We start from the raw sequence: 72,089 nt of genomic DNA on the forward strand, positions 1-72,089 counted from the left end.
TATTACAGCTGATGTCTCTTTTCAATGGCATTTAGATACATATTGTTTTGTGACTGTCAACCAACCCACCATGAATAGGCACACCTTTATTCGACAGAAAACATCTTTGAAATTGGGAGAAACAAATTGTCGGCAAACACTGTAGTCCAATTCAATTGTGGATATCCATCGTACTGTAAATCTATGCACTGGAGAGGGTATAGTTACTTGCACCATTAACTGTTTTCGGTGTTTGTGATAATGTTAAGTAGTTTTAGAGCCCGTCGTTTTCATTTAATGGCATGATATTAAGTCAAATATTATTGACTTAGATTATTGATTTATATAAACATAATTTAGAGCAGTATGGCTTAAAATAGCTGTTGTCATTGTACAACTTGCAGCACACGCCATGGTAAAAGACATGTTTTGAATGTAACCTTCTAGAGAAACATGTCTCAGAGAAAACTGATGGAATATGCACAGACAGTTTAGCTCAGAATAGAATAAACTCCGATATGTTATGTATACTTGATGCATTTCATTAGAATATCGCTGTCATCCGGAGTGCCTGTTTTGCAGTGTTCAGTCGTCACCGACAGTTCAATAATTCCATTCAATCATCATTACATTATTAATTTTTGTTTACTAATTAATTTAAACGATAATGAGCCAATAATACCTACCGATAATGGGTAACAACAATCTAAAATCATTAACCAAGGCGACTTACAATCTATATGTTATTTTTATTAAATGTAATCAATGTCATCTTGATTGCTTTAATGCAATTAAATAAAAATAAATACAAGTCCTGATATTGACAGATATTGAATTGTTTTTAAACACATTTGGCCAGCAAATAGATAACTACACCCCCAACACACTATTGGTTAAGCCAGTAATGCTCTGCTAGGCTTGGGTGCATTTCCCAAAAGCATCGTTAGCCAACTAGGGTCGAAAATTCAGTTGAACTCTGTTGGTAATGACAGGACTTGACAGAAATGCACCTGTGGACAGGATGCTCAAGCAAATAGTGCTGTGTTTCCTGTACAATGATGCAACTCGCTGCTTAACCACCATAATATGATGCATCATTGTATTTACTAACTACTGTAGGTAGTCACGACTGTTTCCCAAACATAGTCACATCTCCATCGTTTGAACCATGTTGGTTTAACAATATAGGGCCGTTGTTAAAGGAACATTTCAATTTTTGTTGAAAATGGGCTCATTTTCCAACTGCACTAGAGTTTTAAAACAGTTGAGTTTTACCGTTTTCTAATCCATTCAGCTGATCTCCGGGTCTGGCGGTAGCACTTTTAGCTTACATGATGTAACTACAGAAGAGTCAAGTTTTAAATAGGAAAACTATGGAAACTCTTTGGTCATTTTTGAATGAGATGCTAATGGTTTAATCAGATTCAATTTTCTATGCTAAGCTAAAAGTGCTACCGACAGACCCGGAGATCGGCTGAATGGATTCAAAAACGGTAAAACTCAGTTTTAAAACTGAGTTGGAAAATGAGCCTATTTTATTTTTATTTTTTTTAAATTGGAGTGTTCCTTTAATGCAATCACATACATGTGGTGAAGTAATAGGTTCTGTTAATTCATCGATTTGAGATCTCTGAGATGCTGCTGTATTGAGAAATGGCATCGAATGACTACTTCACTATTTTTTGTTTCTTGCCATTTTGCTTTATTTGATGTTCGATTCATTGCCGGTTCCCTCTTATGTCATACTCCAGGGTTCAAACCACAGGTAGAGAGCTGTAGTTCACACCACATAAATTTGCGATGCTGTTTGTGAATGCATGTTTGAACTATGGTTTCAGAAAACACTGAATTGTTGAACTATGTTGGTAATGACAGAACATGCAACCATAGTGGCCTAACATTGCTGTTGGAAATGCACGACTGATCATTTAACAGTATTTATGCTTTTTAGGGGAATCAAACAACTAACTAAACAACGGTTAACAAAAAGTTATTTTCTAGTCAACATCAAAAAACAGGGAAAACATAAAGAATTTGAATATCAATAAAATTACACACTTCCTTCATAGGCTAAACTGTGAATTATATGGATTAGAGCCAAGGAAATGTATCACCAGAACGCTATCTCTACTAAAATGAAATATTAGTATGGCTGAAGATGATGACTTAATTCTTAAGAGGTTCAATGCTAGCTCAGTGAGAGTTCAAATAGAGCTGTGAAAACGCAAATGAAAGTAGAAAGAAGAAAATGGGCTTGATCAAATGGCCAACATTCTTCTAGAGATCTTGAGAGCTTTGGGCCATGAAAGGGCTGCCCTTGTGTTGCCATGACAATCTTGCAAGATCATTCACAAGTAAAGGTGTGTCTATTCTAATTATGCTTTTATTAAAGCAAAACCCACATTCTTTTCCTGTTTTTTATTTTATACCAGTATTTTATGTTATTTCTACCATTGAAATGGAGACCTAGTTTGTTGCTAATTTGCCGAGACAGAAATGAGAAGAATATTAGTTTGAAAATGTGTGGGGAGTTACAATGTTTCCAAACAAGAGTCCTTCCTTCTGCCATTTGTTCTTGTACTATGCTGGAATTGCATGGTATTTCATGCCTGAATCTGCTCTTGACCATTAACTTCATCCATGACTGTTTCAACCCTGCAGTCCATTGAGTTCTGTGGGATTAGGATTATTAGTTTTGCTACCTCAACTTTCAGATGGTTTTGACATAGGAGCCCTTTGGTAGTAAAGCAAAAATGACTTGTATCTTGAGGGACTGACTGTCCCTACAGGTTTTGTCGATCAGGTTGTGGAAACATATTGGTGGTTTGATCGGCTTACGTGCTGTACTGTATGTAGCATTTCAGATGCACGGATAACACTGGCTTGTCATTCCCAAAGTCGCGGTCCCGTTCTGTCAGAAAGCAGTTATACATACTGCATGCACATGTGTGTATCTAATAAGTCACATTTTTGATAGAGGTAATGACATTTTGGGACCAGAAGTTCCCAAGTTATGCATTCCATCTGCTTTTAAGACCAGTGTTTGGGAAGAATCCGGTTGACCGATCACCTCTTAAGGTTTGAAACGCGTTATGTGTATTTTCTCAAGAATCTAGTATAGTCATGCCACACCATATTAGTTTGTGCCCTTAAAATTCAAGCCAAATGCAGTCTGTGGGCAGTATCTTTGTTTGCGAGAAATGCATTAATTTGCATACGTTAAAGGTGCGCATCTTATCTCTGGACGGGGTGCTGTGCTTACACTTTTTGTGGGTTTTTCCATGTATGGAGTCATAAGTTTTATGGAGCAAAAATGCCTTTGGCTATCTGTTCAGCTTGTTTTCATATTTTCAAAATACTTTTTTAAAGTTTCGTAAGAATTCTCAGAGTAGAGTCTTAACGTTGTATAGGTTTGGCGTTCAGTGTAGTATGATGACCGGATCCCTTCTCCCGTACCCCCTCAGGTTAATGCATGAGAGTGGAATGATTAGGCTCGGCTAAAGATTGATACCTTTTCTATATTTCTTAATACTATTGATATTGTGAATACTTTAAAAAAATGCTTGCCTTTTAGGTTCCATTTTATTATCGCCCATAATTCAAAATCCCACCAGTAAAGTGGTCCAAAAAAATAAATAAAAATAAAAACATTTTTGGTGATTTTATTTTGCAATATTAAACTATGAGTGTGAAAACGACTCCAGCAAGGCAATACTTGTGATTTAAAGGGATACTCCACCCCAAAATGAACATTTTGTTATTAATCATTTACCCCCATGTCGTTCCAAACCCGTAAAAGCTTTGTTTCGTCTTCAGAACACAATTTAAGATATTTTGGATGAAAACCGTGAGGCTTGTGGCTGTCCCATAGACTAACGACAAGTAAGTTACAGTGTCAAGGTCCAGTAAAGTATAAAAGACATTGTCAGAAAAGTCCATCTGCCATCAGTGGTTAAACCGTAACATTATGAAGCAATACTTTTGAAGAAAGTATCGAGAATACTTTTTGTAAGCGAAGAAAACAAAAATAACGACACGTTTCTACGTGTATTTAGCTTTTATTTGAAAGAAAACAGGGCATCCTTGTGGCGCAGCTGATGCAGAAGAGCATACGCAGCATACGGTGATATGGAGAGACACAGGAAAGACTTGACAAAGTAGTTATTTTTGTTTTCTTCACTTACAAAAATTATTCTCGTCGCTTCATAGCTATGGGACAATCACAGGCTTCCCAGCTTTCATCCAGAATATCTTAAATTGTGTTCCGAAAACAAACAAAGATTTTACGGGTTTAGAACAACATGGGGGTAAGTGATTAATGAGGGGTGGACTATTCTTTTAAGTCCCCTTCACTTGAGAAAAGTAAGTTTTTTGTCACCGGCCCAAGAAAGCAGGGTTCCCAACAGCCGGACAACTCAACTGCATGTCCTTATCAGACTTCTTTGCATTTAAAAAGATTCAGCCAAATATCCTTAGTTCAGTGCTTTATAAACGGCGAGGATTGTAAAGTACGAATTTCCAGAAAAAATATGAACGCACTAAGTTGAGACCCACAAGGCCACAAAGACTATTTATTTTGTTTCTGTTGTCTGTACACTATGTGATGTTACAACCTAAAGAAAAAAACCTTACAACACAGAATACCTCAGATAATAAATCCATGTAAATCTTGACAGCCTCCACGTGTAGATAGAAACCTGTTCACTGCCTCACCACCTCTCATGTCTGTCGGACGCCTCTTCTTTCATTTCACTGCCCGTTATATGTTGTGGAGGTATCATTCATTTCTTTTTCATGTTTGTTTTGTAGTCCCAGGAACAAATTAACCATTACTTCATTCGTCGTTCCTCTGTGCTTGACGTTTAGCGGCGTTCACTCTGAATTCCAATGAGAGTTGAAGATTTGAGGTGACTTGAGCGTCAGACTGTTGTTGATGAAATAAAATTGAGCTAACTTTATGCAAATGCATAGTGATGCGGTGACAACCAATGGGAGTCTAGAATGTGATTTGTCACCTGATTCATTTGGATATTGTGGTTGAGTAGAAACGTCTTCTAGCAACCAACAGTAGAGCAACTTTGTGACCTCCAGTTTTTATCGAAGACTGTGTAAATGGCGTTTTAGGAAGGGAAGACATTGCCTCAGTAGTAGATGCTTATTTTTACAGTCCATTTCAAAGTAACACCGTAATTACCAAATCAAGTACCATGTTTCTAATTCCATATTTTGGTCTATTACCATAAATTAAGTTGCAGCTCCAAGTTTGGCCATTCAAAATTAGATTTTTAAATGAAAAGGTGGGCTTTGTCTTTCTTAGAGGTAGTTTGTTGAGCATAAGCCACTCATTTGTCCAACGTAATTTCATCATTCATTGTCATTATCAGCTAAACTGAATGTAGGTGGAAAAAGAATTAAAAAAAAATGAAACCCTTAACACAGAAACTAACTTTTTATGTAACTATACATACTTTAGGACAAGCTATAGATTATTATATTAATGTGTTCTTATATATATACACTCAAAAGTCACAGTGCATTGTATATAATGTTCTGTATAGTTATATACTTATCTTCTGGAAAGAGATGTTTATCTCTTCCTCCTTTGATTCAGGGAACAAACATTTCAGTGCAGTATATTTAGACTCCTGTATACGGCATTTGTATAGTTCGTTTTCATTTGCTCACACATTTTATTGTCCACATATTGGAAGTTAGTCTTGAAGTAGGCTAAACAAAGAATAAATTAAGTTATTGTAATGCATCTACCGCTGCAGTGGTGCAGACAGTTATGTTTTTCCACAATACTGTACAAACAAAAATATATATTAAGAAGAAGTACAAACTTTTTAAGGTGGATGTGTTTATAGTATCGTACCCATTCCGCAATTGTATTTTATTTTACCCTTTTAGTTGAACACCATTTTAAGTGATTTGAAAGTATTTATTGCGACATCAGTCGGTGATGTATATTAATTTTCCCCTTGGAAAAAAAAAAGAGTTAACAACCAGGTTTTGCGGTATTGCTTGTTATTTTTGCTTGCTAATTGTACATGAAATTTAAGTACAGAAGAAGGATGGTTAAAATCGTTTGTGAACACTGGATCTCTATCGGACGATGTTCTAAAATCATCCTTATTCATTACGATGAGGAAACGCGCCCTCGGTGTGCTTTGCTGCAACTGCTTTTTCTTAAAAATGATGATGTTTATCACTATTATAATTTCTCGTGTGAGCTGAAACGTCTCTGTAGCTGTGAGCTGGTTGTGTATGAGTGTGTTGAATTTCTCTAGGTTTAAATTTTTCGCTTTTTGCTCATGCATTTTGTGGATAAACCATTTATTTCACACTAAATCGTATGATTTCTGATAAGACGAGCCTCTGAGTAGTGGTTTTCACGATCTTCTGTGAAAAGAAAGATGAAAAATGTTCCTTAAACCATTTATCTTAAATCCGATTATTAAGCCACAACTACGAATCCCTCAGGGACAAACGACACTGATTCAATCTATTCAGGTACTTTCTCTAGATTCTGCGGCCTAGCTGTTAAAATATGACAAAAAATAGTACATATTTTTTGAGAAATTGAGCAAAAGAAAATGGTCGCTCGTGACGAGAGTCATTTTTAACCTGTTGTCGCTTAATTTCTTTTCCTCTGTCCTTTTTAGTTTTTGTATTCTTCGTATCCAGACTTAAGTACAATATACGAAATGAATGTCAAGCTGGAACTTCAGGTGAAGAGCAACCCTCAGCCAGACAGTGCTTTTCATTACAATTTCCTCTGCACACACTGTGCCTCAAATGCCTGAAGACAATAGAACAACACTAAAGCGACAAACAACACATCAGAGCCCTCAATGATAGTGGTCGACCGGTCTCAGCAATCCTATACAGACGTACCTCTACAGCGCAAGGCCTGATCTTTCACATTTGCTGTCAGTAATTGGTAGTTTCGATCTCTGCTTTTAGCATGTAAGTATTTCAGCGAAAAAACTGCCTGAAGAAAATACCTCTCAATATGTGAATGGCTTTACGTGGAGGTCTGTTTGTCTTTTCTCGAGCTTTTAGGTGCCTACTCTTATTGTCAAAAAAGCTCAGATACTTAACGAAGGATTTATGAACTGGTTGTGTTTTGCTGATTATCATCTATAATTACTATCAGAAAGACAGGAATCGTTTATAATAAAGCGGTCGAGGGAAACAAGGGTGGCATTTACCCCTCATGCAGTGTTGGTTTTGAGTGTTTGTTGTTATTTTCCCTAAGATTTGCAGTTCTTGAAACATTCCTGCTGTTCTCGTCCTCGTGGGTTTTAGTTTGCGATGCCTGATAACAAGCAGTGAGTTTGTTGTTTTCCACACAGGCTTGGATTCAAGAGTTCAGGCTTGATTTAAGGCAAAAAAAAAAAAATGAAATACTTACATGTTAACTATTTTAATACGAGACGGAACAGGTTTTTAAAACGCAGAGGTTTGCCAGTGTGGGATAAGGTGCTGCTTTTTCCGAATCTTATCTGTTTTCGATATACCTCAGACCATCTAGATCGAAACGAGTGCTTTTTTAAGAAAATGGCATCTTGACACTGGTTCCTTAGAGTCAGTCCAATTGGTGGAAGACAGGCGATCCAAAACTGGAATAGACCTCATTTCAATATATACTGTTTACTCTTTGACAAAAACATTGTATAGTTTAATATTTTATTGTACTGTAGGTTTATTTATATTAATTTGTTTTTTTTTTGTACTGTGTGTTTGACTTTTATTCTAGACTATAATCGATGTCCGTATTCGAGCACTTATAAGGATCACAATTATTTTTGTTTGATTGCACTATTTGTTTAGAGTTTGTTTTCTGTTTTAATGCAAAATCTTTGTTTTTGTTTTTTTGAGCTGGGCTAATGAATAATAAGCTGTCTCCTAATGTATGTGATTTTTAATTAAAAAAAAATTTAAAAGGAAAAAACTGATTAGATTTTCTGTGGTCTAATTTAAAAACAAACTAAAAAAAAAGTTTTCTCTCTCTTTTTATTTGCATTGACCATTAAGCAAAATGCTGTTTAGATCCGTCTTTGTGCATGTGTGGAGTTTAACTGGTTATATTTTACCCATTAAGAAAAAAAATCAATTTTTCAACGCATTTTAATTGTAACATTGTGCAAGTTAGTATTCACTGGATGCTAGAACCTTCTTATGAAAACCACTATTCTTCTAATAAATTTTTGTTGTGAAAAAGTGTTGAGACTGATTTATTGTGCTGTTGCATGTTTCCACTGTTATTTCTGATGAATTATATATATTTTTATTCATGTCGCTTAAAGTAAACTTAATTTTCAAGGTATCGCTGTCTTAAAGTCTAAAACATTTTCTCGTGAATTATATATGAATACTACATTATTTCAACCATGTCACAGTAAGTCACTAGTTTAATCATAATTTGAATAGATAATGTGCCTTGTAATCGATCACAAATTATAATCAAAATATAAGCGATTACATTTCTCTTTAAACATGTTTTGCCCTAAACCCATAGCATTCAACATTTTAAAGGGTTTAAGTTTAAAGTGTTGAAGATCAGTACAACGTTGTACATTTTTAACTACCAAATATAACACCACAGCACATTTTGTTTAGATAATGATCACTGCGATTTTCCCCATAGCAGAGTTATATAAATTTAATATAAATGTATCACTAAACTGTCAATGTTATCAATATTTCATTTTGCCCATACTGGCCATTTCGAGCTTTATAGTTCAACTCTGTTATAGAAACTGATCATAGTTATTTTTAATGCATAACAGAGTTGAGCTACAGTAGCTAGTTTAACAAGGCCACTTCAAGTTCAACTCTGTTATAGAAACAAGTAAGCACTGCTATTTTTTTCCTGCATGAGAGTTGAACTAAAGAAAATTTTTTGCACCTCACCACATTTATTGTTGTACTTTGTTGCCCCCCAAAAAATCATGATCACTTTTTTTTTATCTTGTTTATTTCCTCAGTTAAAGAGCGAACAAATTGACGAGAGATTGACAAGGCCACTTTAAGTTCAACAGTTAACTCTGTTATGGAAACAATTGATTATTTTCTTCCGACATAACATAATTGAAGTACTCAAACATCGTTGCACTTCACCATGTTTATTGCTGTACTTTGTGCCCCCCAAAAAATCCTGATCACTGTATTTTCTCCCTCATAACAGAGGTGAACTTCTGTAGAGATATTGACAGGAATACATCAACCTCAATAGTTCAACTCTGTTATGGAATCAATGGATCACTGTAAGTGACATTACACACTGTTACGTTCTGGGTTTGTAACATAACAAACCCAGATAAACCCCGCCCTCAGGAAAAGGCAGCAAAGGGGGGCGAGGCTATGATGTGCTGCTTTAGAGAAGAGGAAGAGAAAACTAGAGGTGCATGTAAAAATCTATTCATATATGAATCACGATTCTGTCTTCTAACGATTCCAATGGATTCACAAGTTTCAAAATCAATGTTCTAGGCATCGCTTCTTAATACTGTTCCTCACGTCGCCCTGCTCTGAATCTCTCTCTCTCTCTCTCTCTCTCTCTCTCTCTCTCATTCCACTCAGCTCCAACAATGAACTGTTTAATTATACACTTATTTTCACATAGCTATGAGAAGTTATGAGGGGCTTCGTAAAAGCAGGAAATGATCAGTGCTTTTATCAGAGAAGGGACAGAGCGGTGTGGAATAAAGGTAAATTATGTGAACTATATATATATATATATATATATGTATATATATATATATAAAAATTTTTTTTTTTTTTCCTTTTTTTTTTTACACACAGCATTTACACATGTTAGACTTAGGGATGTCCAGATCCGATCACGTGATCGGAAATCGGGCCCGATCGCGATCGCGTGGTTTCAAACTCGATCGGAATCGGACGTTACCTCCCGATCAGGACTCGGATATATATATATATATATATATATATATATATATATATATATATATATATATATATATATATTCTCATTAATTTTTAACACATCTTTTGTTACGCGGTGGCACAGAGTTAGACCCTTTTGACTCCACACAGAAACAGCGACGCGTGCGGCATGACATCACTTTGTTTTCAAGAGCTGGTGTGAATAAATATAGATTCAAACTCAAAGAGACATGATAGTTTGCGCATGACCTGATATTTCATTCGGACTCAGGATACAGCGAGATGAACATCACAGAGCGCTAAACTCTCATGCAGTGTGTGTTTCATTCATACTCGAAGCCGGAGCACGCTCTCGCGCTGATATCAGGATATTCCTAATATGGACAAAAGCGTCCAGCTCTGCTGTGGTGCGCACAGGAAAACAGAAACTTATGCAAACACGAAGACGTTAATATACGATCACGACAATAAATTGTTTTTCAAGTCATCTCCTGCAGGTGATAAATAAAGTATGAACAATGCAGTGCTGATTGACATAGTATTTATTACAGTATAGAAACTATTCTGCATTATTATGTGATAAACAGTGTTTGTAGTATATAAACAAATCATTATTATTTGTTATTGTCCAGCATTTATAGATTTCTAAGCCAATTAAAAGCTAGAAATTAGAGAAAAATTTAAGTTGCCTATACTACCAGTCAGAAGTTTTTGAACAGTAAGCTTGTTAAGGTTTTTTTTTTTTTTTTTTTAAGAAGTCCCTTCTATTCACCGGCAGATACTCAAAATCAAATGACTCGGACTCGAGGACAAAAAATCCTGATCGGGACATCCCTAGTTATACTGCACCCCATAAACACAATCAGGCCTAGAAAAAAAAAAAAAGTCAACCACCCCTTTAAACACATTACATCAGCAAAATCATTTGACATCAACCATTATTGATTGCTCCATATTTTAACAATACCAACAACGCTACACTTACCTGCTAAGGGTCTTCATTGTTTTAAACTCACATATGTCAGTGAGAGGAAAGGTCAGGTCCATAATCACAGAGTCTTTCCTACTGTGCACAGTTGCAAGCACTCAGCAAGTGTCCCCATTACTCAATAACAACTGCAGAAAATGGATTCAATAAAAAAAAAACGACAGTTCACAAAGAATTAATGTATTTGGTCATAAAGAACATTACACTGTCACAGGCATGTTCTTAATCTATTTCTTATTTAGTTGACAGTTTACATCTACAATGACATCAAGACAGATGAAACGTTAAGCGACTGGATCTTGACAAGCAATTATACAGTATATATATATATATATATATATATATATATATATATATATATATATATATATATATACACGGTATAAACAAATACATCTATAAATACACGTATATGCACTGACAGCTGCTGTCATCTTGATGTTTTTGTTAAAGCATGTACATACATTATTTAAAAAAAAAAGTGTCTATCACTTTTCAAGATGAATGAACTAAGTTTTGATACCTTTCAGACTCGCTTACATATAAAATACGTTTTCATGAGTTTAAAAACTGATTAACATTTGCGCCGTTAGGGTTGGGAAGTGATTCCAGCATACAACACTTAAATAATCCATGCTTAACTTCTGCAGAACACAAAAGATGACAATTTGGAGACAACATTGGAGCCATTTGACTGTAAAACTAAGAGACCATTTTCAAAATACCTTCTTTTATGTTGCACAGAATAAAGAAGTTCCTTTGAATATCAAATATGCACGGATGTTTGCTGCTTCCAGTAGTATATCAAGTTAAGGTTATTAAACTATGCTTCAGTGTCTTCATAACAGAAATTAGAACAACAGGTCTGTAATCATTAGACCGCTTGGATTAGACGAATTTGGTGCAGAGGTTAGCACGGCTAATTTGAAGCATTGTGAGTTGCTAAGGTTAAAAATAGCTGTGTATTCTTGAGCAGCAGAGGTGTGGGGTTTAAATGGTGCACGGACATGGATTTGAGCTTGTTGTGGCTGAGGAGGGTGTTTCAATTAATTTATTGCAGAAAGAATAAATGCTTTTATACTGTGTGAATATTGAAGGTTTTTGTTGTTTATACTGTTCTAAAGGTTTGTATATAATACACTGGTTTTATTAATGGTGGTTGCTTAGGCAAACATCACTAATATTATTATTATTAAATTATAAAAATGATACCTAAGATCAAGCAGTTGGTTCAGTGTGTTCAAAGAGATAATTATCTTAAGGTGTGATCACATTAGCGAAATTTTGTGCCAAACAAATTGCCTACTGTCAAGTGATATATGAAGCAGCTCAAACATGAGGACATCATTTGCCTTGATGCCGAATTTCCAATCGCATGGATTAACTTCATTTCACAAATCAAAATCATTTTATATATGAAACTGTAAATTTGTACCTTCATCTTCAGGTGCTGCATCCATTTGTTTCTCATTATTACGACATTGTGGTGAAGTTCATGTGCATTCATTTTCATAAATACAATCTTCCCAACACGACTTGAACGCAACATACCACAAGACTAATACTCACCTTCCAACATCTACCTTTTAAGCAGATCTGTTTTTTTACGAACCTCACATAATGTTAATTAATATTTATGACCCAATCCATGCCAGCTACAGTTTGGCTGCATACGCAATCACATACAATTTCACACATATAGGTGAACAAAGCAGTGTGTCTGAATAAAAAAAAGTAAGTAAGTAAAAAAGTATTCTGAAAAGAGAGATTCTGAAGAGGTAGATAAAACCACTAAAAGCATTGTTGTGGAAATAGTTTTCTATGATATTTATACCACGCTCACCATTGTAAAGACCTGTAAACCTGCAGATTGAAATCCTTATTAAGTATATTAATAGTATTTGAAAAACAGTAGGTGAAAAGTACCCAGATGACCTACTACCCATTCAACATTTTACTATCCCATGAGGCCACAGGAGAGGAATAATGAATGGCAGTGAAGTGACACAACGGACACAGGTAGGTCGTGTGACAGTTACAACATGATAGATGTAGTATGTCCCATAGATATGTATAGGTAGATGCCAAAACAAAACCCATTTGACTGTACCAAGCATGTAGAAGCATCCGCCATTTTTAGCGGTCAACCTGACGTCATTCACCATAATAATCCATGAATATTTGAAGATGCCACAATCCTGCACAGCCGATGGTTGTAAAAACCACAGAGATTTAAAACTCCAAAGAAACGGGATAACCTTTCACAGGTGAGAATGTGTTACTTTGTGTTTTTAAATGCATTAACTCAATATTACAAGTTTTTAAACATTGGTAACTTATGTTACTGTTATGGTGAAAGACGTCAAGACTCTTCAGATATGGTGGACAGCTTACAAATAGTGGCCCATAGTAACAGTCTTTACTGAAGGAAAACCAAGCTTTCAATTTTTAAGAAAAGGAGGAGTCAAAAGTATCAATAATTATATTAATTTAAACAATTAATGTCAGTCAATACTTATATTAAAATAGATATATCTTAGTGTCTTAATTGTTTAGATTTTTATAGTGCATTCGCTTCCTGTCGATCCTGGTTCACATTTAAAAATATGTAACAAAAATAGCAGAAGGGCTTATTGAAAACGCAAATTCGTTCTCTAGCAGCCCTTTCAGAGCAGTAGAAATATAGCAGTTTTCATGAACTGCAGATTAGACAGGAACCCCTTATGAACCCACAGTTCAGTGCAAACATTTCTGTCATGCTTTTGGCAAAAAAGCTTTTGTTTACAAACTTGGTAGCACTTTATTTTACAGTCCTGTTCCCCGTGTACATACAATGTACGTATTATAGTAATTACAATAACTAGGTACTAACCCTGAACTTACCCCTAAACCTAACCCTACCCCATGTAGCTACCTTGTATTACCAGAACTTTCTTAGATAAATACACTGTAAGTACACTATAAGTACATGTAAGTACACGTACTGTAAAATAAGGTGCAACCACAAACTTTATATATTTTACCTTTGAAATTTGAGGCAAGTCAACTCTGGCTTACCCGTTGTTTGTGAGCAGATGGGGATTTAGTTATAAATACAGATTTCCAAACAATCCAAACCCCTTGAACTTAATAAAAAGTTAATTGAGGTAAAAAGTTCTGACTGGAACTTGACTGGAAAATACTGCTTTCATGGTCAGCTTCTTATTAATTATTGACTAATGTTAGTGAATGTTTACAACGAGTGCACGTCCTACTGCGCTGTAATTAATATGGTGAGCGGCTGGAAACTATAGCGAGCTCTCCTGTTTGGAGACAGTATTAATATTAATTAGTATTAACATAAACTAAAAGCAATCTTTACGTGAGCTACTTTTCAAATGTTTTAACATTGATCATCCAAGTCTAATATAATCCAGCGGGCCGCCAGTTGCCCATCCCTGATATAGAACATACTTTTTTAACGGTCACAAAGTAAATTCAAATGTAGTGCCTACCACATTACACGATTTCGGGAGCACTGTACAGTAAGTCTATCACTCACAGATTCGTTTTCCTCTGTAAAATTCAATTTGCTGTCTAACCTGCCTAAGGTCAATGAAACTTATTTCATAGTTTCAGATCTAGGTGACATATTGTGAAAGCTTGCTGCTCACCATTTCCCTGACGGCTTGTTCGCGTTTAATGTTTCCTGACAAATTTCCTGTGGTTTAGTTAGGAGCCCCTGCTAAGCGTTCTGTCGTCTTTTCACTTTTATTTTTAAATCGTCTTATTTCTGTTTTGCTCCAGTTAACAAACGGTTTCACGAGACTCACCGGCGATTGCGCAAAGCTGACCTCATACGTCATCCGCCCGGAACTGATTCGTTTACAATTATGAGTCCAAGCTAAATTAAAGTGATTGTTACATTTTGAATGTGGATATTTTTCTTACAAATACGCATCAATTCGCTACAGGAGGCCTTTCTTCCATTTAATAATAATACATCCATTTAATAATATTTTGAATTAAAATTGAAACTTACACTCAGTAAATTATTATTGCATATTGTTTTATAATGTACTACAACACTGAGGTGCATATATTGCCACTATTTGCAATAAGTAGTATAAATAGCAGAAAATCCTGTTATTTTAGCATAGTGTAAATAGAATATAGCTATTTGCATTTAGTTTAAAAAACATATCACAAAAAAATGCTGCTATTTGCACTTATTGTAAATAGCATCTATATATACAGTATATATATATATATATATAATTATATATATATATTAACTAGCCGCACTAGATTTTGGTGCTGTCTTTTAGTTTTAGGACAGACCAGGTTCAATGTTAGCTTATAGACCAAGATATTGATAATTACAATTCTCTGTGGCTGAATGTACAAACACATTTTTTTTTCTTTTTTTCTGACGACACACAATTGATATTACATTACATTAATTCATTTAGCTGACGCTTTTATCCAAAGCGACTTACAATTGCTATATATGTCAGAGGTCGCATGCCTCTGGAGCAACTAGGGGTTAAGTGTCTTGCTCGGGGACACATTGGTGTCTCACAGTGGATTCGAACCCAGGTCTCTCACACCAAAGGCATTTGTCTTATCCACTGCGCCATCACCACTCCCCATATCGCAAGCGAGATGGCAAATCAAATTGTACGATGTTAATCTCTGTAATTAAACTTAAAAAATACAAATCATATAGAATCAACAGAATTGTAGTAATTTATACACATTATAATACATTTGCATATTATTATAAAAAGTGTATATTTAAGAAGTTTTCACTTTTAACTAGTTGCTTATTAGCATGCCTATTATTACTACCATATTGTCTGTTTATTAGTAATTATAACGCATTTATTCAACATTCCCTAATCCTATTTTACACAAATGTAACACTTACCTTACTTACAATTAATAAGCATTATATTAGAAGTTTTCTGAGACAAAAATAGTAGTGAATGGTTTGTTAATAGTTAGATTTGGACCTTAAAATATAGTGTGACCAAATGCACAACATAAGATTGGCCCTTCTGTATTAACTGTGGCCCCTCTTGTGCCCCCAAGTTGAAAAAAATCCCAGAATCACCCTTGTGGTCGAGCTTTTTATTAAACTTCTTTTGGACCGATGCAGTGCAACGGCCACTTAGTGGCATCAAACTGCTTGAAAGATCGAAGACAATTTTTTAAATAACTCCCAACTGAATTTGTCTGAAAGAAAAAAGTCATATACACCTAGGATGACTTCAGGGTGAGAAATCTAGGGTAGGTAACCCTTTAACACGCGTTTGATTCACCTGTAAGCACTCTTCAAAGTAGACTTGTATGTTCCCCTATCTTAAGGGAGATTCAGTCCGAAATCAGCGTTCATGTTCCGCTCGAAGCGCATTTCAAACAGTAGGCCCCTGTAGGGAATAAAGGTACACAATATCACCTCACATGAAGCTGAGAAGTTAAATTTACCCGGCAGTCATTAAACATCACAAAAGTAGTTTGAATAATAATAATAATAATAATAATATATATATATATATATATCGCAATGGGGCTCTGTAGAAATCACATAAAAAGACCTAAGAAACTAAAAGACACTGTAGGGTAAAACCAGCCTTTTTAATAGGCAAAAAACCTTTAATGAAATAAATAGAAACACTTGCAAACACAAAAACACTTATGAGATGGCATTAAATGAAAAGAAGCTTCTTAAACTACTTTGTCAAACAATATGGGCAGAAAACAGACTAAAAGGTAAAAAAAAAATTGTACATCACCAATGTCGGTGTTCAACATACAAAAATACTATATGGAAATTAAAAACCGTATATACAGTACAGACCAAAAGTTTGGACACACCTTCTCGTTCAAAGAGTTTTCTTTATTTTAATGACTATGAAAATTGTAGATTCACACCGAAGGCATCAAAACTATGAATTAACACATGTGGAATTATATATGGAATTATATACATAACAAAAAAGTGTGAAACAACTGAAAATATGTCATATTGTAGGTTCTTCAAAGTAGCCACCTTTTGCTTTGATTACTGCTTTGCACACTCTTGGCTTTCTCTTGATGAGCTTCAAGAGGTAGTCACCTGAAATGGTCTTCCAACAGTCTTGAAGGAGTTCCCCGAGAGATGCTTAGCACTTGTTGGCCCTTTTGCCTTCTGTCTGCGGTCCAGCTCACCCCTAAACCATCTCGATTGGGTTCAGGTCCGGTGACTGTGGAGGCCAGGTCATCTGGCGCAGCACCCCATCACTCTACTTCTTGGTCAAATAGCCCTTGATGCCTTCAGTGTGACTCTACAATTTTCATAGTCATGAAAATAAAGAAAACTCTTTGAATGAGAAGATGTCCAAACTTTTGGTCTGTACTGTATATTACAATCAACATGAATGTTGAGCAAATATTTTACAATTATATTAAATACTATAAATCCTATATAACATGCTGTCCGTTAAACCAGTGGTTCCCAACCCTGGTCCTTGAGGCACCCCATCACTGCACATTTTGCATGTCTCTTTTCTCTGACACACCAGTTTCAGGTCTTGGAGTGATGAGCTAATGACCTGAATCAGGTGTGTTAGATTAAGAAGACATGGAAAATGTGCAGTGATGGGGTGCCTCAAGGACCAATGTTGGGAACCACTGCGTTAAACTATACTCTTAAATCTATGTTCCAATTGTTAGATTTTAACTTTCGACATTAATAATTCCTCATCTGACAGCACAAAATACTCATATTCGTCATTCACATGCAAGGGTTATCTTTTATTAAATAGTTCTTCAAGCTACCTCACAGATGTTATGGTCCACAGTTACAAATGCACACTATTTTAGCTTTTCAATGTCTTCTGTTGTCTCTGATGACTACACACACTTTCCACAGCCGCATTCGACCGTCTTTTCTACTTCCTGTGTGAAGGAACTTCCGTCGTCACATTCGAAGCTGTAGCGTCTGCGTCGTACTCTGGTGCCGCCGCAGCAGAAGCCCGAATCCGGCCTGCATCCGCCGCGACACTCCACCCAGGACATTGGCTGCGTACTGCGACACTGGACCTCGCCGCGCCGCACACGATGGAAGTCCCGTACGGACTCGCCCTGACACGGAGCCACTGGAGGCAAAGCACACAGTCAGATAATGGCTTTATGACAGTTGTTTGCTGTGTCAATGAGCACTGTTCACCTGTGTCACATAACTGTCCGCTGTAGCCGCTGTCACAAACGCACTGCGCCTGTCCTGTAGGTGATACCTCGCAGAAGCCGTGCTGGCATGAGAGCGCCACACAGGGCCCAGGGGACTCATCCTCTTGAGCGCACAGGGGCCCCTGGAAACCGTCCGCACACTCGCAGCGATACGACTGCAGGTCCACCGGGACACAGGTGCCGTGAACACACCTTACAGGAAGAGAAAGGAGGCTTAGAATATGTTTAGAAACTCTGTAAGTAAGGGTTTGTTGGACACTAGGGGTTTGTGTCATAATAATGGAATATTTTCCTGGTTAATAATGCTTTTATATTATAAAATTAAATTGACACACCAAAGTCATGGGTTCAATGAATGCATGAATTTGGCAAAATGAAAACCTTGAATGCAACTTAAATCACTTTGGAAAGAAACGTCTGCTCTATCCATAAATGTACGTACAAAAAATGTAGGAAAATATGTATATTATATGTAAAATTAAATTTTATCTGTAAAGAAATGTATTAACATTTTTAGCTATATTATATTTTTATATAAAAATAAAAATTTTTAGATTGGCCTTTATATTACATAAACGTGATAATGCTTATATTTTTTATATTTTCATTTGTTTTATATTTTATATGAACAACATTTATCAATATTTTTAGTTAGCTTATTATATTATATTATATTATATTACATTTTATAAAATTATATTACATTATATTGTAGTGTGTATATACATATGTGTGTTTTTAAACAAAAATATAGAAGTATTTTTATAGACAACATTAAAAATGATTTATATCTGATTTAAAATATATATATATATATATATATATATATATATATATATATATAAAGAAATAATTTATATAGAAATATTCAACTGGCATTACCACATGGTTTTATATATATATATATATATATATATATATATATATATATATATATATATATATATATATATATATAAAATAGAAAAATATAAAGATTATATAAGATTTTTATTTTATCTCTACAAAATATTTAAACTTTTTTTTTTCATTTTTAACATATTGTATGATAGAAAAAAAAATGTATCAATATTTGATGTTACATCAGTATATTTCAAGTGTCAGATAATTTATCTTGTGCTTTCATGTTAAATAACCTTCACACAAACATGTTCTGTCTTTTAAAGTGGAACGAGTCCCATGAACACACAGGTACGCACTTGTGTTTCTGGCAGGGGTTGGTAGCGGCTGCGAGCAGGGCCTGATGGCAGTGTTTGCCGGTCCATCCCGGCTGACAGTGGCACACGGGGCCGGCGGTGGGGTCCGGCAGACACAGGCCGTTCACACAGCGCAGCTCCTGACAGGCCCTGCAGCCCGGCACCACTCCAGGCTTCATCTGCGTGCGTGTGAAGTCCTGCAGCTCATTATTGATGTACAGGTTTCGTATGCAGCCCTGAAAACTGGATCCGTTGAGAGATGGCCACTGGTTGGAAGACAACGACTGGGCGTTTTCAGGCATACCTGATGAGAAAAACACACATCTAGAGATGGATTCAGACAAGTAGGATCATTATTCATGATTACGGGTGAAAATCATACCCCCGACGTATAGTGGGGCGTCTCTGGTGAGGGGCTGGACGTGTCCCGAGCTGTCCAGAGTCGTAGGAAGCCCTCCGTCCACAGAAAGGTTGACCATCCGGTCATAAGTCACCAGCTCGACGGTATGAAACTGTCCGTCGTTCACTATCTCAGAGCTGAGGAGACAGGCAGTGAATCAGAGCAGGTATAGGTTCATGTTTAAAGACGAGTGTGATCTTTAATGTACCTGTAAATGGTGCTCCCCGGCTGCTGTCCAGCGTCGTAGGTCACTTTGACTCGGCCGTCGTGTAACTCTACTGCGATGTGATCATTAACGCCGTTAATGAGAAGAATCCCATTTTCTTCAGCTGTGGAGACCTGAAAATACAATTATTTATATATCTTTTAATATTAACCATGTGGTAATAATATATATATATATATATATATATATATATATATATATATATATATATATATATATATATATACTAGTGGTTATTTATTTTGTGCTTTCTGTTATGCATATTACTGCGAAGCAGCTGTAAACGAGAGTGTTAAGTGTCTCGTGTGTTTCACTCTATCCTTTATACTCCATACTTGAATCTTACAAAAGTACAAACATAAAAAAATATGAGAATTACTCTGACATACGGCTGTTAAAATTACATTTACATTTACTCGTTTAGCAGATGCTTCATGTGTCAAGGTCAGGGGAAATGAATGTGAAGCATATGCTTGGACCAAAATCATTTGTTTATGGAGCTGTTTTTCCTTTTATATTTTGGGCATATGGTGAAGGTCTCTGTCTCTCTCGCATTATCATAAATTAAAGAGTGCTTCTAACAACACTAATGCACATGTTTGGTGGATTAACGTGAGTAATAGTTGACATATGCACTGCCACAAAAAAAAAAAACCTTTCTAGATACTGTAAATATCTTTTTTAATATATAACAGTTCGACAACATAATTTACTTATTTATTCATTAGCATATATTTACTTATTTGCATATATATTTATGCACATATTTATTTATTTTGTGTCTTTACACACACCACAATAACAGGAAACGCATCACACGCTCCAAATTTGGTTGTTGATCGTCCTTAACAACCAAGAGAATAAATGACAACATCCAAGTTCAACATTCATGGCGGGAAAGGTGGACTTGATAGACTGAGACGTTCATGTGGTCATTCATTCCTGTCTTTAACTGGCATGCTGATGATTTCTTGGTTGTTGAATGGACTGCACCTGAAGCGTGATGTTGGTCTGGGGCCAGTTCTTGACGTCGTCGAGCAGCAGGTAAGAGTCTCTGTCGATGAAGTTGACGCTGAGGAGCTTTTCACAGCGCGGGCCGCCGAACCCGGACAGACACTGACACACTGCAGTACCATCGCTCTCCACACAGGGGGCGCCATTCTCACAGAGCAGCTGCTCACAGCCGGACGGAGCCCAGAGAGACACTTCACACAGACGACCGCTGCCACACACACACACACACACATCATCAACGACAGATCACACACACACACACACACACACATCAACAACAGATCACACACGAGAGTGTCCGGAATAAAGACAAGAACAAATCTAGCTCCTGAAAGTGTGCTCTTTGTAAAAAATGTTGGTTTCGTACGGTTCTCTAGCACTTTTTATATGATTTTAAATAATATATTACATTTACTCAAAAAAAAAAAATGTCTTGTGGTGTAATCATAGAGTATAAAGTAATAGCACACTTCAGCACAATTGTTCAAATGTAATAATTTAATTTAAAAATCCTTTTTCAATGTAAAACCATATATTTTACAAATATCATGAAGTATTAATTCATCATTAGGTTTTTGGGAAGTCGCACCACCTGACATCTTACTCGTCATTTATTTTATAATTTATTTAATACAATTTAAGGTCAAATTATTATTATTAGTGCAGATCTTATCAGAATATAAATATTATAATTTTTGCTGTAATTTATTTATTTAGCTTTTCCCCCCGGCGTGTTGGGTGCACAACATGACTTGGATATAGTGGACAGTTTCTATATTGATATTATTATTATTTTTACATATATAACATACAATAGAATAATATAAATATTATATATAAATTATACCTTAAAAATAATTCAGATTTATCTATTGTTATTAATCAAACTATCAATTTCTAATATTGTATAATATCTAAATATTATTATAGTACTGTAACAAAGATCAATATAGATGTTATATGTAAAAAATATATTTTTTACAAAATACAAATAATATTAAAACATTATAACAACAAACTATATAAGCGCCACATGAAAATATCCAAATTAAATTTTTAATTAAAAAATGAAAAACATTCTCATTATTAAAGAGGTGTATTTAAGTCATTGTATCTATCTTTTATAAACATATTAAAATATATATATATTTAAAACATTTTAATGTTACTTTATATATATTTTTTTATTATATATAGAATCACATTAATATTAATATAGTATTGTATAGTATAGCTTAGTATTAGTGTATTTCCAGCCCAATATATTTTATGTTAGGCTTTCATATTAAATAACCAGGACAGTTAAATGAAGTGGCCTCACCTGTAGCCCTGAGGACACACACACGTGTATCCCGCCACATGATCCACACAGCGCGCCCCGTTCTGACAGTAATGACCCTCACATTCATTATAATCCACACTGCAGTCGTCACCCATGAACCCCGGCGGACAGATGCATCTGCACACAAACACACAAGCTCACAAACCTCACTCATTTCATTATCTGAATGACCTTAAACGCCGCTTTTCAGCTGAAAGGCCTATTCACACACGACAGCAAATATTTGCCATAAACAGGAGCCTGAATAGAAACGACATTCCTGCGGAGCCTTTCAGAAGAGCAAAACTCATCAGCGCAAAGGACAAGGTTTTATCAAAGTTAGCGGAATTTTTCTTCATTAGAAACATGTTCTATTCCCTTTAAAAGGAGAAGAAATGCCATTTATTTTACTCTCCAAACACTTGATTTTGTACACACACACACATATACACACACATATATATATATATACACATACATACATATGTTGTGCAACTTGATTTTCTGTACTGTTTTAATGTTAATATTAATCATTTTATATTAATATTATGTAATATTTATAATAATTTATGATGGTTAATATATATATATATATATATAAACTTTATTTTTAAGTACCTTTTTCTTTAATATAAATAATAAATACCTTTTATGCATGATTAATATTTAATATAAGTCAGTGTTTTATTTTATTTTTTAGAAATTTAAACAAAATTCTTAGCAAGAATGCAAGAAATTGTTCAAAAGTGACCGTAAATAATTTTCTAAACTTATAATTGGTTTCTATTTCAAATAAATGCAGACGTGGTGTGCAAAACAGACTTTAAGAAACATAAAAACATTCTCACTGACCCAAACCATTTAAATGGTAGTGCATGATATATATATATATATATCTGTGTGTGTGTGTGTGTGTGTGTGTGTGTATTATATATATATATATATATATATATATATTTATATATATTATATTAAGTGCAGGTTTTTTATAATATGCATTTCATACTGAGTTTTTCCCATCTATTTGCAACCACATCATAACCATGTGAGTAATGAGCAATCTTCCTACAGTATTTACAGTAACGATGCTGACACAGATCTGATCAGGTGTGGTACTCACTTTGGTCCGGTGACGGTGGGTATACAGGTGGACCCCCGATGACAGGGATTCTGACCCGGATAACACAGATCCTCCTCATACTCCTCACACTTCAGGCCTGTAACACCCACCAACACGTCCCTTCAATCCAAGCAGAAAACCAGCGCAGCACTTATGAACCGAGCACTGACCTGAGAAGGGCCGAGGACACACGCAGCTGTAGTTCCCCACTCCGTCCACACAGATGGTGCCGTTCTCACACTGGCTCTCCACACAGTCATCGACGTCCAGCTCACAGAACTGACCGGAGAAGCCCACGGGACACCAGCAGCTGGAGAGAGACCGAGGCAGCTTTATCAGATCATACAGCTGCACAGGACGTGTGTGTGTGTGTGTGTGTGTGTGTGTGTGTGTGTGTGTGTGTGTGTGTGTGTGTGTTCACCTGAAGCCTTGTCTGGCCTCGTCACTGTGACAGGTTCCTCCGTTCACACATGGACTGCCTTCACAAGCGCTGACAGACACCTCACAGTTTCTCCCCTGGAGACAGCAGCAGTAGACCAGCGCTCACTTTAACACTCAATACAACAAACACACGCTTCACTGACGCAGAAAATCATGCTGAAATCTACTTTGGTTCGAAAAAACAAGCAAAAACGGTTGTCCTGAAAATACAAGCTACATAAAAATGTGAATAAATACTAAAAAGTATATTATTCATACTTAAATATGGAATGGTCACGGGTTCAATTCCCATTGAACACACATACTTGTAAAAAAAATGAATAGGCTGAATGCACTGTAAGTCGCTTTGGATAAATGCGTCTGCTAAATGCAGCAAAGAATGCAAATGTGTAAAAATAATTTATTTAGAATTGTAAAAAGAAATTGTAAATTTAGCTGAAATGCAAAAAAACCCAAAATTCAGATTTGCTGATAGTTCACTCTCAGGCCATGGAAGATGTAGATGAGGCGGTTTCTACACTCATTCTTGGCTCCAAACAGCTGCTAAAAACATCACAAGATCTGGTTAGTACCATTGTTGCTCATAAACGAATCAGATTTCTCTCCTGATTCAGACGAGGCAAGTTTTTCACTTTATTATTAAGCATTATTATGAATAGAGGACTCATGTTTAAGCCAGAAGTAATGGTTTAAAGTTAAAAACGTTCCTTACGAACACACATCTTTTCAATTCACCTGACATTAACTGATGGACTGGAGTGGTGTGATGTTTTTATCAGACTCTCGTTCTGACGGCACCCATCCACTGGTGAACAAGTGATGCAATGCTACATTTCTCCAAATCTGATGAAGAAACAAACTCATCTACATCTTGGATGGCCTGAGGGTGAGATGTTCATTTTTAGTGTGAACTATCATTGCTGTAGTTATGTCCCGTATCCGGTGCATGTATTGATCATGTAATGTTTTTGGTGGTGTGCTGAGTAAAGGATGTTGGGGACCTTGTAACCCTGTGGACAGCTGCACTTGTACTGAAGGATGGGGTCGCTGTGGCACAGGCCTCGATTCTGGCAGGGGTTCGACGAACACGGGCTGCACTTCTCAGACACGGACGGATCCACAGGACCTGAAGGAGAGCAGACTCAAGCTGAGTGGTCAAAGGAAAGGCGTTTCTCTCGGAGCTGGTGGTCTCGGTCACGCACCTGTGCACTGGAAGCTGGTGCCTGGCGTTGTGAGCAGCAGTTTTCCCTCCATGCCCTGCGGCGCGGCGCAGCGGGCGATCCCGGGCTCCTTGTAGCCGCTCTTCACCCAGTCAGACAGCCAGCGCAGCCCACAGTCACAGTACAGCGGGTTTGCTCCGATCGCACTGGACAGATTCAAGAAAACACGCATGCAACTTAGAGAAGCATATGAGGTAACCGACATCATGAGGGTTTGTTGGACACTAAATTCATGCATTCACAATTTTGACACATTGCAATCAATTTATATCCATTTGTTAATATTATATATATTTATAGTGACATGTATTCAGTTGACAAGAACATGATGTCTGGACTTGTTTTAAATAAATCAGATTATGATTCTATGTTTGATTATAAGGGTGAGATATGAGCTGGACGTGTACTTTCACGCGAGTCGGACAGAAGTGTGATGCTGTGTGTGGATGTGAGACAGGTGAGACTCACAGGTGTGAGAGAGACGCGGCGTCTCTGAAGACTTCCTGGTGTAGTTCAGAAATATTGTTGCCATGGAGAGATCTGCAGTGGACACGTGTGGGTTGAGAGGAGGTCAAACCTTTAGATCTGTATGCTGTGTGAGAGACGATAAGAGTGTTTTCAGAGGAAACTCACAGCAGGCGGAGAGACGACAGGCCTCCAAACACCAGACGAGGAATACAGCGCAGCGCGTTATAACTCAAGATCCTGTAAAACACCACAACACACAGTCAGAGCCGGCAGCAGTCAGTGGAAGAGAGAGTGTGTGTGTGTGTGTGTGTGTGTGTGTGTGTGTGTGTGTGTGTGTGTGTGTGTGTGTGTGTGTGTGTGTGTGTGTGTGTGTGTGTGTGTGAGGGAGACACTTACAGTGTGGTGAGTTGACTCATGTTGGCAAAAGACGAATTGGACAAGAAACTGATTTTATTGTTGCTCAAGTCTCTGAAATAAAACACAAAAAGTACTTTCATCATATAATAATAATGTTTTATTTTAATTTTCGGTACATATATAATATATAGCAAAATCCTTTCGTTATACATATTATAACAACAACAGAAACAATTATGATAATAATACGCAATGTTAATAATATTGTTATTCTTTATATTTGTATATTTTTCTATTATTAATTTTGTTATAAATTACTTTCAATTATTAAATAACATAATAATAATATATTATTATTATTATTATTATCATTTTTTATTTTTATGATGTTAATAATGTTAATAATTATTACTGTTATTATTATTATTTATTTTATCATGTCATTATTTGTACTCTACCAAGTGAAACATTATACAATAATAATAATAACAGATTATTATTAATATAATATAGAATATTATAGAAGATTGCAACATTTTATTATTATTATGTAAAACATCAACGGCAACAATAATACTCATTAGCAATAATAATAGTAATAATAATTATTATTATTATACATTTATACAATATTATAAATAATATTTTATTAATTGATTTTTCTATTATTATTCTATTATTCTGTTATTAACTATATGTAACAACAACAATGATAAACAATAATAAACATAGATTTTATTATCATCATTAATGTATATTATATAATATAGTAATATTATAATATTATTTGACACTAATAACTATTAAAACTATTTTACTGTGTCTTAAATTGTTTACATTGTTTCTTAGTCATTATTTTTAGTATTAGGATTCATTTTTAGTATTTGGATTATTTTTTATAATTTAGCAACATTGTACTATTATCAAGTAAGACATTATACAACAATATGCTGTTGTTGTTTTTAACCAATATAACATATGTTGCACACAATCTATTATTATTAGTATTATTATTATTATATGTATTATGCTCTTTCCTACAGTAACACTATTCATATTATTTTGCTGGTCTGGTACTGTAGATATATTAAAGCAATGGAAGTGAATGTAACTGAAGATGAAGCTGGCCCACAGTCAGCAGATCTGAAACTCACACCAGCTGCAGCTGTTTGAATGCTGAGAGCTCTTTAGGCACCGCAACAAACAGATTCCCATCCAGGTATCTGTACAGACAGAGAGAGTTCAGACACTCAACGACAGGCAGACAGGAATCCCACAGCATTAGCATGAAGCCATCCACCGAGTGTGTGACTCACAGTTCAGTGACATTGTGTGGGACGCCGCGGGGTAAAGCCAACAGGTGCTTGTTGCTGCAGCGTACCACTGTATCCAGACACGTGCACTGCTCAGGACACGCCGGCTTAGGCACACAACTCCCATCGTCTTCAATCAGAGCTGAACGTGTGTGGAGGAGACATGTTTAGAAACAGTCACAGACAGGAAGACATTTGTGGACTTTGATGAATAATTAGCCAGTATGAAATTCAAATCATAGACAGCAGATGAGTATGGAAGCACGTTTACACCAAGGAATAAAACAAAAAACTATTTTAAACTCTAACTGCTTTATTTTCTTAAAGAGAATTGCAAGAAATAAACAATCACGAAAAACCAAATATTAGATTTACATTTAGTCATTTTGCAGACACTTTTATGTATTACTTGTAAATATATTAAAATCTAACAATATATTATTAGCAGTAAATATAGAAATAAAATTAGAGCCAGAGAAAATGTTGGAAATATGAAAATCTTTACTGAGTACATAAATTACTTCAGCAAATTCAGACAGAAATTAGGGCACCATTTATTTATTAATTTTTTAATAGTCTGCACCTAGAAAGAATTGTTCTTTAGTTCATTATTAGTAGTATTATTTGAAACTTGAAATCACATGCCTTTTGCAGCTCGGGCGATAAAGTTGAAGAAGAAATCAGTTCTGGGTTTTATTGTAAATTGTGTTCTGGAAAACACATTTAATCAAACTAGCACAGCCAAAAGGATCTGCGTTCGCATATTTAGGTATGTTTCGGCCTTCCAAATGATAAAGTCAAGTCAAATCTTAAAACCTGACAGCGTTCACTTACCCTTGTCACAGATGAAGTCCGGCCTTGCCACGTCCTGCAGTGGGATCTCTCTGAGGAAGGCTGGGTTCTGGCAGCGAGGGTTTCCCGTCACGATCTGCCGAGATCGCAGCCACTCGCCCAACCAGGACAGACGACAATCGCAGTTAAAAGGGTTTGCCAGAAGGTTTCTGAAAAAGACCATTAAGATTAAACAGAGTTAACATTAACAGAGTTACCATATTCAGATCAGCCACATTAATAACTGGCAGCGAGAACTACAGGTGTTTACAGGGTGGAGAGGTTTGGCAGCGTGTCGAAGGCTCCAGGCATGATGGTGGTAAGCTGGTTGTCGTAGAGCGAGAGCAGACGTACGTTCTGCAGGCATGAGAAGCTGCTGTTGTGGATGCAGCGGATGCGATTATTCCTCAGCATCCTAACAAAGACAGAACAAAGATTTCAGGGCTTCAGAGTGACTGTGAGGAACTATGAAAACGGCTGAGCTTGCTTTGACTGTTCTTGAGTCATGATGCATTTACATTTTGCACAATCCTGCAGTTATACACTTAAAGATAATGAGAAATTTTAATAAATTAACAGTTTCACCATAAATATATGAACATCCTGGACTGTTGTGAGAATTCATTCAATACCAGCACTGAACAAAAAGATGTTACATTCCTTTAAACTTGAGATTTTGGTTTTCTTTTGTATTTGTACCATTGTTTGTTTGTTTTTTAACAGCTGTAAATTTACACATCTTTAACACAAAACATAAACTGATATTTAATTTAAAATATAATAAAAAAATGTATCAGTGAATATATAAATTAACATTTCTATATTTGAAATTTTTTTAAATCAGAACATCATTCCTGTTGAGTCCTGAATGCATAAATTAGTCCAGTATAAATTGGGACAAAATTTATCTATTAACAGACCTGTCATCCAACCAACCAATCAATCAGTCAGTTATCCCATCAATCACTAATACTACCAATCAACCTGTTAAACAACTAATCAATCAGTCAATCTACCAATCTGTTATTCAACCAGTCAACCACCCATTCAATCAGTCATTAAACCCACTAATCTGCTTATCAACCAAGAAACCAATCTATTAACCCTTCAGTCAGTCAGTCAGCCAAGTAACCAATCAATCAATCTGTTAATCTAACAACCAGTTAATCAGCAATCCTACCAGTCAATCACTCATACTACAAATCAATCAGTTAACCAACTATTCAATCAACCAACCAATCTATTAAACAACCAGTCATCCCAATAGCTACTCATACTACCAATCAATCTATCAACCAATCACCAATCATATCAGCCAATCACTAATACTACCAGTCAGTTAGTTAACCAAGTAATCAAGCAATCTATTAAGCAACCAATCAGTCAGTCATCCAACTAACCAATCAGTCATCCTATCCCCAAACCCCCTAAATCTGTAAACCTATCCGTCATACAACCATTACACTACCATTCCATTAGTTAACCAACTAATCAGTCAATCAACATACCAACCAGTCATTTTCATACTACCAATCATTTGGCCAATTAACCAATCAAATAATCAATAAATCAGTCATCCTAGGTCAATCAGTGAACCAACTGAATACTAGAACAACTAAAGACTTACAAATTACTTAAAACTGTTTTAATTATGTAAAACCACAACTAGTTATACAACAAGCATGCTTCTCAGAGTACTAGAAATGCTGTGGTAGAAATGATGGTGAAAAGGACACTTGCAGCATGCGTAATCCGTCCATTCCCCGGAACATTCCTCCACGTACAGACACCAGGTGGTTGGCGGTCAGATGAAGTTCAACCACAGACGAAGCACCGTCAAAAGCTCCATCCTCAATCTCAGTGATTTTATTGTTGCTAAGGTTTCTGTGAGAGAAATGCACCAAAACTGGTTTATTGACCATTCAGTTGACTTTTTCATCATAATATGTAGAAACAGAGATGTCAATCTCACATTTTCTTGAGATGTGTGAGGGACCGAAAGAGTCCTGTAGCCTCCAGGATGGACAAGTCATTGTTATTGAGTCGTCTGAAAGAATGCAATAAAGACCATGAAATAAACAAAGAATGTTTCTAAGCTAACAATGTTCTACTATAATACTATGCAAAGCACAAAACAATTTTTATCATACTGTTACTAAAGAATAGTTTAACATCAACTTTTCTGTTGCTTCAGCCGCCATATTGGACAGATTCTTTTCACAGAACTTGTCACAATGCATTCATGTATTGACTTTTCACACAAAAGAAATGGCCAAAAGAATTGTCCATTTATGTAGTGTACTTTAAGCAACAGTCTTCTTACTGAGAGCACACACACATGATGCTGTAAAATATTCCTTATGTAAGCAGCTCACTCAATTTTGGATAAGAGCTACAGTATATAGTAATTGTTGTATGTGTATATCTTCTTACAGTTCAGTTGTAGAAATCGGAAGGTGCTCTGGGAACTTGGTTAGGCGTAAATTTGAGCAGTCCACCACAGTAGCTTCACAGCGACATTTGGGTGGACAAACTGGCTTGCTGTTACAGTCCTTATTCAAACGCGTGTCTTCTGAGCCTGAGACAAATATAACGATGCTTTCAGAGAACCACCATTAATCAAAGGAGAGTATAAATGGGCCATTATTTATTTTGTTATTTGTATCACATAAACTATTTCCATTCATTTAAAAAACTGATTCAATTAGATACTTAAAAGATATAAATAACTCACCTGGAATGTGGTACTGTTCCTTGGCTGCTATGACAACACATGCATGTAAACAGAAAATATGTATCTATGAAAGTGTAGATATACATGGAGCCAGCAAAGATCTAAATTTGAGACCTAAAACTGTTTGAATTTATTAACTTAAACAAGTGACTGTTTAAATAAGTAGGGCTGCTCCGATCACGTTTAGCCGATCGTTATGCGCATCTCGTCAGTAAAGCCGGTTCTCTAATCAGCGGTAAATTCCATCAGGTGCGTGATTTCACATAGAGCAGCTGTTACTACACAGAGCCATTGTTAACTGAGAAGATGCGCAAATAAACGCTGAAAATGATATAATAATTATAATAATAATAATTAATTTAAATGATTTCTTCAACAACACAGATTCATTCAGGAATGAAACCAGTGACTGTCTTCATGAGTTAATCATTAAATCATTAATTTAACTGATTTTGTTGAAAAACATTTATTTATTCAGGAACAAAACAAATAACTTTTTCTTACGAGCGAATCACTAAATCATCCACCCAACTGATTTGATTCGTTTAGGAACACCTAATAGTGTGCTGGTTGGAGAAACAATTATGACACAATAACGTTGGAATTGTACACAGTCATCCCAATTAAAGCTTATGTGCATACTTTTAAATAAATAAATGTATGCAAATACACTGAACAAAATTATAAACAAAAAACAAAAAAACCTAAAGTGTTGTGTTTATAATTTTGTTCAGTGTTGTTGCACAGTGCGTTTGTGTATTCTACCTGAACAGCGGAACTTCTTGCTCTTGATCTGATTAATGCGCTTGTTGGCGAGTCGTCGTGGACTGGCGCATCGTGTGCCACTGGTCTCAATCGGGTTGGAGCGCAAAAAGTCCGCTAGCCACTTCAAACCACAATCACAGACGAACGGGTTCTGAGCTAAGTGACTGAAAGAAAGCCAACAATAAAACGTTAATTACATAATTACTTAATTACAGTAAATGCCCATATCAACTGTTTATTATATAAGATCTCTTACAGGGTCTGGATGGATTTCAGTGGAGTAAATGTGCCTTTGGCTAGAGTCTGGATCTTATTGTCATACAGGGACAATAGAGACAGGTTCTCAAGGTCCTGGAAGACGTTGACGCGAACACAGTGGATTTTATTGGCATTTAATAGTCTAAAAGAGAGAACAACAGAAAAATCTCAGACATTACAAAGACTGTCTGGATGTTGCTGTTTCAGTGTGCTACTTTATTTATGGACCATTAAGCAACGTTACTGTGGCATTTGTCATATGTGGATGGTAATTTTGCATTGACATAAGCTTTTCTGTACTTACAGTAACTCTAATGCAATCAATCCATCAAAAACACCCCGAGGCAAATCTGTAATCTTATTTCCATAAAGGACCCTATAAAACATAACACAATCATGAGATACAATGGTGCTGAGGGCTACAGGGACTAGAAACGTGCAGATTTCTTAAAAATTGACCATTCGGACACAAGATTACACATAAATTTAAATACAAATGCCACAACACAAAGTTAAAAAGATTTTATTTTATTTTACACATTCTATTCACATTTTATGAATCTCTATGAATTTATGATTTTACATTTTACTGGCCAAATCACAAGTCTCTATGATATTCTTGTCTCTAAGTATAGCTCTTTTCTTCAGTATAAGCAATGCATTCTAATGAATCAGTTGAACAAAATCAATATGATTCAAGCATTTCACAAATCGGCAACTCTTAGAACCAAAATATATTTAGACATGTCCGACTTGTCAAAAGTTGGTTTGACAATTCAACTGATTGAATGACTCAACAGAATGATTTATTCATTCATGAATAAAAAACACAAACAAAGAAACAAATAAAAACAATGTATTACCTGGTGTATCTTAATGAATCAGATCTTTTTATGAATCAACTGAATCAATCTGAGAAATTCATTCAAAAATTAGACTGAACTGGACTAAATGGCTCTCAAGTCAAATAAACAATTACTCACAGGACCGAATCTTTTGGAAATGTCAGATTAACAACTCAGTAATTTGTTGAACCAACAACCAGTTTGTGAATGAAACATTCGGGCATAGTCTGTGAACCAGCGTCACTGATTCATTCAAAATATTTGACTCAATTCATTCATGAATTAGATATTTATACTTTCTGAAATAAATTAACTAATTATAGTCTGATTCTTGAACGAATCACTACTCTGTCTAATCTTTTTAGTGACTGAACTGCTGAATCATTCAACTGTCAATGAAAGAGACGATTAGCAGTAACGAATCAGGCCAACTAGATCTAAGTGACTAAATGTTAGTCTATGTGATTTTATCACCAGTTTTATCAAAAACTTTAAGTTGATTACTTAGAAAAGTCACACAGAGCATGGCAGACAATCTGGCATGAAACATTGTTCCCGCTGAGCTGAATCGCACACATCCTCCTCACACAATCAAATCATATAAGACATGTATGCTAGAGACGACTAGCGCTGGAGGCCAGACACACACTCATATATTTACACACACCACACACATTCACATCAGAGCCCTGCTGAGATAGTCTCAGAACAGATGTCTACAAAGAGCTCTTCATGCTACATGATGCATAATTCAACACAGCTATTAAGCGCGCATGTATGAACATGTTGGAAATACATGCTGATTAAATGACTATGTACTATAAGTGCTGTCAGAATGTACACCACAGGCATCTTGTTTACAGATTTGAATAAATGGAAATGTAATTCTCAAAACAATATTGTAAGCAGAGCTGATTTGACAAATAATAATGAAAATTATTCTTTGTGAATAAACGTTGTTTAATTTTTTTATTCAAGTGCAAAATTCTATTATGGATACATTTAATTATTCATTTATATCACTATTGCTGGGGATTTATTAAAGGCTTTACTCTCCTGAAAATATATAAATAGTTGAAAATATAATTTCCTGCTGTGGAAAAATAAGTATTTGCTCCAAACACTGTTGGAAATCATTTCTTTTAGGTCCGGGTTGTGTAAAGGAACATTAGCAGTAATGTCTACATCAACATTTCTGTAGCAGAATGATTTTATCAATGATGTCTGAGGCCTTTATGAGACCCTCTGCAGCATTTTTATGAGTTTATGACTTTGTCATTTCATATAATACCTCCATTTTCTTCTTTGTTCTATCAAAGTTTTTTTTTTCTGGTCATTTTCTTGTAAGGTCTATTTCTAGCACCGCTTCAGCTTTATGACACACAGCATGTCTGAAATTGTGGCTCTACAGGGTTTAAAATCCATTGAAGGGTTGAGAGCTTTTCTTTTGTTTGATTTGTTCTGGGTTTTTTTTTTTTTTTTTTTTTTTTTTTCAGCATGCTGTAGTGAAACACCTGAATTGCAAAATCTATTCAGTAGATTGTATTTTTTTTTTTTTTTTTTTTTTTTTAAAGAAGTCTCTCCTGCTCACCAAGGCTGAATTTGTTTGATGTTAAATACAATAAAAACTGTAAATATTGTTGATTAATATTTCTGCGATCAACGCTGAATTTTCAGCACCATTTCTCAGAAATAATTAATTTGCTGCTCAAGCAAGATTTTTTTATTATTATCAATATATTTTGGTTGCTTTATATTTCTGCAGAAATCAAAATACCTTTTTGAATGGAAAAAGCGGAATAAAAAGTTATTTGAATAAGGGTTACTGACATCTTTACTGTTACTTTTGATCAATTTAATGCATTCATGCTCAAGTTATTAATTTCTTTAAAAATAAAAATATATAATATTATGCATAATATTATAATTATATAATAATAGTATATAATATAATGTTTGTTTGTGCATTTAAAATTTGGAAATATGCTGTGCATCCCTTTATTTTCTGCCATGTAAATCCGTAAAACAGCCCCAGTAAGAGTGAATGAATTATAAATGCACACTTACAGTGAGTTGAGTGAGCGCAGGCCTTGAAACGCATCAGGGGCGATTTCAGATATTTGGTTATTACTCAAATCACTGCAGAGCAAAAGACAGAATTGTGAAATGTTATAATCATAAATATAAGGGAAAACATCTGTTTCATAACAAATGCAGCAGATCCTAAAGCAATTTCTTTCTTATTTGGAATAAATTCTATGACAATTACATGTTGTGCAAATACTGCATGTATAGTGATTCTAGTAAATGTATGTATGTAACTAATGAAGCTTAATTGTGTCACAGTTCATACTGTAGTTTATATAAATGTAATGACTCACATTCTGCGCAGTCTCTTGTAAGAAGCGAACGCTCCTGGAGGAACAGACTTTATACCGTTCTGCTCCAATCGTCTGAAAGACAGAAGAGCAGAGAACCAGTCAACTAAATGTCAAGGGTGGATGGTTAGCTTTACAGTTCAGCTCTGTTACTTCTAGCATCTCCTTGGTTCCCTTATTATCATGCAGACTGCTCTGTGAAGGGCACGACCTTTAGCCCTAGTCAAACAGTCGATCGCACCAACACGGGTCAAGAAAGGGTAAACCCAAGTCAAGGGTAAATGTAATTTAAGAGTCTGAAAATATTATATTCTGTTCATACTCAAGTATATTAAGTACTCTTTTTAAAAGTGTGCTATAGTGAACTTATTTTTCACAAGAGGTTAAAAAAAGTCCATCTTAAATATTCGTAGTAAAAGACACACTCACATCTCAGTCATGCCTTCAGGCATGTTGGCTGGAATCGCTGTCAGACCTTTTCCTCTGCAGTCCACGATATTGTTCATGCAGGAGCACATCGGCGGACAGGAACCAGACGCAAGACCACAGGGCTGCGGACCGGAATCAAAAACACCTCAGGAAAAGAAGGAAACATCACAGATATTAGTATTAAGCATGCAGTTGATTGATTTAAAGTTTGCTCGGTATCGGTCTGGGTTTTCTTTAGTTTTGGGACAGTGTCGTTTTCACAAAACATCATGTGTCTAAATAAAAAAAATATATCTATAATAATTAATACATTTCTTCACATTTTCAAATCATCATTTAATTTGTTGTGGAAATTACATTTTTGTCATTGAATAAAATGGCCGAATTATTTGTCTTGCTGAGACCAATTTCACAGCGAGCACTTCATTTATCCAAAATTTGTTTTTTATATAATATTACAGCTTAATTAGAAATAATACATAATAATAACAATAATAATAATATTCTTTAGTCTCCATGGTAAACAAGTTCACTGATATTTAAAAATACATATTTTACAAATAGTAAAATTGATAGCAAAATTATAAACATCTTTCACACAATAAATGTTGAAATGGTTTATGATTGTTTTACACTGTTTTGAGATCATAATAATGAAAAATATTTTAATAGTCTTAAGTCTGGGGCTGGAACAAAATCAAGTCAGAAAATAGCAAAAAAAATAATAATAATATAAAAAGTTTTCACGCCACTGTTCATGTGAACTTCATAATACTATTTATATAAAAAAAAAAGCAAAAAGTCGAAATCTCATTATACATTTTTTTAATTTAAATACCAATTTACTAAACATTTTAGAAATGTTGCTAAAAATTAAAACCTGGGACATAAAAGTTGAAGAACCAGACTATCATGTGACCATCATACTAAAGAAATAAAAAGTCGAAAATCTCTTTATAATATTTTTTCCCATTATTTCACTTTTAATTTAATTAAAGTTTTTAAAATGTTTTTAGTTTAAAAAAAGGTTTTAATAAAAAATAACCCCAAAACATTCAAGTTGAAGAAAAATGTGACCTTCATACTACATATCAAAGAGAAATTAAAGAGTTAAATCTCTTTTAAATATTTTTTGTTGGAATTTCATTAATGTTAAAATGTGATATATATACATTTTTTATAGAAATTAACAAAAAAGGAAAAATCTACAAAAACGAAAAAAATGTATCTTGTAATTGTATTATTTAATTTCATTATTAAATTGCAAAATAATAATAATAATAATAATTACAAATATTTTGCAAAAAATGTCCAAACTACATCCCACATCCCAAGAGGCCAGATTTACCGGAGCATGTGAAGTCTTTCTTCTGCAATTCGGCCAGGTTGAGGCCGTGTAGGTTGGGTGGTGCACTGCACTGAGTGTATAGACCCAGCTTCGGTCTCTGTCTGAGCCACTGAGACAGCCATGACAAATGACAGTCACACCGCAGACTGTTAGAGTGCAGCCGGCTAGGAAAACAAAAGCAAACTGCTGACAACGGACTATGCAAGCATCACTATTGTCAATCCTCATACTCCTGTGTGAGGAGAAATGTGGAAAAGGCTCTGGACTCACAAGGTACGTAACTTGGGCATGTGATTAAAGCTGGAAATGGGGATGGTGCTGATATTATTGTTGTTCAGTGTGCTGTGGAGGAGAACCAAAGAAAAAGGAACAGATATAGTCTGAAATACACGCAAACCAAACAATAAACATAAACTTTTTAAATAAAACTACATACAGGACCTCCAGGACTCTCATGGCACGAAACGCTCCGTCCTCAATGCAGCTGATGTGATTCTTATCCAGCTGTCTGAGATCAACAGAAACACAATGGCACATGACACATTTAGATTATTTAAAGGTTTCGTTTAAATAATTTTATTGGGAAAATTAAAATAAACATTTATGGATAAAGTTGTGTGAACTTTAACTCACAAGTTCTTGATGTTCGTAGCTCCTCTAAATGCTCTTCTCGGTATCATCTGGATGGCATTTTCACTTAAGTCCCTAATTAAAAGAATTGTTAAAAGATCTTATTAAATTAAATCCATATTTAGAACTGAACTGATGCTGAAATGCAAGTTTAGGTTAGAAACCATCAGCAACCAAGTCAAGATGCAACATTTATTGCTCTTTTACAGTTGGGGAGAATGTAAAATTGTAAATTTTTGGGTGAACTACTCCTTTAGTAGAGTATAGTATTTCATTTATCAGCTTTGTCTCAGATTTATTAAATGATGTTTTATGTATTTAAACTATTTCATTTTCTTTCTGTATCTCACATAAAAAATAAAAAAACCTCGGATAAACAAATTACTTTTATTGTCTGGGTGTTTTTCAAAATAAACTGTTAAAAAGTTGCATGAAGATTCTTCTTTATTGTTTTAAAAAGAATAATTAATACAATAAAAAAAAATGTTTTTCTTTATTATATGTAACTTTTTATTTAGAATTTAATGGTGTCCTTTATTTATTATTTTATTATTTAGGTAAAAATTGGTAGCCTGAATGCACTGTAAGTCGCTTTGGATAAAAGCGTCTGCTAAATGTATAAATAATATAAATATAAATAAAATATTTATTTTCATTGACTTTACAATGATTTTTAACCATGCAAAATAAAGCCTCTGCATGAATAACATTTCCAATTTGCTGGAAAACAAAATGAGTGTGACACAATCTCACAGCCATGGATATGAAAAGTGTCTATATTTCATATCTAGTCATGCTCGGTGCTGTTCCGCAGGAAATTGACATTTAATAAAAGGAGATCTGGATTCCCAAATGTCATTTCATCTGTTTTCTCTGCATGTGAAAGCAATTGGTGACCTTTTCCTAATGCATGTGATTTTTGCTGCAATTTCAAACTGTTGTTAAGTTCCCCGCAATTGGTTCAAGCTACAGTAAGCATTTGATTGAAGCCTTTTAACTTCCATCAGAACGAACAAAGAGTTCATCAAATTAAAGCTTTTTTGTTTAAAGAGTAAAATGCAGTAAAAAGCTAACAGTAGATGTCAGTTGCTAAGGTACTATTTCCAGTAGCCAGACAATGAACCAGACACAAAATAAGACATCTGTAATCAAGTGGGAAATGGAATGAGAAAAGAGTGAGAAAATGTTGAATATTTTTTATTTGAACAAATAGTAAGGAGTCTGTTTTTCTGTAAATAAGTATAGAAATGAACCCAAAAACACCAGCTGTTTGAGTCAGAAATGTGAATGTGGGTCTAAAATGGCATGTGCTTTCAATTGCTTTTTGTACTTTTCAGTGCAAATATGGCCAAATAGGTATTTTTCACCTCACATTCCAGAGATGGTTAATTTTCTATATTAGATTTTCATTCTAAAAAGCAGTTTCATTCTATAAGGTATCATTATTGGAATGCTTAAGTAGGTCAAAATGACATACATTTTCTATGTATTTTAATGCATTCCACTGGTAATTTTTTCATCTAAAATTATATATGTAATAAATTCAATATGAGTTAAATATAAGAGTCATGCTATTTCAATATCATACTTGAATTAAGAAAATGTTAACAAAAATATTGTTTTACACTTATAAAACATATTTATTGTCACATAATGCAGTTTTATAAGTAAAATACATGACATTGGTCATATTTGACCCACATATGCACTCAGTGGGGATAGTTTAATTGTATGTACCTACTAGGGCTAATTAAATTAATTTGTCATTCATGTAAATGTAAGCAATAATTTATTCTCTGTGTTATCTTCTACTTTACAGCTTATTACCTGTGAATGCTAGTCACTGGTTACTGGTCAACTCTGGGAATTATCTGAGAAAAACATCCCACTGATATCACGTATTAATGAGTCAAAGTCAGGGATATCAATATGAACTCAACGTTTCTCATTGGATTCAGGAGTGAAGTTGCTATATATTTGTATTGTGTGTATCAATTGCAACCTCAGGGCAACAAAACCATACTCTAGGTTAGAGAAGCGTTTAATTGAGTCCAATTGTTGGATAAAATGCCAACATTTTCTAAACATTGTTTTCTTAACAAATTTGGGTCATAATGAGACCCTTACAATGGAAGGTTCATGTTAAAATATTGTTTTAATAGCATAACCTTCTGTGTAAACTTACATAAAATTTTACAACTTTGTTGCTATGGCAGTTCTAAAATGATTGTAAAAATGACTAGATAAACTTTTCAGCTCAAATAATTCTGAAGTTTTAACATATAAGTTAATGAAATATATAAGTTTCACATTTTTGCTCCTCCACAAATTGGCTTAATTCACTTACATTGTGACTTCCTCCCCACAACTTTGATATTTACTTTTTTTGTTTATAGCAAACAATTAATGAGTCTAATTTATTTTTGTGGTAATCAGCATTACTTTACAAGTGTTGCTGTTTGTGTTTAACTTGTACTGATCCCTGAATATATACAGAACTCAAGAAGTATCGTGATAATGTAATGCAGGCTTGCATTATTTACATGTAACACTGCCAATTGTCTATCACATCAAAGTAATTTAAACACATTCTGACTTCATATCCATCTTTAAAAACTAAGGGAAACCAGAAAAAAACTCCTAAACTCTGGGAAGAAAAGCCTGCAGTGCTCTCAGTGTGAGCACAGTGTTTCCTGGTAACCCCCTTTAATCAAAGCTGTTGCCAAAGATGTTCAGTTTGCATTTGCTGTGGTCCCAACCTGGCTGACATACAGAGGTGAAGGCAAACAGTATGGCTAGTAAGACGGCTCAACCTCTGCAAATATTACACTCCAGATCTTTTATTTGAAAACCCTTGAAAGAGGGCAAGAAGAAGAAGACAAAAGAGACCTGAGTGGGAAAAACGAGCAACAAGTTGTGGGATCTGAGAGACTGCGACTAACCACACTGGTTTCCTTTTGTTAGCCGTTGTCTTTCTTACATTTGTCTTTTTGTGTTTGACATACTGTTTACTGAGGGATATTAAATGTTAGCAAAGGCAAAACTCATTCATCAGAGCTCAAAGACAGTGAAGAAAGTAAACAGAGAGAAAATGGATGGAAGAATGAAGAGACTGAAAAAAAACAACACTGTGCCTTTTAAATTGTTACACATTTTATATACAACCAAAGCTATAGATAGTTAAACTTAATATGTTTTTTTAGTTAGCTTATGTTTTGTAAGATAAACATTAAACACTCTATGTAATAGTTAGCATTAGCTTATCATAGCTAGCTGATTATCATGCTAGCCTACATGTCTTCCATGTAATTAACAAAACCTGAACTCTGCTTCGCATTACAACCTCGGGTGTGCAATTATTTTCAATAATTCAAGGTACTATCATAAATAATTCCTCATGTCACCACTTGCACTACAACTAGTCAGACGTCTGACTCAAGCACATTTTGTTTGACCGGCCAGTGAACTGTAAGAAGTGGTTAATTGTGCCATTATTGCATAACTTTACAAGGAAAGCTTCCAAGGATAAGTTCATAAAAACACATGAGAATTGGCTTTGTGCTGTAAAATGACCATTACATTACCATGTAGAAGAACGATTCAGCATAATGACTCCTTCAAGACCAGCAACATATTTGAAGCAACAACAAACCACAGATCTTTGAAAAGCAAAAAACGTTCTAGTAAAATAACCAGTTAGCATAACATGTACTACTAGCACTACAAAACACTTATAAAAACACTTTTAATTGTATTGAATGTGATCTTGAACTCTACTTGAAAATTATATATTATATATTATTTCTCAAAAAAGATGCTCAATTCATTTTGCATTTTTAGTTCAACTAACAAGCTGTTCCAAAGCAGTGTGCCTATAACTGAAAATGTGGATTGAGCTAATTTTGTTTTTCTCTTAGGCACTATGCAGTTTTGTGTAGAGATGCCTATACTACTCTGTTTTACTACCAATTGGTAAATGATATCTGGAGCAAGCTTACTGGTACAATTTAAAACCATTTTAATAAGAGACAGATTCATAAAATTGACAAAACTAAGCAAACTGTCTTTTTGTAAAATTTTGTAATGATGCCATCTGATTGATTTCTTGTCAAAATGTTTAAGGTTTGTTTATATAGGGATCTAACAGGTTTGATAGTAAATTGAGATACTGTTCCATTGCATTCATATATAACTTAGCTGCTTTAAATGATCTAATCATATAAAAGCAATTCAGGTTTGTTCTGATGGTTTTACAAAGCCTCTTTACATGCATATCAAATTTTAATTGAGAATATAAGATAACGCCTAAAGATTTAAAATCACTAACTCTTTCTATTGCCTTGTGGTCATTCATAGTTGTAAAACCACTCGTTTCTTTCTTTCTATTTTAGAAAACATTGAAACTCAAATTAATTCAAAGTCTAGCAGTTATTTTGGCACCACAGTGAAACACCAGTCATTTCATTTGTTAATAAATCTGCTGCTAAGTGTGGAGTCTGTGCTGATATATAAATAACTGTGTAATCTGCATATAACTGACATTTAGTTTCCTCTCAACAATTTGGTAAGTCATATAAGTATTGATAATGTATAAGGAAAACAACAGAGGACCTAAAATTGAAATATTTTAATGTGTTGACTAACATATTAAAACACATGTAAAGTATTTAATTACAGTTCTAACTGTAGTGTGTTAATCAATATTACATTTAAAATGATTACATTTAAAATTGCAACTTCATTACACGTGTAATTAAAAATATATTTAAAGACACAACTATGCACTATGTTAATAATTCTATGTTAATAGAATTTACATTAAAGTATATTGTATTTTAGAAAATATGCTTAAAATAAATGCTTTGAATTAACATTCTGAAATAATTATGAAATAGCATAAAAATGTACTTAAATCCAACTTAAATGGGTCAAAAAAGGACTCTAAACTACTACACATTTACATTCAGTTCACACTTAAATATATTCTTTTAAAATATATTATTTCATAATAATTACGCTTTTATATAGTATGTTAAAGTGTACTTTTTTGCAAATGAATTCCAATTGATTTCTGTATTAGTATGTTTGCTAAGCTAACAACGGGATATGATAATAAACATAGCACACAAAACACATCACAAAAAATGTTGGGTAAAACAATATAGTCAACTATTTTTATCAATACATAAAAGTACTGAATGAACCATAAACATATTTATAATGGAAATGTTCCCAAATTATTCTTGTTGTTCTTGGGTTTTTTGTTGTTGTTGTTGTTGTTGTTTTTTTAACTGAGCTTGTTGGATGTTGCTGTACATGCTTTTGCCCTTAATGAGATTTGAGGCAATATCATTTTAATTCCTACAATTCAAAAAAGTGCACTTATACTCTTTAAAATGCTGTCTTCATATGCAGCTCACTAGTTTTTGGAATAAAGATGTTCACACTACAGCATCCTGTCAAATGAAGTCAGTTTCTGAGCGTTCCTGGAGAGAGACTAAATAACTTGAATACTGAAGAATAATTAGTCTTTTCTGCCATCATCCTTGGTTCTTAACATACACATTCTAAGCTAAGTTCACAGATCGTTAGCGCAAAATAAAACTTTTGCTACCTACAGTGACAGAGTTGAGAAAAAAATCTACATACCAATCATAATTAGCAATCACCCCTGTTATTTCCCCTCTTGATTAAATGTGTTAATTAATTGTGCACGGAGAACACCACTGTGGTGCCAATTAGCAAAGCTATCCTAATGAATCTTCGAGTATTAGGAAACTATTACTTGTTTTAATGAACTAGCTCTTGCTTTGTTTTAATTGTTCACCACAAAATTCAAACACAGAGCAAGAAAAAATCCACATGACCCATATTATCATAAACCAATATTCCTGAGGTTACCAAAACGAGTGTCTCTGAAGGAAAAATACCATATGAATTCCATTTATAATAGCAGACATCTTTCCCTAAAGGCATGTGTGGGTGGTTGGGGGTGTTCGCAGGCAGATTGACTGAATGCACCACAACCATATGGCAACTCACTAATGAGACAACGTGTGAAATGGCATGAACAAACAACCAAATAACAAGCAAACACAGCTGTCCTTAACTATTTGTTCGCACCCATTATGCCTCTTTCCGTACTCCCACACATTCCTACATACAGTAGTTTCTTTTTTGACCCACTGCCCCCAACAGAGGAGACTTCACCAACTGTATTTGTATTCAATGATAAAAACCCTTGGCCAAACAACAGCTCACTAACCTAAGCTCTTATTGAGACAAGAATGTCCAGGAAGATGCGACAAAAGTACATCAAAGGGGTTTTGAAGCAAATTCATTGGTAGAAACCAGGCTAGGCAAATTAGCTAGATACTATATTTTTGTCATGTTTATTGTCATATTTCAAAGACAATAAAATTATGAAATTGCCTAGAAATTGCAAGTACCATGCAATTAAGTGTGTGAAAACATTACATTTAGTTCCCACTTAAGTATATTCCTTCCGCAGTACTCTTTTCTAAAGTTTACTTCTTTTTCACAAAGGTTGATTCCACTTGAGATTGGTATTAGCATGTTAGCTAAGCTAACAATGGGATATGATAGTAAACATAGCATAATAAACACAGAACACAAAAAATATATGGTAAAACATTTTGACTAACCACAGCTAACTAACCTCAGCACTTATTAAGATGTTATTTTCCAGGAAGTCGCTACACAAAATGTTTTGGTGAATATTTATTAGCAGAAGCCATTGCTAGAGTTATTGTTATGTTTCTGTGTGAAATTTCTATGGTTCCATCTCAACAAGCATTTCCTGATGTTTCTGATAAGGAGCAGTCACTCACAGTCTGGAGAGAGTGGGATTTTTCAGGAACAGGAGCTCTGGGAGTTGCTGGAGACGGTTTCGGTTGAGACGTCTGCAGGAAGCACAAAGACATACAGCTCACAATTAAGCCCAGTTGGAAGATTATTAACTAATTGTCCTTACACACTGTAGCTTTCAAAGAAATTAAATTTGTGCCCGATTCTAATTAGTTACACAAATTGTAGGGTTGTATTAGTCAACCCTGTTACCAAAATCATTGCTCATAACATTTTCTTAATTTGTGGTAAACTTAAAGCCAATATTTGGCCACAGACTAGCTTAATTTTGATACTTTCAACCCTGTTTCCCATTCTGATTTTGGGAGCACACAGATATACTGCTCAGTAACCCAATTTGGGAAATCGATATAAGACATAAATAGATGCAGATCATTCTAAAAGTCAAATTGATCCCAAAGAAAAACTATGTTACTATTATTGGATTCCAGGCACAGTGCGGACTCATCCAAGATTCTTTTGTGAAATCTGGATTTTATTAGGTCAGAGGAACATATCAAAAATATGTAAAAAGGAAAATGAAGGTTAATTTCAAAATTACTATGATTAATTTTACACATACAGCTTTGGGGACTCTTGGAGCCGAGATATTAGGAAAGTGGTAAATTCCAACAGAACCTAGGGGTTAAATGCTATAAATTTTATATTAACCCTATCCCTATTAATCCTACTGTAACATTTTTGATATGAACATTTCTAAGGCCTTTAAATTATCAACATGATTGTCTGATTGCTAGTTACTTTTTAGCAAGTAAAAGTCCTTTTAGTACAAATATAAAACGTTCACCTTCAGGTAGTGGCTCACATGCCCATTTGCTGTGAAATCTTATGCAGAGCTTACACCAATAAAATTAAGCATTTAAATATCACCTTAAGACAGATTATTGGTAGAGATAGAGTGATGACTAATATTTATTTTATTTTATAAACGTAGTCTCCTAAACTGTTATAAAACAAATCTGATTGATTTACTTTACATGCATTCAGAATTTCATCTTATGTTTTGCCCATATAAATATCAGCATCTGCAGCAAATTGCATATGTGTGCTCAGTTTGGGCCTTTGAATAAAACTGAAATGCTTTTCCTCCTACATTATGAGCTTCATATTCTCATTTTATCATACTATACAAGTCATAAAAGTCTGATCCATCAAATATAATTATTGTCCCAACATGCTCAAGGATATTATATTGTGCCAGTTTCTAACTAGCTACACAAATTGTAGCCAACCCTGTTACCAACGTTATTATTATAGTGAATTTATAGTAAGTACCTAACAAACATTTTCATAATTTATGGTAAACTACAAGCCAACATTTGTCTCAAACCAGCTTAGTTTAGACATTTTCAACCCTGTTATCTATTCTGAAATATATCTATAGAAAGAGAGACTTTTGTTTTTAGGATTTGTCTAAAGGTTTAATAAACTATTCCATTTCAAATTATATGAATCATATAAATATAATTTTTAATATGTCATGCTTTACAATGTTAAAACCTTCAAAACAGAATACTGTATTACAAAGAGAATTATTTAAACTCACAGTCTGTCCAACTCCTTCAGATCATTGAAGGCTGCTCTATCAATATTGACAATCTGGTTATCCATGAGGTGCCTGTATAAATTGATAAAGTAATGCACAGTGAAAGTTAAAAAGAAACAAACATTCAACACAAAGTGGAGAAAGTGAAGTGTGAAGAACGGCCACACATTCCATTCCAACTGTTGCTTACATGTTAAAGTGTGCTCTTGCCTGCTTTCTAGTTATAGTTGTGGCATATATAAAACTATTTAAATGCCTGAATCTCTATACAAAATACAACAGAAATTAGATTGATGTGAAAAAATAAATGGATAAAGCTCACAAAATTCGGAGGTGCTTTAAGCCAGCGAAGTCATCCTTGCCAATATGTGTGAGGTTATTTGTGTTCAAGTCCCTTTAAAAGAAAGATGAAAGAGGTATTGTTAATCACAAGTGAAATAGTAATTATAACTTACTATTTTAAATAACAGCCAATGAGTTAATAAATCAACTGCAATAAAAAAAATGTCAACCCTGTTACCAACATTTTTGTAATGTTAAGAAAAGTACCTAACAAATATTTTCTTAATTTATGCTTAACTACAAAAGCCAACATTTTACTCCAAACTAGCTTATTTTATATATTTTCAACCATGTTACCCATTATGATATTATGTTATATTATATTATTCATATTTATATTTAATGGGGGTTGGACAGAGAAGAAATATGATATGGAAAGAAATACATGAAATTGAATGAAAGGAGGTGGACAAGGTGAGGCTTAAATAAGTGATGATTTTTGATAATTCAGTTTGTGCATTTCAAAAGGAAGTGATGCAACAGCACTGATTAAAGAAAAGTCAGCTAGGCAATTTAATTAATATCTCAATAGTTTGTCCTTGACATTCATGAGATTAATGTAGGCATTAATCAAATTTTTTGGACACCAGCACACAGGTGTGAATAAACTAAAACCAAAGAAATAGCTATATAATTCTATAAAGACTGCAATTTGTGCATGCAAAGCAGGGTTACATTCATTGTTTAGAGGTGAACGCTGACAGGCTGCCCCTTTTGTAGTGGAAATATACATTTACACACATGTAGACTAGTGTCACCTGAGACATGGGTTTTAATGGCACTATTGTGGAAAAGAGCCCAGGTGTGACCAATCAAGGCAGTGAATGAGGCGACTCCTTTAATCCTTTAATTAGGCCTGCATCTGCGGCCAACACTGGGACCATTAATGTGGAAAATTGGACACAAAAGCAGCTTGATCTCTTTATCTGCTATACATCCCTACAGTTACAATGAGAGCTTGAAAAAGAAGCTAATGGCTTGACACAGAAATATACATAACCAAAAGCCCTTAAGTTCTGCAAGCGCAGTCATGTGGCAATAAAGAGTCTATATATAATGCATGCATTTGCAAGGGTTCATTATCAGGCCTAATTAACGTTGAGAAAATATATTAGGAAAATAATAATTAATTTAATAAAAAACAGTTAAGACTACTCTTAATAATTTTTTATGCAATTATTACTTTTAAAGCATATTCTCAGCGCAAATAACCTTTTGGGTGGTTTATTTTGGACTTTTTTTTCCTCAGAGAAACAAGGTTGAGCAGATTGAATTATTTACAATTTATTAGTTTTCAGGGCTAATAACTATCACTGGGTCTTCAAAGTCAAATTTGTTGGTGTTACAGAAAAACAATTTTGAATATTAATAACGTTTTAAGTAATTTTCATAGCATGATGGTCATTTGTTCCAAATATAGTGAAGCTCGAAAAGTTTGAAAAACTACTCAAATGGAATCTAGATGTATGTTGGGGAATATCTATCTTATATGTCTGTCTGTCTGTCTCTCTGTCTGTTGTTCCCTGTTACACAAGTTACTGACCAATGAATGACCCTAAATAAACAAGAAAAAAACAATTTAGCCTCAAACTAGTAAAGATCAGAGACAAATCAGAAACAGATTAATTTAGGCTACATTTTCAACCCTGTTACTTGCAACCCTATTACTTATGCTGGTAAATGAACTCTAGGGAGCTAAAATAGAGAAAAAGATGGGACAATTCTCCGGGCCCTGGTCAAATTAGGGAGAGATTTCAGCATTAACCTGCAAAATGATTGTTAGGGGAGCCCAAATCGATGTTCAAATTGTACCCTTACAATTTCAACCCATTAACTTGCTACCCTTTTACCCACTCTGGAATATACATACAAATGGGGGCAATGTAACACAGGGGAGGTTGGGATGAGTATGACGGCCCTGGTCAGATGAGGGGCCCAGCAATCTCAGCATTCCCCCAGAATATGATTTTAAGGGGAGCCCAGAATGATATCCTGTACACTATTAGTACTCCTGCACAGATATATACGCACCTTCAGAGTTTGTTGCATACCAATTTACCATACTTCCAGATTTGGCCTCTTATGAATAGCTACGTTTATATTAAACACTACTAAGAGATTGGTTTAGGCTACATTTTTGGTGTTCGGCCACTACCAGTCACGTCAGATTCAATCTCTCATGAACAGCTGAGTTTACATTGAACATATATTTAATTTAATGGATTTTTTTTTTTTACTCAAACTAGCTAAGATTCACTGAGTGGCAGATTAATGTAGGCTACATCTTCAACCCTGTTACCCATTCTCCTATACACATAAGCACAGGGGGAATGGTTGGGACAATTCTATGGGCCATAACTTGTCCAGGAGGCCCATGAGCCCTATCAACGCTCCTAAATAAGCACCTACACACCTTCAAAGTTTGGTCCTTAACAATCATCCATCCCATACTTCCAATTCAGCCTCTTCTAAACATTATACACTAAACATATATTTCATTTAATGGACTTTCTTTTTCTAGAAACCAACATCCAATTTAAATATATATATATATATATATATATATATATATATATATTGATACAAATAACTTTCTAGTAATCTATTAGTCTGCATTTATATTACATATACATATCTATTTTGACATGCAATATATTTGTCATTTGCAGCTCCAGAGTGATTCACGCATTTACTGTATATGTAGATATAATTTCAAAAACTTTGCATTGTGTAACTGGTCATTGGTTCTCTTAACAGCATCAAAAACAGTACTTTTATTGAACTGATTATAGTTATATAGCCTCAAAAGTGCGAAAGTCTGCTCACTTTTCAACTACTAAGTTTGTGATTAATAAATTAAAATCAATAAATTACTCTACACTGCTCAATGAATCTCCTACTTTGTGTCGTTGTTTACTAATGAAAGCAGATTCAAAAACTTAAACGTTTTGAGCAGTTAGTGGATTCTAACTTACACACCTCTGATTGGCCATTGCATTCAGGAGATCAACAAACATGTCTGTCCTTAGCTAAATTTCTCACTGCTGCAAAAACACACTGTAAATAGGAACATTTCACATTCTCCAAAGCTCAAACTCAAAGGAGTATTTACTAAATCTTGCTTTTGTTTTAGGGTGCTTACATATAAAAATGACTTTGTGGGTTTTTGTTGTTGTTGTTGTTGTATTTGTCGTTTGTTTACCTATGTTTTCATTTTTGAAACAAAAAAGGATTTGTGTTCAAACATTGATTGGTGGACCCACTGCAGATCCCCGGTTAAAGAACCTTGCACTTGATATTTAATACAATGGTCTCATCAATCAGTTTACATTCATGTTCAATTCATTTCATTCATAAGTCAAAAACAGCTTGTACAGATATATCCTGTCCGTTCTCAACTCTATAATTGGCTAGTGATATCATGTAGAGCCGTTTGAGTGCTGCAAACCTCAGCAGCCTTTTGCCCTCCTTCCCGACCCTCGCCTCCCCCAGCCAACTCAAATAACGGCGCCTCCGCAGCTCCATTCTTTACCACTGCTTGGGCAAAGCTCAGGGGACGATGGGGGATATTATTTGGCTAGTGCAGTCTCCTTGATAAATGACTCTGTTTGCTGCGCATCGCCTAGGGAATGTCCTCCTCACTATAGAGCTGCTGGCTGTTATCAATATTGCTTTCACTGCTAATTGTTCAACAGGGTTGAACACATTGAACCTCATCAAAATGCCTTTTCATTGTTCTTTGTGGCACTTTCCTGAATTGTTTGTTTGTCCTGAAACATCATTCCTGTTGGGGAAAGAGTCTGGTCACATTTACAGTCAAGGATGAAATCCAGTAATTTCAATTAGATTCCATGTGATTGGGAATTAAGGGCGAAAGATTTCCTTAAGCATATTTCACAATGGGTTCAAGCTGGTCACATGGATTTTCCCCAATGACCAACAGAAGTCTGTTTGGTTTGACTTCTGTTTGAGTTCGGCTTCATACATTGTTACACTGTTGACAACAGACGATGGACCTTGTTCGCAGCAAAATTTCGCTGACCACAACTTAGATGTTACTCACATGTCGTCATATTTGATTTGGGGCTCTGAATATACAAGTTAATGAATGTTTTGATTTGATTTGTGAATTAACTACTTCAGTTGGTTCTGGTCAGAAGGCTTGGACATAGTCATTAGAGTTGTATGGATTACTTTGCCAATACCTTTTTGTAGTAGAAAAATTTCAGACTTTCATTATATCTATGGAAACTTGTGCAGAAGAAAGAAAGTCATACAGGTTCGGCATGACATGACAGAATTAAAAATTTTTGTTTGAACAATTCCTTTAAGTGCAACATTTGCAATTTGAGGCACTGCTATACAATACAACAATCTTAGGAAACAAACATATGATACATCTCAGTATGATCTGAAAGCGCACTCGAGGAGGACGATAACCGGAATCACGTCCTCCGAATCAATGGACATTATGTCCTGCAGTATCAGTTACTTTTGACATCTCTTGAGCTGCATGGAGGGTTTGATGGACATGCTCTGAGAGCTCTAACATGAGATACTCTAACCTCTGAGACACACAAACATGCTCATATACAAAACTGGTGCATAATTTAAAGGCCGACACTGTAAACACAACCAGAACACAACAACTGTGTTGTACATTCTCTGAATAAAATATATCTGACTGTGCACATCTATCTATCTATCTATCTATCTATCTATCTGTTTACCTATCTCTAATCTGTGTTACTAACATAATTCCTATAAATAGATTTTTTTTCTATGTAAACAGTACATTTCTAGTCCACTTTAAACATATCATGCAAATGTTATTGTGTTTACCACACCATTATCTTGATCTTGACTTGACTTATATGATAAGAACTTTTGGGTTTTATTGGGTTTAATTTTGTACAGACAAGCTCAGTGAGTGAATCATGCTTACACATCATTATACCTAAGTATTGTAGCTATACTTAAACAGCAATGCACCGATAATTTAGCCAATACCGATAAACCGATAATAGTACTTATTCCTAGTTATTTTTCCTAGTTACTTTTATATTTTAGTTTTACTACTTTTACTTTTTTATATTTATATATTTGTTTGTTTTAGTTATAGTAATTTTAGTACTTCAACTTATTTCATTTCAGTTCAATTAGTTGCCAACATAAATTTTCTAATTGTAAAGTTTATGTAATATTTATATTTTTACCTAATTTCAGCTTTATTTTAATTGCAGAAAATGATGTTAAATAGATTTCATTAGCAATATCAAACAATCAGCTATATCTGATGAATGGCAAATATTAAATATCCACTGTATACTCCAGTCCAGTTTAAATAAAAGTAAACTATTTTTTAATAAAATGATATACATTGAAAAAAAAAACTTTTTAAAAAGAATTTATGTAGCACATAATTATAAAGTACTGTATGAAAAATGTATATTTAAATCAATATTTAGATTGGTTAACAGTTACATTTAAAAGTGTAAACATTAGTATTGCTTTTAAAGATGATCTTTGACAGAGTCTGAGATTATGGCAAAGATAATCTAAATAACCAAGTGATACCGATAATTTAAAAAATATCGGCTGATAATCAATACGGCACTGATATATTGTGCATCGCAAATATAATATTTGTCATTTCAAATGCATCACTAAACTTATATTCCGTGTTTTTACAAACTAAGTGGCAAGTCAATATCATTATATGTAGTTATTGTTTTGAACACAGAACATTCCTTAAGTTGCCAGATACAATTTTTGGAGAAAATTGGATCTAAAATATCCCTAGACATACTTTACAGATTCAAAATGTAAGTATCAAGCAAATAAAATATATCCTGTTAAAGGCAAGCAAGGTGATGAGTGTAAGCCTACGCCATTCACAAATCCACAATCATGCACATACATTAGAGTGACGTTTCGTGACACAGCTTCAGTCAGCAGATCATACTCACAGTCGTTCTGTGTTCTTTGGTATATTTCGTGGCACGTTTTTGAAGGTAAGTCCATGGCAGTCCACAGTGGTGCCTGTGCAGGAGCAGTGAGGAGGACATGCTTCAGACTGACCCGCCAGGAGAAGGGCGCACAGCAAACCCCAGATCCACAAACCACAGCTGGGAAGCATCAGTTCAGCATTCAGACAGCCAGTCCTGACCGGCATCTCTAACCAAAAGCTCAAAGAAGTGGGTCTGAACCTCTATGGTTGCTGCAAATGCCCAAACATATACTACAGGACCGGTATCACTTCTTGAAACACTCAAAATGTCAAAAACAAAGAGTGAAAGTAAAGCCAACAGACCACAGATCCCTCAGGAATAACAGAACTTGTTATTTTCTTCTCTCCAGACTGTTTTTTTTGTCTGGTCTTTGTGTGATGCTTGTCTTTCTACAGTGATCCCCCCTCTCTCGCTCTCTCTCTCTCTATCTCTCTCCCTCTGTCTTCCTTGCTCTTTCTTTCCTCCAGGGTAGAGCTCTGGAAAAAAAAAAGACAGACTCTTGCAATCTACCACACTCGTCCTCCCTCATTCACATATAGGCATCGTCCATCAAAGGATCTACAAATCACAGCTTCTAACTCCTCCCAGTCAATATTACACCCTCCAACGGTTTCTAACGGTCACACACACACACACACACAGAAAGAGTCACAGTAATGGGAGACCTGCAGATGTCCTGCTCTCTCTCTCTCTCTCCTCTGGGTAATTACAGTCTCTGGCTGCGTGGGGTCTGGAGGAGGAAGAGGGAGGAGGACGAGGCTCTACAAACACAAGAACTGAGCATTTATGTGCACATAAGTATAACTTTATGGAAATATGTTTAGGAAAAGATATATAAAATGTATTATTTACAGCGACATCGATAGTTATTTTGTAAATAATATTCAATATAATTGTTTTGTAAACGGAAAGGCTGTACTAAGTACATATTGTAAACTCTAAGCAAGTTTAATAATTTATTTGTTTTAACTTGGACATTTCTCATTCCATAGACAAATTACCAAATCACGCAATGGACCAATGGATACAGTCGTGGCCAAAAGTTTTGAGAATTACATAAATATTAGTTTTCAAAAAGTTTGCTGCTAAACTGCTTTTAGATCTTTGTTTCAGTTGTTTCTGTGATGTACTGAAATATAATTACAAGCACTTCATACGTTTCAAAGGCTTTTATCCACAATTGCATGCCATTTATGGAAAGAGTCAGTATTTGCAGTGTTGGCTCTTCTTTTTCAGGACCTCTGCAATTTGACTGGGTATGCTCTCAATCAACTTCTGGGCCAAATCCTGACTGATAGCAACCCATTCTTTCATAATCACTTCTTGGAGTTTGTCAGAATTAGTGGGTTTTTGTTTGTATACCCGCCTCTTGAGGATTGACCACAAGTTCTCAATGGGATTAAGATCTGGGGAGTTTCCAGGCCATGGACCCAAAATTTCAACATTCTGGTCCCAGAGCCACTTAGTTATCACTTTTGCCTTATGGCACGGTGCTCCATCATGCTGGAAAATGCATTGTTCTTCACCAAACTGTTGTTGGATTGTTGGAAGAAGTTGCTGTTGGAGGGTGTTTTGGTACCATTCTTTATTCATGGCTGTGTTTTTGGGCAGAATTGTGAGTGAGCCCACTCCCTTGGATGAGAAGCAACCCCACACATGAATGGTGTCAGGATGCTTTACTGTTGGCATGACACAGGACTGATGGTAGCGCTCACCTTTTCTTCTCCGGACAAGCCTTTTTCCAGATGCCCCAAACAATCGGAAAGGGGCTTCATCGGAGAATATGACTTTGCCCCAGTCCTCAGCAGTCCATTCACTATACTTTCTGCAGAAGATCAATCTGTCCCTGATGTTTTTTTTTGGAGAGAAGTGGCTTCTTTGCTGCCCTTCTTGACACCAGGCCATCTTCCAAAAGTCTTCGCCTCACTGTGCGTGCAGATGCGCTCACACCTGCCTGCTGCCATTCCTGAGCAAGCTCTGCACTGGTGGCACTCCGATCCCGCAGCTGAATCCTCTTTAGGAGACGATCCTGGCGCTTGCTGGACTTTCTTGGACGCCCTGAAGCCTTCTTTACAATAATTGAACCTCTTTCCTTGAAGTTCTTGATGATCCTATAAATTGTTGATTTAGGTGCAATCTTAGTAGCCACAATATCCTTGCCTGTGAAGCCATTTTTATGCAACGCAATGATGGCTGCACGCGTTTCTTTGCAGGTCACCATGGTTAACAATGGAAGAACAATGATTTCAAGCATCACCCTCCTTTTAACATGTCAAGTCTGCCATTCTAACCCAATCAGCCTGACATAATGATCTCCAGCCTTGTGCTCATCAACATTCTCACCTGAGTTAACAAGACGATTACTGAAATGATCTCAGCAGGTCCTTTAATGACAGCAATGAAATCCAGTGGAAAGGTTTTTTTGGGATTAAGTTAATTTTCATGGCAAAGAAGGACTATGCAATTCATCTGATCACTCTTCATAACATTCTGGAGTATATGCAAATTGCTATTATAAAAACTTAAGCAGCAACTTTTCCAATTTCCAATATTTATGTAATTCTCAAAACTTTTGGCCACGACTGTATATATATATACCGGTCAGCCGCAACAGGAAAAGGAAGAGAGTCTCAGAACCAGAGAGATGTTGAATAACAATAATTTATTTACAAATTAGGGCTTAGCATCAGGGGAAGACAAGGCCAAAATAACCAACAAAAAATCCTCTGTTAACCCTCTACACTTCCTAAATCAAAATTAAAGAAACCAAAAGAAATAAAATACAGTTTCAACTTACCGGACTCGCTAAACCCAAAACAATGTGAAAAGTGACATCAAAATAAAACGGCGTCTAACCCCCTACGTCCCTCAATTTAACAAAAATTAAGATTAACAAAATGTTTACAAGAGATATATACAAGTTAACAACAAACAATTTACAATCAGAATCCAAAATCGTAGTCAATCAGGCTTGGGTCAAGTTAAACGGGAATATCACAGAATGGAGGCGGGAAAAAAAAGCAATACAACAGAATTATCAAAGATCACAATCTTATACACCAACACACTATCTCTCTCTGGTAAAACACTCAAATATTTAAACAAATGGCAAACTATTGAGTCACACGTGAAGGCACAATCATGGCAACGATTGAGTGTTTGGGGCAATCCTTATATCTAGTTCAGGTGAAGAGGAGAACCAATCACAACCACCAACAAATTATCTCCAGGAAATAATGAGAACACAAGAGGGCAGAATGGAGACAACCAACAAATGACTTGGGCTCATAACAATATATATATATATATATATATATATATATATATATATATATATATATATATATATATATATCCAGCTCACCCCTAAACCATCTGGATTGGGTTCAGGTCCGGTGACTGTGGAGGCCAGGTCATCTGGCGCAGCACCCCATCACTCTCCTTCTTGGTCAAATAGCCCTTGATGCCTTCAGTGTGACTCTACAATTTTCATAGTCATGAAAATAAAGAAAACTCTTTGAGTGAGAAGGTGTGTCCAAACTTTTGGTCTGTACTATATATAGTTATATTGTATAGTTCATATAATATATAAATTATTTAACATCTATATTTATATAATATTTATTACATATATGATCTTGGATAAATCTAAATAATGGAGAAGGGTCTTTTAAACTACATTTTATCAACATTTCAAAGACGCTTAGAGTGCAAGGTTTGATAAAATGAGACGCTCATCTCTCCATCTGCTCTTACTGTCTCATCAGGGCCGGATGCTGTGGTGGTCTCTTCATCCTCAGTGTCCCCGGAGCCAGCGAGAGCATCTCGAAAAGAGCAACAGTGACATCCACATGGATCGCCTAAAGCATCACACTGCCTCCGCCGGCTTGCCTTCGTCCCAAAGTGACACCTTCCCATCAGAACCAGCAATAAGTATCTTTTTTTTCTGATATTATTACCTGTGATGTAGTGCCATCTAGTGGTCAAAACTACCGCACAAACAGTTTTAACTACTATATAAAAAAAAAAAAAAATTTTTTACTTTGTATGATCAATGATTTTCCAAATGTTACATCACATCCCTTCCAACAGACAACCTGCCCACATGTATGTTCAGTACACACGAGTCACTGATTATTGTGAAAGTGTGTTCCAGTTTGTGAACTGTAAAGTCTACCATCAGCATGCAATATTAAACTTGAAAGCTTGCATGCTTCTTTACTGGCATAAAAGATGTTTTTAAAATATTTCCAGCCATTTCAACAATCTAACCACCCCGTTTGCATAATTTTAGGCTTAAAATATAGATTTATAGAAAAAAACATTTAAGTTTGAGCATTAAAATGAGAGAAAAAAAAAACTTTTCAAAACAAAGCAATTCATCAGTCAGATATAAAACCCACAGTAGTTGAGGGAATGTGCATTTGGACAGCGCCAGTAACCAAACTCATCTGAAAGAGCAAGATAAATGATGGACAATGAAAGGAAGTGACATCACAGCGCTCTCCAGGAGCATAAAAACAAGCACTCTGCTTTGAGGAATAAGACAGGACAGGTCAGGATCAAAGCCAAACCGGCTTTAACAGTGATAACTTTCACCAAGTCTTTAATGCCCACTGAAGTTCACACAGACACACATCACATACACATCACATACACACTGACCTTATGAACACAGACCAACCACTGCATCCTTCCCATGATCCTCTGATGTAAATTTTGTCTATCGTTCCCTTAAAATCTGATTACAGCATAAACTGAGTGATTTATGCAAGTTACATATGGTCCAGATATCAGCACACACTTCCACACGCAAAAATATATTACACATATATACATCGACAATATGAATGAGCTGAGTGAGTTAATCTGGTCATGGGTCAGTACACAGCCAGTGGCCCATCAACACCTGACCTACAGCTTAAAAACATTCAGCGATTAATAATAATAATAATAATTCACATATTAAATTAAATTAGTCTCAACTTCTAGTATGTTACAACAATACCAAAACAAAGGCTGAGATACACTAGAATACTTTTGCCCCATTTCCCAGATTTACTGAAATCTATTCAGATTGTAAAAGTCGTTTAGTTAAAGGTGCAGTGTGTAGATTTTAGCGTCATCTAGCGGTGAGGTTGTGAATTGCCCCTCCCTTTAGGGAAGCTACGGTGGCCGACACAAGTCAAGATGTCGTTGGTAAAGACAGCAGAGAGCAATGAGATTTCTTTACAAAGGTAAATCAAGGAATTATATTTATTTAATTATTCAATACATCGATGCTATTGCGAATGTTAATTTACTTGTTCATCGTTGTGTCAGTGTTTTATTCTGAAAAACAACTAAGTGATGAAACGCGCTCTGTGGAGCAGTTTGTCCGTTCAGGGCTACTGTATATATATATTTATATATATACAGTGCTTTAAGTGGCCCAAAAGAGGTGCCGGTACTCTATTATAGCCTATATATATGACCAGATGAGATTGGTTGAAATTCGGGACATGGGGGGGGGGGGGGGCTTATGATATTAGACTTTGTAGCCTATACATTTAGGGAAGTCGTGGCCTAGTGGTTAGAGAATCAGACTCACAATCGAAGGGTTGTGAGTTTGAGTCCCGGGCCGGCAGGAATTGTAGGTGGGTTGAGGGGGGGAGTGCATGTACAGTTCTCTCTCCACCCTCAGTACCGCTGAGCATAAATGGCTGCCCACTGCTATATAATATAATATAACTTAATTCACACCATATTTCTGATATTATCGATCAATCTTATCAGATTAACTTTGATCGTTCACTTTTATTTTATTTCCGTGAGTGCAGTACACCTGCAAAGCGTTAGCACTCGTTAGCTTGTCATTAGCGTTTTCATTCGAACCTATCGCTGTTTTCTTTTCTCCTCTCGCTCCAGTTTTTCACAAGTTCATCAAACAACCGCAGTAAGAATATTTCATCAAGCACGATGAGTAATGGCTTCTCCCGTCATTGTTACTTGCACCTCTTGCCACATGTACAGTTTATCTATCTCTGTCGCAGATGAGGGATTCACATGTGATAAATGCAGGGAAATAGTTAAGCTGACAGCGAAGATTTCAGAATTAGAGACACGCATCCAAACTTTAATTGAGGACAGTAAGAATGTTAGGGCTCTAGATACGGCTTTGGATGCGTCTAGATCAGGGATTCCTGTACTGTTGACATAGTGACATTGTACTCACCATGATTTGCATCACCTTACGATGCTGCAGCATGCGAAGTACTGCAACAGTTTAGCCTGTTTCCCAAGCATAGGGACTGTCATGACAAAATACTGAAACATTCAGAACAGTTGAGCATTTACTTGACATTCAAAGTGTTCTAAGTAAGAACTTGTAAGAAGTGTTTTGTTTGATTCATTTTGCATACTATTTTCCCCCTTTGTTTTCAGGTTGCAAGACCGAAATCTTTGGTAGGTCTATATTTCTGAGCAGAGTATGAATGGAGAGCAGAGTTGCATGATTTTGCCTTGAGCAGGAGTGTTTTTATCTTTTTATTTAAGACTCTCACTCCAGGCTCACTTCAAAACCACTCCACCACAATAACATTCAAATACCCCAAGTGTCTGCATGAATTCACCATTTGTTAAAACATGTAAACGCACTATTAGTATTCTGAAATAAAGGTGGAATTTGTGAAATATTGCTGGAAAGACATTGAACAAATACCAAATGTGGACTGAAATGAATGATGTGAAATGTGAATGCAAGTATTGGGACAGCTAAGGATTCGCTCATTTAAAAAAGATGAACGATGAAAAAAAAGTTCCTTTCACATGTTGCAATAAGGGACTTTCAAACAAGAGGAACGTTTTAATAGTTCGTATATCTATTGGTGGAATATATATATGGTCTTTTTGGTGTGTTCGCACCACAAGAATTGGGAAAGGTTTTAGTTATAGGAACGCCTTTTGGTGGGACTAAATTAGCTCCTACTTCAGACTAGGGTCTAACCTAGCACAATATGAACTACCTGTGACACAAGTTAGCACTCGTTAGCTTGTCATTAGTGTTTTCATTCGAACCTATCACTGTTTTCTTTTCTCCTCTCCTCTCTCTCGCTCCAGTTTTTCACAATTCATCAAACAACCGCAGTAAGAATATTTCATCAAGCACGGTGAGTAATGGCTTCTCCTGCTATTTTTATTTGCACCTCTTGCCACATGTACAGTTTATCTATCTCTGTCGCAGATGAGGGATTCACATGTGATAAATGCAGGGAAATAGTTAGGCCGACAGAGAAGATTTCAGAATTAGAGACACGCATCCAAACTTTAATTGAGGACAGTAAGAATGACAGAGCCCCTGCAGCAGGGCAACTGGGTGACGGTGAGGCAGCGTAGTCGTGGGTCAAAACACCGCTCCTCTGTTCCGATCAAAACATTAAACAGGTTCTCCCCACTCAGTGATGCACCCACTGAGAAACCTGATGAAAGTGCTCTAGTTATTGGTGATTCTATTGTACGGAACGTGAATATAGAGACACCAGCCACCATAGTCAAATGTTTACCGGGAGCCAGAGCGCCTGACATCTTGGCAAATTTAAAAGTGCTGGCTAATGCTAAACGTAAATACAGTAAGATTGTTATTCATGCCGGCGCTAATGATGTTCGACTTCGCCAGTCGGAGATCACTAAAAATAACATTAAAGAGGTGTGTGAACTTGCAAGCACGATGTCAGACACTGTAATATGCTCTGGTCCCCTCCCTGCTTACCGTGGTGATGAGATGCATAGCAGATTGTCATCACTCAATGGCTGGATGTCTAAGTGGTGCCCACAGAATAACATAGGTTTCATAGACAATTGGACGAGCTTTTGGGGCAGACCTGACCTGTTTAAAAGAGATGGTCTTCATCCCTCCTGGGGTGGCGCCACTCTTCTCTCTAGAAATATGGCAAATAGTCTTAGTGTTTATACTTGACTAACTGGGGCCCAGGTCAGGAAGCAGACAGACTGGCTAAACCGACCGTCTGCTAGCTGCCTCCCGTCACAGAGGTCAGTTAATTCTCAGCACATAGAGACTCTTTCACCTAGATATCACACTATAGAGACTGTGTCTGTTCCCCGAACTAAAAAATACAAAAAAACGTCCAAACCAAGTTAAGATTAACAATTTAATTGAGGTTCAACAAATAAAAAACAGAAGCAATATGGATAAACAAATGATAAAGCTTGGCTTATTGAATATCAGATCCCTTTCTACGAAAACACTTTTTGTAAATAATGTGATCACTGATCATAATATAGATGTGCTCTGTTTGACAGAAACCTGGCTAAAACCTGATGATTACATTATTTTAAATGAGTCCACCCCCCAAGATTACTGCTATAAACATGAGCCACGTCTAAAAGGCAAAGGTGGAGGTGTTGCTTAAATTTATAACAACTTTTTCAGGATTTCTCAGAGGGCAGGCTACAAGTATAACTCGTTTGAAGTAATGGTGCTTCATATAACATTATCCAGAGAAACAAATGTTAATGATAAATCCCCTGTTATGTTTGTACTGGCTACTGTATACAGGCCACCAGAGCACCATACAGACTTTATTAAAGAGTTTGGTGATTTTACATCCGAGTTAGTTCTGGCTGCAGATAAAGTTTTAATAGTTGGTGATTTTAATATCCATGTTGATAAAGAAAACGATGCATTGGGATCAGCATTTATAGACATTCTGAACTCTATTGGGGTTAGACAACACGTTTCAGGACCTACTTATTGTCGAAATCATACTCTAGATATAATACTGTCACATGGAATTGATGTTGATGGTGTTGAAATTATTCAGCCAAGTGATGATATCTCAGATCATTATTTAGTTCTGTGCAAAATTCATATAGCCAAAATTGTAAATTCTACTTCTTGTTACAAGTATGGAAGAACCATCACTTCGAACACAAAAGACTGCTTTTTAAGTTATCTTCCTGATGTATCCAAATTCCTTAGCATATCCATAACCTCAGAACAACTTGATGTAACAGAAACTATGGACTCTCTCTTTTCTAGCACTTTAAATAAAGTTGCTCCTTTACGCTTAAGGAAGGTTAAGGAAAACAGTTTGACACCATGGTATAATGAGCATACTCGCACCCTAAAGAGAGCAGCCCGAAAAATGGAGCGCAGCTGGAGGAAAACAAAACTAGAGGTATTTCGTATTGCTTGGCGGGAAAGTAACATATCCTACAGAAAAGCATTAAAAACTGCTAGATCCGATTACTTTTCTTCTCTTTTAGAAGAAAACAAACATAACCCCAGGTATTTATTCAATACAGTGGCTAAATTAACGAAAAATAAAGCCTCAACAAGTGTTGACATTTCCCAACACCACAGCAGTAATGACTTTATGAACTACTTTACTTCTAAAATCGATACTATTAGAGATAAAATTGCAACCATTCAGCCGTCAGCTACAGTATCACATCAGACAGTGCACTATAGACCCCCTGAGGAACAGTTCCACTCATTCTCTACCATAGGAGAGGAAGAATTGTATAAACTTGTTAAATCATCTAAACCAACAACATGTATGTTAGACCCTATACCATCTAAGCTCCTAAAAGAGGTGCTTCCAGAAGTCATAGATCCTCTTCTGACTATTATTAATTCCTCATTGTCATTAGGATATGTCCCCAAAACCTTCAAACTGGCTGTTATTAAGCCTCTCATCAAAAAACCACAACTTGACCCCAAAGAACTAGCTAATTATAGACCAATCTCGAATCTCCCTTTTCTGTCCAAGATACTAGAAAAGGTGGTATCCTCTCAATTATATTCCTTCTTAGAGAAAAATGGTATATGTGAGGATTTCCAGTCAGGATTTAGACCGTAAATCTGCTCTTATCATCTGATCGTGGGTGTATCTCTCTATTAGTTTTATTGGATCTTAGTGCTGCGTTTGACACAATTGACCACAACATTCTTTTGCATAGACTTGAACACTTTGTTGGCATCAGTGGAAGTGCATTAGCATGGTTTAAATTGTACTTATATGACCGCCATCAGTTCGTAGCAGTGAATGAAGATGTATCCTATCGATCACAAGTGCAGTATGGAGTACCTCAAGGCTCAGTACTAGGGCCGCTACTCTTCACGCTTTATATGTTACCCTTGGGAGATATCATCAGGAAACATGGTGTTAGCTTTCACTGTTATGCTGATGATACTCAGCTCTATATTTCTTCGCAGCCCGGTGAAACACACCAATTTGAAAAACTAATGGATTGCATAGTCGATATAAAAAACTGGATGACGAGTAATTTTTTACTGCTAAATTCTGAAAAAACAGAGGTGTTAATTATAGGACCTAAAAACTCTGCTTGTAATAACCTAGAACACTGTCTAAGACTTGATGGTTGCTCTGTCAATTCTTCGTCATCAGTTAGGAACCTACGTGTGCTATTTGATCGCAATCTTTCCTTAGAAAGCCACGTTTCTAGCATTTGTAAAACTGCATTTTTCCATCTCAAAAATATATCTAAATTACGGCCTATGCTCTCAATGTCAAATGCAGAAATGTTAATCCATGCATTTATTACCTCAAGGTTAGATTATTGTAATGCTTTATTGGGTGGATGTTCTGCACGCTTAGTAAACTAATTACAGCTAGTCCAAAATGCAGCAGCAAGAGTTCTTACTAGAACCAGGAAGTATGACCATATTAGCCCGGTCCTGTCAACACTGCACTGGCTCCCTATCAAGCATTGCATAGATTTTAAAATATTGGTTATTACTTAAAAAGCCCTGAATGGTTTAGCACCTCATTATTTGAATGAGCTCCTTTTACATTATAATCCTCTACGTCCGCTACGTTCTCAAAACTCAGGCAATTTGATAATACCTAGAATATCAAAATCAACTGCAGGCGGCAGATCCTTTTCCTATTTGGCGCCAAAACTCTGGAATAACCTACCTAACATTGTTCGGGAGGCAGACACACTCTTGCAGTTTAAATCTAGATTAAAGACCCATCTCTTTAACCTGGCATACACATAACATACTAATATGCTTTTATTATCCAAATCCGTTAAAGGATTTTTAGGCTGCATTAATTAGGTAAACCGGAACCGGAAACACTTCCCATAACACCCTATGTACTTGCTACATCATTAGAAGAATGGCATCTACGCTAATATTAGTCTGTTTCTCTCTTGTTCCGAGGTCACCGTGGCCACCAGATCCAGTCTGTGTCCAGATCAGAGGGTCACTGCAGTCACCCGGATCCAGTACGTATCCAGACCAGATGCTGGATCAGCACCTAGAAAGGACCTCTACTGCCCTGAAAGACAGCGGAGACCAGGACAACTAGAGCCCCAGATACAGATCCCCTGTAAAGACCTTGTCTCAGAGGAGCACCAGGACAAGACCACAGGAAACAGATGATTCTTCTGCACAATCTGACTTTGCTGCAGCCTGGAATTGAACTACTGGTTTTGTCTGGTCAGAGGAGAACTGGCCCCCCAACTGAGCCTGGTTTCTCCCAAGGTTTTTTTTCTCCATTCTGTCACCGATGGAGTTTTGGTTCCTTGCCGCTGTCGCCTTTGGCTTGCTTAGTTGGGGACACTTCATCTACAGCGATATCGTTGACTTGATTGCAAATAAATGCACAGACACTATTTAACTGAACAGAGATGACATAACTGAATCCAATGATGAACTGCCTTTAACTATCATTTTGCATTATTGACACTGTTTTCCTAATGAATGTTGTTCAGTTGCTTTGACGCAATGTATTTTGTTTAAAGCGCTATATAAATAAAGGTGATTTGACTTTGACTGCTCCGTGTGTGTGTGTGTGTGTGCGCGCGCACTTCGGATGGGTTAAATGCAGAGCACAAATTCTGAGTATGGGTCACCATACTTGGCTGAATGTCACGTCACTTTCACTTTTTTTTCACTTTTTCACTTTCATACAGTCGGCATCTAGTCATAGTTGGGGGCGGAGTCGGCGTGGGGGAAAACACAGCAAACAACGTGTGTATTTGAATGACAAAAATGCACATATTGTGCGCTCATTCCCAGAGAAGCGTAGAATAATTCTAGTCTCTTTTAACTTTAATATTCACATACACTAGTCCATATCGATATTTGATTCATTTTACAGCGCTACTATAGATGTATTCATTCAAAAAAAGCCATATTCCGTGACGTTCTGTTTTATATAGCCAGGTCCATTTGAGACTGGATTCCGCGATTCTATCCGTGTCGCTTCGCAAACACAGACGGGGTGAATTTATGAAAGTGTAAAAGTTCAGACACAAAACCAAGTTGTTACGTATCCTCAAGCTTTTTTAAGTGGGTATACGGAAATCCTTGGTCTTTTCTAGTGGTATCACGTAGACTATACCTCTTAGCAGACGCGTTTTCATGCGAGTTTAGGTTCGACACTAGGCTAACGTTACATAATTTTGCTTCAGGTAGAATGATAAGGCTAATTATATATGCATGCCACTTTCTGAAACAACCTTACACGGTTTTGATAACGTTATAATGAACACAATGTTAACGTACACACATGCTTAGTCTTGGGATTCCACAACTTCCCTTGATCATCCTCACAATTTATTGCTTGAAGCCATTTTGTCCTCCTTTATGGTTCTGTATGTTTATTAGGAAGGATGTAGAACTTTAATTCATAATTTGTTATTTTATTGGAGGTACAGAAAACGACACAGCAACTCTTCGACATGATTGTCCAATGTATTTCAATTGGCGCCAAGGCAATGTTTTCCCCCAGGGGCAATCCCAGACCAACCGTCTGTATGTATAATAAAAGATAATGAATTTCAAACCTTAACTAAACAGATTTTTATTCAAAGATCAACCGTCTGTCATTACTCTTTAGTCTGCCACAAGAAACAACAACATTAAAATCATGAACTCAAATGTCATTGTAAAAAGAAAAAAAAAACAATGACTGTTGTAACAGTGCGTAAATCAGACCTTTCTGTAATGCTAATGCTAATGAGCTTAAACTTATTTCTTGTACACAGTGCCGCGAACTGTCAATCACTCCTGTACGCATGCATCACTGTCCTCCTCGCAGCTGCAGAAACTTGTGCTCTCTTCATCAAGCTTTAAAACAAAAAGGGGACAAAAATGTTGTATTGTCTTTGTGCATATAGATTAATTAGATGAATAAATATCTAAATCCGTGCCTAGCCGCCTACGGTATTTTTTTTAGAATTTAGAGAAAAGATGCTGCAGCCAATGAGCAGCCGGCGGGGGCTGGTTGCAGGACGACTCAACCTCCGCAGACAGTTTTTAATGTTTATCAGACAATAACTACTCAAGATTTTGCTTTAGTATAATTTTCAGGACAATTAGGGCCAGATTCCGGATTCGGGACAACAGTTTAGATTTTTGAGACACCCCTCGCTGCAGACTGTAGCGCGGTGACGTCACGTACGTACGTCACGTATGTGTTTACCGCGCATGCGCTTGTAATTTGCATTGCGTGATGACGTTAGGTGTTTTCGCGTCGTGCATGCATTAAAATGATGCGCATACTTAACAGAAAACTCTAATAAAATGTTAATGTATTAAAGAACATTAAGGTGTAAAAAAGATGGGAAAAACAACCATGTTTAACCATGTTTTATCTGAGGTAAAATTATACGGAATTAAAGTTTATTCTGTAATATCTGTGTAGTATCTTACTTACAATATATTAACATTCTGTTGCACTTTACTTCACTGTGTATATTGTAATATTACACTTTAATGGCACCTTATATTTCTTATTGAGCTAGTCAAAATTACAACAGATAAAGTACAGTCGTCAGCTCTAATAGTGCAGATGGTAAAACGTGTGTTGTTCACAATTTGTTGCAATCGATCCGGGTCCGAATGTGCCTTTTGACAGTTTTTTTCTCCCTTTTCAAATTCCAAATCACATCAGAATTCCCTCCAAAACTGCGACGCAAATTGGGGACCTCTATCAGAGACAACATCAGAGGGAAGACCATGTAACTTAAAAAAAATTTTAACGTCAATCTGGGCGGTCTCCTTGGCGGAGGGGAGTTTGGACAACGGAATAAAATGGGCCACCTTAGAGAAACGGTCGATGACAGTGAGGATAACGGTGTTACCGGCCGACGGGGGGAGACCCGAAATGAAATCTAGAGCGATATGGGGCCAAGGGCCTGAGGGAATGGGAAGGGGTCTGAGGAGGCTGGCTGGAGGGGAGTTCCCAGACTTGGTCAGTGCGCACACCGCGCAGGCTGATACAAAACGACGAGTATCCCGTTCGCGGGATGGCCACCAGAACCGTTGTCCTATGGACGCCAGGGTGCCCCTAACGCCGGGATGGGCAGCCAATTTAGACGAGTGAGCCCACTGAAGTACTGCCGGACGGACGGATGCGGGGACGAAAAGAAGATCAGTGGGAAATCGACACGGAGTGATGGAATGAGAGAGAGCTCGTTTGACTAGCCTCTCGATTCCCCAGATAGCCACACCAATCACGCGCCCCTTAGGGATAATGGAAACGTGTGACTCGGAGCCCTCTGAGGAATCAAAGAGGCGGGACAAAGCATCAGGCTTGACGTTCTTTGAGCCTGGTCGGTAGGAAATTGAAAAGTTGAAACGGGTAAAAAACAACGCCCAACGAGCCTGACGGGCACTCATCTTCCTGGCGGAACGAATATATTCGAGATTCCTGTGATCCGTCCACACAATGAAAAGAACACAGGAACCCTCCAACCACTGACGCCATTCACCCAGCGCCAGGCAAATGGCGAGTAGTTCACGATTGCCCACGTCGTAATTACGCTCAGAGGGAGATAACCGATGTGAGAAATAAGCGCAGGGATGGATCTGACCATCAGGAGGCAGATCGCTGGGAGAGTATGGCCCCAACGCCTACCTCGGACGCGTCAACCTCGACGATGAACTGTCTGGAGGGGTCGGGGGTCATAAGGATGGGAGCTGACATAAAAAGGGTCTTAAGACGATCGAAAGCCCTCTGGGCGGACTCAGTCCACTCAAAACTGGACTTGACAGAAGTAAAATATAGAAATAAATATATATATATATATATATATAAATATAGATAGAAGTATATAATATGTAATATATAATATGTATATATATATATATATATATATATATATATATATACATATATATAAATTATAGTTAAATGAACAGTAAAATTATTTTTAAAAGCCAGCTAAAGGGGGTCAGTTGTAATTAGCATAATAATTAAAAATAAATTTGGTTTAAAAAAAACCTGCACAATGTAATTATTGTAAAAATAAATGGCAACATAATAAAAAAAGCCACCTAAAGAGCTCTGTTGCTATTAAAATAACCTAAACTTGGAAAACCTAAATGAAAAACATTTGAATTAACTAACTGAAATATGTTTAAGCGGAAGAAGTACATTTCTTCAAATAAAAAACTTAAATGAAAATAAAGCTAAATATAAATAATAAAAAATTACAAAAGCAAATAAAATTACAAATGTTTCCTTGGCAAGTCATTGAAATAAAAAAATTAAGTACTAAATTCACTAAAACTAGAGCTGAAATAAAAATAAAGCTAATATAAAATTTGTTTTTGTTTTTTTTTTACTCATGAAAATAACAAAAGCACATGTATAATGTGATCTGCTCTCTCAGACTGTCCCCAGGGACCAGAAACAGACCCTCCACATGCAGATCTACAGGACCACAACATCTCTTCACTCTTTACTTTGAAGAAAGTAATGATATTCATTAAAAAAACGGCAAAATACAGTTGAATTTCATAGTGGATGTTTAAAAAAAGAAAACATTGTGCATGTAAAGACAGTCACATTTAGCCTAGTTTGGCAACATTTTGTGAGCAAAATCAAGTCATTTCAATAGAAATCCATGTAATCAGGAAACTTGATGTGATATTGATAATAATACATATCACAATAATGCCAAAAACAATGACAGTAAAAAGAAAGATTTTTTTATAAATCAATCACACACACACACATAAATAATAAATATGATAACTAATATTAAATCTCACCAATAATAGCAAAAATGTATGTAGTGCAGTGATAATATAAAAATAAATTATTTTTATAATTTTTTTATATCGCAAAAATGTACATAATGTATTATCATAGTGTTAACAATAATAATGCATGATATATATATATATATATATATATATATATATATATATATATATATATATATATATATATATCAAGGGGTGTAACGATACGCGTATTCATATTGAATCGTTCGGTACGAGGCTTTTGGTTCGGTAAGCGGTACGCATTATGGACCGAACGGTTCGTTGGACTAATTAATTATATTTGGAAAAAAAAAAATTGTGAAATATAATGATATGCGTTCAACAAGGTAGCCCAATAACCCAAACGACGTAACAGGCAACGCCCCTGACACCCCCGAAGAAGAAAAAACACCAACTTATATGTTTATGTTAGGCTACTCAGTCAGGCGCTCGCTCACTCAGTAATACACGCTGAAGGCTCGTTGCAAAATTGCCAATGCGTTTAACAGACCAGAAATAGAAGATCCTCCAATAACCAACAGGTCTGGTGTTTGGGTGCACTTTGGATAGTATTTTCACACAGGATGCGGTATGCGCGGCGCTGCGCTATAAAACCCATTCATCTCAATGGCTTGCTCCGCGCAAGGACGTTTTGTTGCTGCGTCGACCAAAGCGCAAGCGCAGCGGTGCGCATCATTTGCGTGCTTGCGCGCACGCCGCGGTCAAAGTTCAAAATAGTTCAACTTTTGCCGCTGCGCTCTGTGACGATTACCAGCGCGACCAATAGGATCCAAAACAAGCACGGAAATCAAAATGAATGAACGGCGAGTACAGTACTGTGTGTGTCAGAATTTCCTGAGCTGCACGATACAAGTTTGAGGTAGTATAGGGACATCATCAGGAAAGCTGTGTCATGGAGACATATCTCCATTCAAGGAACAACAGACTATGATAGAGCTCCCGCGTCCGCTAAAAGTTTTTAAAACTCCGCCTACGCCATAGCGCAGCGCAGCGCAGCGCAAATCGCATTGTATCTGAAGGGCAACGCTGAACCCAGCGGCAACCGCCGCGCATACCTCGTCCTGTGTGAAAGGCCCTTACTCTGTAGTGGAAAACGTAGGTTTTAAGAACATGCTTAATGTAATTGAGCCCCGTTACAATATTCCTTCACGAGCCCATTTCAGACAGAACATGATTCCTGCTTTGTTCCAAAAAACATAAGCCCTATAGAGGACCAATTGAGTAAAAACACACTCAATATAAAGAGAGTTATAGAGTTCCATATAAAAAGTTACATCTTTGTATTTGTTCATAACTAATATAACATTTTAATTTTTTTATAAGGAGCTGTTTTTGTTTTATACAGTATGCTGCTAAGAAAACACTATAGAAGATGGGTAAAGAATAGCTCCATCATTGTTCAATGTAAAAAAAAAAAACATACTTTGTTAGTTTTAATAAATAAAACATTTTTTCAAAATCAAGGAAATTTATCTGCCAATTTTTTCTTTTTGCTGTATCTATAACGTACCGAACCGAACCGTGACACCAGTGTATCGTATCGAACCGAACCATGAATTTTGTGAACCGTTACACCCCTAATATATATATATATATATAATACAACTATTTCATTATAAAAAAAAATTATATCAGGTTGATGATGGTAACTTGAAATTATCAAAATCTTTGTAACAACTGAATTTATGTATATTAAAATGAATTTATGTTATATTTACAGCTGAATTTATTCTATATCAGTGCCTTCAATTTATTTGGCAACCAAATACTTCTAAAAACACCAATCAAGTCCTGACATTAGTTTCGGTCATTACTGTCGACTGCAATAAATCTAGAGCTGGCCAGTCGATAGCAAAACCCAGCGGCAGGAAACTAACTAAGAGCAATCGGTAAACTTCAGAAAACTTCCCAAAACAGATGATGTCATTCTCACACTGACGGTTATTCAATAGTTTTTGTCAATAGAACAAAAAAAATCTTCCCACAGAAGAATCACCGGTGTCTCCACAACTGACTCAAAGGTATATTGACAACAGCCTGGTTGTAAATTTGTAGGAAGCATGAGGACAAATTAATGTTCACTGCAGGATGAAACAGAGAAAGCAAAGGAAAAGGAATGCATAGTATTAAAAAACATGCAATTAAACATACAGTGACTTACATATTTGTCATTATAATAACGTTTTTAATTTCTGAATTAAAATGTAACTTTTATATTTTTTGAGAGGCATAAGGCAAAAATGTCAGGGTTATATAATTGTACTTTTATCACAGTAAATAAAAAAAAGTAATTTGTCAACTCTTATTATTATTTCTTAAATATATATTTAAACAAAACTGCATCACTTTTCATTAATATCTTTTGTAATGTGGTGCAACCAACCTGCAAAAACAGGAAATGGCATGAAGTCAATAAATCTCTTAAAATATCCAATAATTTTAATAAACTAAGCCAAAGGTTGGTTCAGGTTTAAAATGTCATGTGGTGCAACTGAAAAACTCAATATTTATGAATAAATAATTCATGATATTTGTAATAAATACTTTTCAAAATACACTGAAAAACATATTTTAAAAAAAGTTGAAAATAATGACTAAGATGTGACACATATATTAAGGATGTAAGAAAAATATGTTATTTCTTTTTACTTGAGAGTTACACCAAATGACATCAAAATGAATCATTACTTTTCTTTAGTTTAGTTTTTTTAGTTATATATGCTCTGATATTGGCCTTCAGCTCTTCTGCATTCTTGGGTCTGGCATATCGCATCTTCCTCTTCACAATATCCCATAGATTTTCTATCTGGTTAAGGTCAGGCGAGTTTGCTGGCCAATTAAGGACAGGGATACCATGGTCCTTAAACCAGGTACTGGAAGCTTTGGCACTGTGTGCTGGGGCCAAGTATTGTTGGAAAATGAAATCTGCATCTCCGTAAAGTTGGTCAGTCGCAGGAAGCATGAAGTGCTCAATAACTTCCTGGTATACGGCTGTGTTGACCTTGGACCTCAAAAAACAAAGTGGGCCAACACCAGAAGATGACATGTGGTACAGCCCTTTGTTTTGCATTTTGTCGTTTCTGTCTCTCTTTTGTTTTTGAAAGTGTTTGTGTCCAGGTAGGATGCTGATTGGCTCCTGCAGGCTAATGATTGGCCCATCTGGATTGGTGCATTCAAAATTAGGCACACCTTAAAACTGTTAGGCACATCTTAGAACTGTTTGGTATTTCGACCCTATTGCTTGTTATGATGCGGATTTGGATTCTCCTTGTAACTCTGTTTGCCTGATCTTGTAAATAGTTGTATATTATTGTAAATAAAGAGGCTCTGTTTTGGTTAGGAAGCTAGGTTAAAATATTGTACTTTTATTTTATTTTATTTTTATTGGGATTTAGGAAAGAGGTCTTAAACTAAAAAAGTTTTGTTTATTATTTTGACCTGGTCAACTCCTGAAGGAAATTCCCTATTTACTTATTTTGATGGTTGTATTTTTGTTTGGTTCAATTAAAACCCCTCAAAAGAATCCACATGGCACCCCAAACCATCACTGACCGGGGAAACTTTACACTGGACCTCAAGCAATGTGGATTGTGTGCCTCTCCTCTCTTCCTCCAGACTCTGGGACCCTAATTTGCAAAATTAAAATGTTAATGCAAAATTTACTTTCATCAGAGAACATAACTTTGGACCACTCAGCAGCAGTCCAGTCCTTTTTGAAGCGAGATGCTTCTGACGCTGTCTGTTGTTCAAGAGTGGCTTGACAAAAGGGATCCGACAGCTGAAACCCATGTCTTGCATACTGTGGCTAGGTGGGCGTGGGAAGGCGGAAAGCTGCAGCGGGAGAAAGAATGTGGGGACGAGCGGTA

The 72,089-nt window shown here is 35.8% G+C and overlaps 1 protein-coding gene across 2 annotated transcripts; it reads right to left on the minus strand.

Annotated features, from left to right (window-relative positions):
* Positions 1-17,270: 17,270 nt before the first annotated feature.
* On the minus strand, positions 17,271-52,729 carry slit1b (slit homolog 1b (Drosophila)). 2 transcript variants are annotated; one of them, XM_059543503.1, is made up of 37 exons: positions 52,134-52,729; positions 46,145-46,216; positions 45,823-45,894; positions 44,240-44,311; positions 37,392-37,463; positions 37,195-37,266; positions 37,029-37,100; positions 36,759-36,922; positions 35,411-35,555; positions 34,985-35,056; positions 34,671-34,742; positions 32,063-32,134; positions 31,757-31,900; positions 31,501-31,664; positions 30,736-30,759; positions 30,435-30,579; positions 29,974-30,048; positions 29,742-29,885; positions 28,273-28,416; positions 28,005-28,171; positions 27,174-27,312; positions 27,012-27,080; positions 25,897-25,968; positions 25,666-25,737; positions 25,501-25,572; positions 25,015-25,178; positions 24,814-24,938; positions 23,793-23,887; positions 23,542-23,681; positions 23,372-23,468; positions 22,252-22,389; positions 20,910-21,138; positions 19,899-20,029; positions 19,673-19,827; positions 19,294-19,594; positions 18,075-18,286; positions 17,271-18,003 (listed from the first exon to the last, which is right to left on the minus strand). In XM_059543503.1, the coding sequence occupies exons 1-37, from the start codon at positions 52,337-52,339 to the stop codon at positions 17,759-17,761; spliced, it is 4,626 nt and encodes a 1,541-aa protein (XP_059399486.1). In that variant the 5' UTR covers positions 52,340-52,729; the 3' UTR covers positions 17,271-17,758. The 2 variants fall into 2 exon arrangements, with proteins under 2 accessions (XP_059399486.1, XP_059399485.1); XM_059543502.1 differs by having other exon boundaries at positions 30,736-30,762.
* Positions 52,730-72,089: the final 19,360 nt, after the last annotated feature.

Source organism: Carassius carassius, chromosome 48, assembly GCF_963082965.1.
Source record: "Carassius carassius chromosome 48, fCarCar2.1, whole genome shotgun sequence".
In the NCBI taxonomy this organism is placed as follows: Eukaryota; Metazoa; Chordata; class Actinopteri; order Cypriniformes; family Cyprinidae; genus Carassius; species Carassius carassius.

Coding starts and splice junctions, on each gene's coding strand:
- slit1b (XM_059543502.1), bottom strand. CDS start 52,339: ATGCCGGTCAGGACTGGCTGTCTGAATGCTGAACTGATGCTTCCCAGC. Junction 23,888..24,813: donor GCTGTCCACAGGGTTACAAG/GTCCCCAACATC, acceptor TGCTGTCTCCAG/GGGAGAAACTGTGAGGTGTC. Junction 19,595..19,672: donor CGCCCCACTATACGTCGGGG/GTATGATTTTCA, acceptor TTTTCTCATCAG/GTATGCCTGAAAACGCCCAG.